The sequence below is a fragment of the Sceloporus occidentalis genome, unplaced genomic scaffold (genome assembly GCF_023333645.1).
Source record: "Sceloporus occidentalis isolate IW3139 unplaced genomic scaffold, rSceOcc1.0.p SCAF_239, whole genome shotgun sequence".
Lineage (NCBI taxonomy): Eukaryota > Metazoa > Chordata > Lepidosauria > Squamata > Phrynosomatidae > Sceloporus > Sceloporus occidentalis.
Genome location: NW_028317219.1, coordinates 607,561 through 679,649, shown reverse-complemented (window position 1 = coordinate 679,649; position 72,089 = coordinate 607,561). Strand labels below are relative to the sequence as shown.

Genomic DNA, 72,089 nt, shown 5'->3' with positions numbered 1-72,089 from the left:
CACTACTCAGGTAGGCTGTCGCGCTTAAATGATAATTGTCCCCCACACCATTACACCACCACCCTGAACCATCCATGAAAGCATGGATCCATCCTGCCTTGTATCAACGATGTAGCCTCAGTTTCCTGTTCTTAATTGAAAGAAGTGGCACCCGGTGTGGTCTTCTGCTGCCGTAACCCATCTGCTTCAATGTGTTGTGCTTTCAGAGGTGCTATTCTGCGTACCTCGGTTCTAACGAGAGGTTATTTGAGTTATTGTTGCCTTTCTGTCATCTCGCAGCAGTCAGCCCATTCTCCTCTGACCTCAACAAGGCATTTTTATCCGCACAACTGCCGCTCACTGGATGTTTTTTTATTTTCGGACCATTCCCTGTAAACCCTAGAGATGGTTACGCATGAAAATCCCAGTAGATCAGCAATTTCTGAAATACTCAGACCAGCCCGGGAACAACAACCATGCCACATTCAAAGTCGCTTTAATCCCCATTCTAATGCTCGCTTTGAACTTCAGCGAGTTGCCTTGACCACATCTACATGCCTAAATGCATTGAGTTGCTGCCATGCGATTGGATGATTAGATATTTGTGTTAAGAATCAATTGAACAGTTGTACCTAATAAAGTGGCCAGTGAGTGTATATTACAAGATTTGTTTCTCAAACAAGTTTTTAAGTGGAGCCCATCTCTCATAAGTCATTTTCATAATAAACACATTATCCTAGTTGGTCTATTGCAGACACTTTTCAAGTACCTTAAAATAAGTTCTTTTAAAGTTAATGATCTTTCTTAGTCCTCAATGAGGCTGTTTTTGTACTTTGTCAAATGATATGATTTGTATGGTCACAATTTTTCCAAGAACCGGTTAACCTTCCCAGATTCACATATTTCTAACTAGGAATTTAAATCTGGAAAGTTAAAATGCTTCATAATTGCGATCCACCAACTTGCCCATTTAGTATACCTACCGGACTTCCCCAAGATTCACTATTAGGTGACTTACCCAGTAACTGTGTTTACTACTTTTACTTCTACAGTTTTGCTACTTTGAATCTCTACCCAAGCTGAGCAGGGATAGTGGTGGGAAATATAAACCGACTTGGTTCTGTGTTGATGGCTTTGCTATTACACAAGAGGCCAGGCATTGGACTCAATCTCACACAGTGTGAAAGATTGGGGCTCTGCTGACAAAGTGGCAGACTAAATAATTGATGGCTATATGACAATCACCAATAATTGCTCTAGATAGGTGCTTTTATATTGTATTTGCTAGGTATGTGCCACTCCCTTCTATGTTATTTTTAATTACAACCTTTACACAATTTTACTTTTGATGAGTCATTCATATATGGATCCTTGATTCTTAACATGTCATACCACTTTAATGATATTTCTAGGATATTAATTTGTAAAATATGGTGTTTTCATCTGTCCGTAGACTCTGTGCACATTGAAGATCCAGAAGCTGTTCTGCGCCTCAGAGACACTCTACAGGAGGCTCTTAGCGAGTACGAGTCAAGTCGTCATCCAGAGGAGCCATGCAGGGATGGGAAGCTACTTCTCACACTCCCATTACTGCGTCAGACTGCTGGCCGTGTTCTCCAACACTTCCATGCTCTCAGAGAGGAGGGTACTGTTCCTATGCACAAGCTTTTCCTTGAGATGTTAGAAGCCATGATGGACTGAAGTGGCCTAAGGCACCAATTTGTCCTGGGGGTTATCATGAATAAATAAGAAGGAAACATGCAATAAGCTGGAGTGTCTTTGTCCAGCAAGAGAGGGTGTAAAAAGTGGTACAGCTAGGAGTGACATTCAGAAGCCATATTTGGAGGGGTCTCGTAACTTAGAACTAGAATTGAAAGTCTTTTTTGTTCAGTTTTATATAGGTGTACATATACCAAAACCTAAAAATAGCTGCTTCTCAAATGCATTAGAGCCATAGCCCACCCCTCCAAGAGCAAAGTGACAAGACTCCTTGTTGAGGTAACATTCATACAATTATTCTGGTGCACATGTTCCTTCCCTTACGGGTTCTTTTATTGTGTGAGACTTAATGCCAGTATTTTTTTTCTTTAAATTTGAAATCTGATCCAATATATAGAAGGTAAAAATGTATTTACCATTAGTTTAATATAGTCCAATGACTGCATACCAAACACTAGATCATTCACCTGCCCTATACTTTTGTTAGCGCTACAGTTATGACACAAATCTACCACTGTGTCAAACACTGATGTATGAGATTTAATAAAAAGTATGTTTTGCTGCTCAGTTCATCAAGTCCAGTGAATATTTTTTTGCTGGATGTGTGTGTAATGTAGGTTACATGTAGCGTGATTTACTTGACCATGTCTCTTGTTTCTCACCCAGTGGATAATTAGCTAAGAGCTATGGGGAATGTAGTAAACCCACTTCTACCCAGAGATTAGAAGAGCCTCAACTATATCCCTGTTTCTTTAGCACTGCAGACTGGACCTTGGAAAGTTATGTGGATCTGTTTTGCATTTAATGGCTTTTCATCAGACATACAAAATGTAAAATACATTCTCTTTAATCATTGCTTCTGCACTTCACTCTGATCCGATGTAGCTCTGCTCTCCCTACCTTTTACCATTCTATTCTGGTCCATACAGCACAGCTTTGTTGTTACTTTCACCAGAACTGTGATCTCATTACAAATGGCTTACTGTGACTTCTTGTTTTGATCAATATAGGCTTAATCTCTGGGTTTACTCCCCAATGTATATAGACTATTGTGCATTTGTAATATACCTCGTGCATAAAGATACATATTTAGATTCTGGCACACAAATATGGCTCTATGGAGTCTGAATTGCAATAAACTTCAGGGAAATTTTGTTGTGTGTGGCTCATTACTTTATTAGAGAAGACATTTTACTTAAAAGTCCATTAGCACAAGCTGGGTACAGAACAGAAGGATGGTTGGTTACTTTCTAGGATGCCTCCTCATTAATTAGCATATTGGGTATTCCTCTGGTGATGGGAAATTCTGTGCCTGATTCTGGGCATTTCAGAGCCCCCTCGATGACCTCAACCTGGTTGAAGTGGAAGATACAAAGCTTTATTAGTTCTATCCCTGGCATTATCTTCCCACATTAAGCACATGTCCCCCCCCCCCTCTTATTTGTAGCTTACCTCCAGTAGAACATGATGAACTTTTTTTAAGAACTCTTCATCACTTTCATACCCAGGCTGCAGCTCCCGAGGCAGATCTGAGGCATGTCCTAGCTGCAAGGATAGGAAAGTGGTCATGGGGCGGAATTGAATTCAGGATATTTAACCCTGTTCCATGTATGTTTAAATTCCCTTACTATATTAGCCTCTACCACCCTCTCAAATGTAATAGATGGAAGTTTTACTTTACTAAGTCTCTGACCCCCTTTACAATTTTAACCTGTACTTTGTGAATGGGCTTTTATGTTCCTATTGCAAGATAACACCAATTCGGTTTGACTAGCATGAGGAAAGGAAGTGCACTCAATCATGGTTTGGGTTACTGCATATGTATGGCTAGCTTCAAAGTCAGATTGTTGGTGGAAAGAGTTACTTAGGGGCCTTAAGATGGTTTTTTTACTGGCTTGGTTGAATTTAACAAACCAAAAAAACCAAAACAAATGTAAAGGCTTGCCTTAATTGAGTTTTGGGGGGGAATGCTTAATTGCTGTGTTACAGAAGCAGACACTCATAGGTTGTTGCCATAGAAGTCTTTGATGTGGCCTATGACAAAAGCCTACAGACAAAATACAATATCAAATCTGCTAAGGTTTGTTTGCTTAACATGGAAGGTCACCAGTAACTGGCAGGAATCTGCTCCCATTGAAAAGTGCATATGATGGCTGGAGTGTACCTTCAATGAGATACTTACACTGTCCGCTGCCTCTACAAGTGCCTCCCACTCAAGCTTAGGGATCATACGAGCCACAAAATCTCGACTGAAATCCACAGAGCTCAGTTTGACTTCTTCTGCCTAGGAGAAATATTATACAGGCTAAATTATGGTATTTTGAGTTAGTCTGCTTTTAACCCCTTCACTTCAGAGCTTTTTTTGCTATTTTTACCATATGCTGGTTCAACCATGATTGCCCTTTTCCATGTTTGATATATCCACACAAACAGAAAATTGGGACAAGTAGGGCTTCCCTTTAAAACCATTAAGACACAAAATAATAAAAAAATAAAATGTAATAAACACCAAACCATGTTTTTACCCTCTGATCTCCCTATACTGATCACACTTACCAGCAAGCATGGCTCCACAAGCCCTGCATTGCTGATCACAATTTGTGCGATCAGCTAGTAGGGGAAGTGATCAGAGATTCCTGCAGGTCATAACTGCTCTCTCAGTACATAAAAGTAGTTTCCCCACGAAAGTCATAGTACACAGTATTTTTACGTAAACAGCTTTATAAGAAGAGGTTGAATCCCATCCTGTGGGAAAGAAACAAGATATAGGTAGAAAACATACGTGTCGGCAAGTATGTCAACCTATATTTTAGGTTAATCAATGTTTGTTTTCTTTGGAGTAAAGACATGAGGGGATGGGGACAAACAAAACAAGAGAGAAGGAAAAAGGGGAAAAATTGGAAGGGTACCAATCATATTAGACAATCGGTCAATGAATTACAACATTGTTGAGATACATGACTGATCAATCTTAGCCTATTTTATACAAAGAGATCAGTGACAGCCCTGTGGAGCAGTGAGAGCCATTAAAAATAAGAATTGAAAGGCTGGGGCTAGTCTCAGTCCGGGGGGAGAGTGGGGTGGAAGGGCAACAAACCGTAAGAGGGGAGGTGGAAAAGGGAGAGGCTGGAGGAAGCATGTTGGAGGTGGGGGAAAAGGCTCTAATAATCCTCGCTTCAGAGTTCTTTGAGCACCGCTGATGATAGAAACGCAATCCAACATGCCCAGACCTTTGTGTATTTATCCATCCTATCAGAGGACATATGAATCAACTCCTTTTTGCCTCTTGCAAGATGGTGGCGTCCATTAACCCCTTGATCACAATTGACGGTCCCGGCACATCACATGAAAACAAACGTTTTACGACAACTGACCTGCCAGGACCGTCATGACTCCAAATGGCGTTGCTGTAATGCCTCGATGTTGAGGCATTCAGCAACAGAGTTAACTTCACCGGGGCGTCAGCATACGCCTGTTTTAAACACCAAACACCCACCCCGGGACATATGAATCAACTCCTTTTTGCCTCTTGCAAGATGGTGGCGTCCATTAACCCCTTGATCACAATTGACTGTCCCGGCACATCACATGAAAACAAACGTTTTACGACAACTGACCTGCCAGGACCGTCATGACTCCAAATGGCGTTGCTGTAATGCCTCGATGTCGAGGCATTCAGCAACAGAGTTAACTTCACTGGGGCGTCAGCATACGCCTGTTTTAAACACCAAACACCCACCCCGGGACAAAATAAACGAGTTGAAAAAGTTTCACAGAGGGTCCCTCCAGACCCTCCTGAGAACTCTGGCTCCCCTTGCAGGTTGAATACAGGTACTGCATTCAACCATGCAAGTGAATGGAGCCCAGCTTTCTAATCACGTGATTAGTAAAAAAAAAAAAAAAATGGTAACATGTAAAAACAATTTCCCACTGATGTGAGGGGAACCTTCCAGTTCCAAAAAATGTTTTTAAAAAAGGCCAAGAAAAAATAAATAAATATATATATACTGGCATGTTAAATGCCCATGGGGTGTCTACTTTTAAAAATTGAATGATTTGATGAGGTAAATTGAATTGGCCGAGTTCAACAATGTCCCAATTAAGGATGACCACATGTCTAATTTCTAATTTGAAAAATACACACGTCCCAAATGGCTTTTTAGCCCCCAACAACTCGACAAACCCACGCATGTGGGGTATCACTGTACTCACAAGATGTTGACAACAACCAGGACCTGTAAATTCATACCTAGAGTACAATGTGTGTGGGAAAAATTACACAAAAAAAATACTACTGCAAACTTTGACAAAGGTTGGTGGTAGAATTAGTGCATGGAAAGAGTTAAAATACCAGCATTTGAAATACCCTGGGGTGTATAGTTTTCAAAAATATATGGTTTGATGGGGTAAATTGCATTGGCCAGCTTCAAAGATACCCGAAATAGCACATGGGGGAAGAATTACCAAATTTGGAAAAAATGGTTTTGAAATAGCAAAACGCTACTTGTACGTATTGCCCCATAATGTGCAGATAATAAATAAAATAAAAAAACATTGGGTATTTCTAAACTCAGGACAAAGAGTAGAATCTAGCAGGTTTTTTCATTCGCTTTTATAGATGAGTAAAAGATTTTTCAAGTAAACATTTTACCATATTTTATACTTTTATAGTAAATTATATGATACAATCAAAAAATTACTTCTAAAGAAAGCCCTTCTTGTCCTGAAAAAAAAAATCGTGTGGGTTCAGTAAACGGGAAAGAAGAAAATTACAGCTAAACACGAGCACCGCAGAAATGTTAAAACAGCCATTGTCATAAAGGGTACAAAAAAATAAAATAAACAAGTTTCCAAGAAGATCTCTCCAGTTCAAAAATATGTGTGTGTGTGTATAATATTATATATTTATAAAGTTTTTTTAAGCGCAAGTTCTAAAATAAGCGCTATATCTTCAGAAAAACTCTGGCATGGAAAGAGTTAAAATTCTAAATGCCCATGTGGTTTCTAGTTTTAAAAACATTTATGATTTGATGGGTTAAATTGAATTGGCCAGGTTCAAAGATGTCTCCAAAATAGGACATGTACATTGACTGACCAGGTCAAGTTTTTTTTTTGTTTTTTTTAAATGCACACCTAGGTGGCCTTTTACCTCCCAAATAACCCGGCACATACGGGGGGGGGGGGGGGGGGAATCAGTGTACTCAGGAGATGTTGAACTCTTATTGGGAAGCTATAAATTCATACATAAAGAAGGTTGTGAAATAAAAACAAGAAATGCATTTTTAACACCTTCAATCACCTATAGACGTACCAGGACGTCCAAAAAACGCCTATTAAGAAACCCCTATGGACTTCCATCCCTGCCGCTGCACGGGAGATCAGGCTGTCAATGTGTCCCTGACGCTGCAAGAAGGGCTGGACCTGCAGGGGACATCCTGCCCTCCAATGAGGCGCAGACACTGCGATCTCTGTGCAGGTCTTTGAGGACCTGCATAGAGATCACAGTGTGATCGGTGCAGGGGGATCGCGGGGAGGGGAGTGAGAAACCCTCCCGTCCTGAAACAGTGAAGGGAAAAAAAAAAAGCCGTTAATTCATTTAAAAAATAAAAAAATCAATAATATAAATAATTAAAAAAATAATGTGAGCTGTGATGTCATTGTGACATCACTGGCATGTTCAGGAGGTCCCTAAGAGGATCTCTAACCATTATTGTGAGAAAAAAAAATACCGTATTGGCTCGGATATAGGCCGCACCCGAATATAGGCCGCACCCAAAAAGTTAGGTGCTATTTTAAAGAAAAATATATTTTTAAAGAAAAAATACACGTTAGCGAAATGGTAAAACAGTATTTTATTTAATGAATGGTATTTGAACATTTTTTATATTTATTATGCAGTTAGCCCTGCTTTTGACAGTATATAATATATGTTATATGAATAAAAGAATGGACAGGTAGAAAGTAGAGATGGGGAGAAGACTAAGAAAAGGGAAAAAATATCAGAACCATATTTTAGAAAGACAACGCTTCCTTTTAAAACAGATTAGGAGAGTATAAAATAGCTTTTTTAAGGTCCCATTTTAATTTATGATAATTTATAATGGAGCCTTAGAGTTTAAGGTAGGGACCTTTAAAAGGGATTCAAGGTTGGGGACTACTTGGCAAGTTCTTTATGCTTAGTGTGTGTGGGTTTTTTTTATTTTTTTTACATTTAATGTATGGTAGGAGGCTACCACCCTCCTTACCTAAACTTTAGATCTGCAACCTTGATGTAGATGCAGCAGATGTGACCTTCACTTCCTGCACCAGTCTGCCTCATCTACATCAATGTTGGGAATAAAACATCAGGGAGGAACTAAAGTTTCTGCTCGTGTTGCCGGGGGACTGCATTTTTGCCGGACCGCACTAAAGAAAGTCTGCTGATCCGGTCTTCCAGACACCCTGGAGAAGGTAAGAAATGCTAAACCCCGATTATAGGCCGCACCCCCACTTTAAAGATTTAAATTATGGGAAAAAAGTGCGGCCTATACTCGAGCCAATACGGTATATATAAAAAATACAAAAGAAAATAATTATAAAATCTTACATCCCATTGCCCTAGCATAACATCTAGCCAGTATAACCCTCCTGCCCCCGTTCACAACCCCCAAACCTGTTAAGCCATAGGCATAAAAATGATACAAAAAATGTACACCTTATAGTATGCTCCCTGGTGCTGGGGAAGTATGGAAAATCTATATAAATTAGGTATTTCAGAAAAAAAACTTTTTTTCTAATTTTCCCTAGTTTTTACTGAATTTCTCATTCTAAATTTTCAGCTAATCATCCAACTATGGTATCAAAAGAAAGCTCTATCTCTCCTTGAAAAAACAATATATAGTTTACATGGGTACACTATTCACAGAAAAAGAGAATAATCTCTGAACCGACATAGCGCAAAAATGGCAAAATTGCTCTGGGCTTTGAGATACAAAAAACCCCTGGGATTGAAGGGGTTAATCAAAGTTTTTTTTATTCTGCTGTTTGTTTATTAAAGTATTTTAAATAAATGAAAAATGTAAGTTTTTTTTATCCGATCAATTACTCGAAAAAATAATTGGCCAACTAATCGATTATGAAAATAATCGTTAGTTGCAGCCCTAATAATTTTATTAAACAAATTAAAGGTAAATAACATACCATTGCCAGCAAATGAAGTTTTCTAACATTTCTGCATACATTACAAAAATCCCACGTTGGACCAATATATTAACCCCTTCGAGACCGGGAGGTACCTGGTACTTCCCGATCACGTCACCATTAGACCGGGACGTACCATGTACGTCATCTCAAATGCCCCCACGTCGCCACAATCGTGGGGCGCTGCAGCTGCTGTCTGCCCGGGTGTCTGAACAGACAGCACAGCCACCCAGAGCCCGCCCCCGAGCCCTAGATCACTCCCACGGAGTGATTTTGTCAGCTCAAAAGCCGCTTTTCATAAAATGCATTGAAGGGGTTAACGCTGCACTGATGCTCATGGAGGGAACAGCCAGCTTCAGGCAAGTGTGGGGACCCATCACAGCATTCCCCTGCTGCCTGATCGCTCCATGAGAGCGTCAGTACAGCGTTAACCGCTTCAATGCCGCGATCATTTTAGGGGTTAATACCCATTTGTATGGGGCTCTGCTGCTGTGGTCTGCCTGATCAGTTCTGTAGGAGTCACTCCAGTGACTCCTCCCTGCAATCTCCGGTCTATGGGAGATTGTGTCCCAGCTGCCAGAGGCAGCTTCAAGGACAGGGAGACAGGGTTCTTCGGTCTCCACATGAGTGTGGAGACCAGCCCCCTCCCTTGCTCAATTAACCCCTTCAATGCCGCAATTGTGTATGACACCATCGCAGCATTGCAGGGGTTAATATTAGTCCCCACAAGCTTGTGGGGACTAAATATCAGTCAATGCTGTGCTTCAATTGAGCATCAGCATTGAAAGAGTTGAAAAATAACAGCACTGACCTGAAAGTCAAGGGTGCTTCAAGGTCAAATGCTGGGCAGATGATGATCAGATCACTCCTGGCCAATAGGAGTGATCTTATCATTATGGCAGCCCCTGGATGACCCTGCCCTACAAAGAGAGAGGGGTCATCTAGGGTAATTATAAAAAATAAACAAAAACATAATTACCTGATCACTTGTCGGTAACATTTTAAGTCGCTGATTATTGATCGGTCTCCCTGATCAATGTCAGCGGCCTAAACTTGTCACTTACAAGTAATCTGATCTGAAAAAAATTGACTTATCTATGCATGTGGGGTATCGCTGTACTCAGGGGGTATTACTAAACACAAAACAAGACCTATTTTGTTTTTTCACACATCTACTTAGAAAAATAATCATGGTGAAACCGCAAAGTGGATGCGAAAATGTTTCTTTTTTTTGTTAGACTAACTTTGGAAGGCGCCGGTGTGAAATCAGCTGCATGGGAGAGGCCAATACGCCCCTAACTAGATTCCCTGAGCTGTCTAGTTTAAGGAAATATATAGTTTTAGGGGGTTAAAAATGAAACATGGGATGTCTACCGTGTCCCAGATGAGACCTGGACCCAACAAACCGATCTGTCAAAATTCCATGTTGGAAAACTGAAATGCGCATGTTCCAGTTTTGAACCCGCAGTGCTAGAGAGACATGCCCTACCCATGTATATGGGGTATTCCTGTATTCGGGGGGGTGTTTCTAAATACATATCACAAGTTGTTTCAGTAATTTTACATACCCAGGAAAAAAAAACAAAAAAAAAAAAACGAAATACTGCGTTCGGATTAAATGGGTTTGTTAAAAATGAAAAAAATTAAATGTTACTGCAATGTTTAGGACAGACTGGCACTAAAATGGTTAAATCAAAAGTGTTAAAATGCCCCGAGTAAAATATTTTGGGATGTCATCTTTCAAAAAATATATACTTTTGTTGAGCAGTTTTTCTTTTTCTGGCCGCTATTGGGGTGCAACTCCCAGGATACCACATTTAAAAAAAATCTTGTTTAGAAACAGCGATGCGTGTCATTCATATTTAACCCTGTAAGTGCCAAAATAAATGAAATACCAGGCATATGAGGTGTTTCCAAAAACAGGACAAATTCACTTTTGGAGTTTTTTTTCCCATTTGCACTGGCTATATTAAGTTTTTATAGGTGAAACTGTGAAAATTTCCTTTTTTCCTAATTTCCCCCACATTTTTAGATATTTTTCATACTTATATATGGTATGGTATATACTTATAGATGGTTTATATATATAATTATTATTTCAAAAGAAAGCCCTACTTGTGCTGAAAAAAACAATATATGATTTGTGTGGGTGCACTAATTGAGAAGAGAAAATTTACAGTTGAAGAAAGACATAACAAAAACACAAAAACGGCTCCGGTCTTTCAGCGCAACCTTAGGGGTTAAAAGGTACAGTAATGTCACATATACCCCCTTTTTTATCTCACAATCACCCCCCTCTATTATATCTTACCATATGGTATAATTTTACTGTGGAAATTTAAAGATACAGCACCCCAAATATCAGCACAGTAGATGGAAAAAAAAAATCCCCCATTGGACCGATAAAGATTTTACTGTGGAAGTTTAAAGTTATAGCGCCCCACATATCAGCCCATTGGTTAAAATTTTACTTTTTTTTGTTTTTTTTTTTTTTTTTTTTCTTTTCTTATTCTTTATTAAGATTTTTTTTCATGAATATAAAAAAGGAGACAAGACATTAAAATACATATAATACTTAACAACAACATAGAGACATATACATAAACATTCATAAATGAATATTGTTGTATTTCCTTAAAGTTCATAGAATTAAAGAATAATAATTTTAAATATTCAAACACTCAGTGTTTCTTGGGAGGAGAGAGAGGTCATGGATTATCAAGGCTAAGATAGATCTAAAACTAAAGCCACTGGAGCAGTGCTGTGGTTATATTAATGCACAGGGAGTTCTTAATCTATTATTTGAAACCAATTCTGCCAAATGGACTCATACCTCTCTTTTGAGTTAGCTTCTTTTAGAAAAAAATATTTTTCTACATTACTTTGCAAATTTATTTGCATTTTAATTTCTTGCCAATTTGGTAAATCCTGTTTCTTCCAATATCTAGCAATACAGATTTTAAACGCCAAGAGCATATTAACCCATAAAATCTGCTCATTAGTATTAATATCTATAAACTCTAAATGAAACAAAAACCTTTGAGGGGAAAGTTCCAAATATGATCCAAATAATTTCAAATAAAGCTCAGATATTTTTATCTTAAGTTGAGTTAGCTTTTGACAATCCCACCAAATATGTTTGTACGATCCTTGTTCAACATGGCATCGCCAGCACCTATCTCCGTTCCCTGGATGAAATTTAGCTATACGTGTAGGGACCATATACCATCTATATATAATCTTAAAAAAAAGTTCTTGAAGATTTATACAGTGAGTTGCTTTTTTAATAAATTGCCATGATTTATACCAAGAATCCAAGGGGATAGTAATTTCCAATTCTTTCTCCCAGTGTTTATGTGCCTTAGACTTATCAAGAGTCTTATTATCTTTAAAAGATTTCAAAATCTTAGACAGAGTTCCCTTAAAGGTACACGAAGTAATAAATTTTAACCAAGGATTACATTCAGATGGTGGGTTTGATATTAGAAAATGTTTTAATCTAATATATTTAAAGATTTCTCTTGACGGTAATAAGTATCTATCAATCAGAAGAGAAAAAGAAGCCAGATTATCCTCTAAATAAAGGTCCCCTATCTGCTTTATTCCTGAAGTTTTCCAGTTGTCCAATACAAGGTCAGGTATATAAAATGATAAAACATCTAGGGGACAATTTTTTGTAAATGGAGTCCCTTTTACGAACCTTTTTTTGATCTTATAGAAGGAGGATAATATATCTGCAATGATTAAACTCGGAAAGTTTTTCTTCTGAAATTGGGATTGGGGTAGCCAGAACAGCAGGAAGGGGTCAAGATTTTTAAGATTACATTTTTTAAGATTATATTTCTCTATATTATACCAACCCATAGAGCTTTTCTCTTTTGTAGAGCCCCAAGCCATCATAAAGGCTACTTGGGAAGCTTCGTATAGTTCTTTTATATCAGGGTAGCCTAAACCCCCAGATTCAATAGGTCTTTTAAGAAGCTCCGAGGGTAATCTTATTATTTTAGCTGCCCAAACAAATTGAGACAGTAAATTTTCCCATTTTAAGATAACATCTTTCGAAACATAAAAAGGTATTAATCGAAAAAAATATAGAATTTTGGGAATTATGTAAGCTTTAAGAATATTAATACGACCCATCCAAGAGGTTTCAAGTTTCATCCATTTTGCAAGAGAAGATTTTATTTCTAAAAAGAGTTTCTTATGATTTATATCAGCAATATCTTCCAATATAGGTCCGATTATGATCCCCAAATAATCAATTTGATGTATCTGGTCATTATTTTTAATATACCCATAAACTGTAGATATCTGAGAGTCAGGAAGATAAAATGGAATCATCTGAGTCTTTGATAAATTAAGTTTATAATTAGAATAATGTCCAAATTTTTCTATTCCTTTTAAAAGAGCGGGGATAGATATTAAGGGGGCAGATAATGTTAGTAAAACATCATCTGCATATAAGGTAATACTATATTCATGTTTATCAATATTTATACCATAAATATTAGAAGAGTTTCTAACATAGGCTGCTAAAGGCTCAATTGTTAAAGCATATAGCAAGGGAGCTAAAGGACAACCCTGCCTTGTGCCGTTATAAATATGAAACATATCTGAGTCTAGAAAAGGGCCTCTGATCTTTGCAACCGGAGATGTATATAAAGCCATAGTTAAATCATAAAAGAGACCTGTTAAACCAAATGCTTGAAGTGTTTCAGCTAAGAACTTCCAATTAACTCTATCAAATGCCTTTTGGGCATCTAATGCTACTATAACTGAGGAGATTTTATATCTATGTATATGTTCCATGATATTGAAGATTTTGCGCGTATTTTCTTCTCCCACCCTGCCGGGAATGAATCCTGCCTGATCTGGATGTATCAAATCTCGTATTATTTGAGCCAATCTAGAGGCCAAGATCTTAGAATATATCTTCACATCTAAATTGATGAGAGATATTGGCCTGTAATTAGCAACCAATGAAGGATCCTTCCCTGGTTTAGGAATTGGTGATATGCTCGCCTCCAACATCTCTTTTGGAAAACTTCTTCCAGTAGAAATAGAATTAAAAGATTTTGTTAAGATGGGTGAAATTACTGAATTCAAAATTTGAAAAAATATAGCTGAAAAACCATCAGGGCCTGGAGCTTTCCCTTTTTTCAAATTATGAATTACAATAGTAGTTTCCTGAGTTGTTAGTGGTTGATTTAATTGTATTAATTTTTCTGCAGAAAGTTTTGGAAGATGCAAGGTCTCTAAAAATTGAGCTATGTCAGTAGTAGCAATCTTAGGTTCGGGTAGATTATATAAGGTTTCATAGTATTGTTTAAAGGCATTACCTATCTGTGTTGGTGATATACAGGTAATTCCATTGTATGTAATTTTTTTTATTCTAGATGAATCAATATGTGCCTTCAATCTTTTAGTAAGATTTTTCCCTACTCTATTATTTCCATAGTACCAACTGGATTTCAATCTTTGCATTATTGTTTCAGTTTTAATTTTAAGTTTAATAATTATCAATTCTTTAATAGTCTCTAACTGCTTCAAGAAATCTCTGGATGGATGTTGTTTGTTTAGTCTCTCAAGTTTTGCCAACTCAATATATAGATCGGCAAGTTCTTTACCTCTCTGTTTTTTAATCCAGGCACCCTTTTTTATTAAGTATCCCCTAAGAACGCATTTTAGGGTGCACCATAAATTTAAATCTGAGGTCTCATTATTGTCATTCTGCTCCAAAAAAGATGTTGTTTGTTTTATCAAATCTATCTTATCGGATTCTGTTTTTAAAAGAGATTCATTGAGTCTCCAACGAGTTCTTGTTCTATATTGAGGATTATTCTTGATAGAAATAAATACTGGAGCATGATCAGACCATGAGATGTTTCCAATTAGAGAAGTAGTAGAGATTTCTAAAGAGTGACCGGGCATTAAAAAATAATCGATGCGTGAATATGATTGGTGCACATTCGAGAAGAAAGAAATATGGAGGTTGAGTGATGACGTAGTTACGCAGCTACGTACGTTTGAGGCGTGCTGATGGGCCGGTGGAAGGAGAAGGGGCAGTATGACTAGCGCGGGAACGATGCAGCCTTGAGGGCCGACCGCCAACTGCCGACCGTCGACGGCTGATCACTGACCGCCAGCCGCCAGCCGCCACCCGCCAGCCGCCAGCCGCCAACCGCCGGTTGTCAATTGCCGCCGATCGCTGTCAGCCGCCAGCCGCCAATCGCCGGCTGTCAACCGCCAGCTACTGGCCGCCGACCGCTACCTCCCAACCACCAGCTGCTGGCCGCCAACCATTAGCCGCCAACCGCCAGTCGCGAGTCACTGGCCTTCGACCATCGGCTGTCAACCGCCAGCCACCGGCCATCGGCCGTCAACCGCCCACTGCTGACCGCTGTTCTCCCCCCTGATGGGGGGTGAGGTGGAGATAAAGTGTTGAGCTTCGGATGTGGAGTCTCTTGACGGCAGTGCTTCAGCTATTTCTCTGAGGCTGGATGCAGATGCTAAGCATGGCAGAGTACTGATAAAAGCTGGAAGCGGTAATCGTGAGTTCCCTGGCTACTGGCTATTACACCCTTGATATTCTTAAATGAAATTACCAAAATTTGAATTAAATCAACAAGAAATACATGAAACAGACGAACTCTATATATATATATGTGCATATATAAATATATATATATATATATATATTTTTTTTTTTTTTTTTTTTTTTTTTTTGTTTTGTGCTATTGAAGATTATACTTTCAATTTCTTTGAATCTGATGTGTATGGATCTACATATAATATACACTAATTTGTCCTAAATAGATTCTGGTCTAAAGGCGTAAAGACCTTTAAAGGTCTCTTCTCGTATAGATAAAAGTGGACAATGATAATGCCTCCAAAAGGTGACAAATCTGGTAGGGGGGATAAAGAGGAAAAATCTAAAATGTCGGTGAAAACAAAGAAACCTCCTCCAATCAGTGCCTACTACTCTCCTAAAAGTCAAACGGATACCTCTGTCTTATCATCTAAATCGTCTCCAGATCGACTAAGTGAGATTAGCATAACCAACCCGCCAGATTATATTACAAAGACCAATTTGATGATGGCTCTAGATTCTTTATATATTAAAATAAAAGCTGATCTGGACTATAATCTTAAAGAATATAAGGAGGAAATGACCAACATGAAGGTCACTTTAGCGGCTCAATCAAAAGAAATTACTATGCTACATTCGAAAATTAAACAGCTCCAATCTCAAAATGAAGTATTAAAAACAGATTTAACAAGACAAGATCTTAAACTTGCAGACCTAGAAGACAGGTCACGCAGACAAAATCTTAAAATTCGTGGGATATCTGAAGATGTGATTGATTTGGAACCGTATTTAATGGAACTACTTTCAACATATATAGACTGTCCAAAATACGGCCCGATACTAATTGAAAGAGCCCATAGACTTCCGCTACCTCCTAATTGGACACAAACAAATACACCTAGAGACGTTATCATTTGTTTTGCTAACTCCAGAATTAAAGAAGATCTAGTTAAAGAAATGAGAAGGAACCCTACCAAAATTGCAAAATTCGCATCTTTAACTACATATCTTGATCTCTCACGTGCAACTAGAATGCACAGAAAAAAATATTCTGATATCACTTCTTGTCTACGACAAAATAATATTATTTACTCTTGGGGCTTCCCCACAAAACTGCGAATTAACTACCAAGGGAAAATCTATATTTGCAATGATCCTATACAAGCAAAGGACAATTTATTGAAATGGAATCTTACTATATAAGACTTAATCTATAGAAGAAATTTTTTTTTTTTTTTTTTTTTTTTTTTTTTTTTTTTTTTTTTTTTTTTTTTTTTTTTTTTTTTTTTTTTTTTATTTTTTTTTTTTTTTTTTTTTTTTTTTTTTTTTTTATCATGATATAAAGTATAAAATACTATCATATTATTACCTAAAATATGATTCGGTTATGTACCGGTTGGAAATGACGTGTTATGTGTTATAATTCTAGTCCAGTCACTAAGTTGGTAATGTATTGGTTGGATATGATATAAATGATAAATGGGTGATAATAGATTATTTAGAATATAGACTATCACAAACTCTTAAACCTATTTTTTTTTTTTTTTTTTTTTTTTTTTTTTTTTTTTTTTTTTTTTTTCTTTCTTTTTGGGATTCACAGAGACTCACAGAGATACATAAGTGTTATTAGTCTTTGGATAAGATATTTTCACAAGTTAGAATTAAGATATTAGGATAGGAAAATTTAAAAGACACTAAAAGACACTAATATACACTCACAATACATTATATATATATGGGTGAATAGTAATAGAGTTATTAGAAAGAATCATTTGAGAGAAGGAGACTTCTATTATGGCCATTAATATAAATTTCCTTTTTGATACATACATTGACAAAAATATATGACCATATACTAACACTAACATATACTTATATACATATATACATTTTTTTTTTTATATAAAGTATAAGATATTACAGTACTATTACCCAATATACTACTATTACTACTACTATTGATAATTTTTGGATAAGATATTCTCATAAAGTTAGAATGGAGACACTAGGATAGGAAAATTTAAAAGACACTAATATATACTTATGACATATTATATATATGGATGGATAGCAATAAAATTATTAGCACAAATCACTTGAGAAGAAGGAGACTTCTATTATAGTTATTAATATAAATTTCCTTTCGGATACATATATTGATAAAAATCTATGATTATGTATTAATATGGGTATATATGTATATGTATGTATATTTTTTAGGATTAATGATTTTTTTTTTTTTTTTTTTTTTTTTTCTTTTTTTTGTTTTTTAAAGTTATACATTTACTGTATTTCAGTGTTGGTTTAAGACAAAGAATGACTGTTAATGGTAATATATATATATATTTTTTAAATATAAAATATTTTTCTATTCTTTTATGCAAAACTAGTAACTAGTTTAAAACACAAGTGAATAGAGAAATCTATGGCACATATCTGTAAAAAAAAAAAATATGGCATTCCCCCTTCCACAGGTATACAGGACACATTTACAGTTAAGCAAACAATTTCTTAATTAGAAAAAAAATCCAACAAATAGTGCGCGACATATATGGCTTATGTGCACAGTTAACATTTCCATACATAGTTTATTTGCAATTGCAAGTATATTTTGGCATCCTTTATACCATTTGGAGCATGATGAGCACTGAACCATTAATTCTCCCCAATAAACAAGTCTACAAATGTAATATACTGGGAGCACAGCATTGTCTAGGTCGAATGTTGAATCTTGAAAAATGCCAGTTGCTAACTACTGGGCTGATATTTGGGGCACTATAGCTTTAAATTTCCACAGTAAAAATGCACCATATTCTCAGAAATAATAGAGGGGGGTATGTTTGAGACATGTGCAGTGTAACTGTATTGGTCCAATGGGGGAATTTTGTTTAACCCCCTGTAGATTTTTGAAAAATGCCAGTTGTTGTCTACTGCGCTGATATTTGAGGAACTATAGCTTTAAAGTTCCACAGTAAAAATGCACCATATTCTCAGAAACAATAGAGGGGCATGTGTTTGAGATAAATGCAGTGTAACTGTATTGGTCCAATGGGGGAATTTTTTTTAACCCCCTGTAGAACGTTGAAAAATCCCATTTGCTCTATATTGGGCTGATATTTGGGGCACTGTATCATTAAATTTCCACAGTAAAAATGCACTATATTCTCAGAAACAATAGAGGGGCATGTGTTTGAGATATGTGCAGTGTAACTGTATTGGTCCAATGGGGGAATTTTTTTTAACCCCATGTAGAATGTTGAAATGACATTTATCAAGTACTGCGCTGATATTTGGGGTTCTATATCATTAAATTTCCACAGTAAAAATGGACCATATTGTAAGATATTATATAGGGGTGTATATGTGCAGCGTAAATATATTGGTCCAATGGTGGAATTTTGCTAGAAAATGTAATTTGCTGGATGAGCGGATATTTAGCTTTAATTTGTTTAATAAACGTATGTAATTTTGCAGGGAGATATATTTGTGTGAGAACTCTGTAAAATCCACCCAGAATTGTAACATTATATGATTATTATCACGTTTGCAGGCCTAATGCACCTTTTGCTAATCTAAAGAAAAAGCGTCTGATGGCATGACCACTGATTTGAAAGTGTCTGATAGCTTGACGTGTGTGTGTGTGTGTGTGTGTGTGTGTGTGTAAAAACTCTGCCTAATGCAGTCATAATTACATCTTTATCACGGTTGCAGTTATTATATACCTAATGCTAATCTGAAACACAAACCGTCTAAAACAAAAAGTCTCTGATGGCTTGACCACCGATATGAAACCGATAGCATGACTTCAGCAAAAAAAAAAAAGAGCCAGGTACACAAATTTGGTAAGTTGCAAATAATTATCCTAGAACTGAGGCAAGATAGTCAAGGTAATTAAACAGTTAAACGAAGTACAGCCATGCAGCGAAAAAGACAGAAAGGGTTTCATGTAAAGAGAAATCAAGCAGAGGGTGTAGAAAACAGCCTAACGGAGACGTTAAACTTGTCTTCTACTTTTTCTTTTACCGAGTCCTACGAACAGCCAAAGGTGGGGGGGGAGAAAAAAAACAATCCCGTGTTAGTATTGATATAAAGATAGATATATACCCGTATAGCAAGCGGAAAACCGCGTGTAACGCCGGTAACGTGACTCCGCAGCATATTATGGGTCAAGAGCTTCATCCTCCGGAACGGATACACACGTGTGTGTCGCGCGCGTGCGCACACTGCCGCTTTCCGAGCACCCCAGACTTACACCGCTGCTTGTAAATCACGGCCTGTAAAAGCTGTTACCCTGAGTAGCCGTAGAAGTGGGCGGTGATATAGCGTGCACGCGTGCTCAATAAAGGGAAATAAAATGAAATGGGCAGCTATGCAGTCCGGATTACTGTAAAGCAAGATGTGCACTGCACTCCATGAGCCCAAATAGAGTTTGCGCATTGGGGAGGAGCAGGTTCCCTCTCTGGCCTTGCCCTTCAGCTACAATGACTACGCCCACGGATATAACTTGTCGTAGGTGTACGATTCCCCGTTCCAATCTTCCTTCTGTCGTATTTGCACGTAATTGTTAGAAGCGGAGGCCGATTAGTAGCGATGTCTATAAAGGTATCTGTATGTTAACATTTTTCCATTATATTAACAATCGTTCTCTAAAGGCAAGTAAGTGCAGGTATGTGATAAACGTATGCGCGTCAGTTTCAGATTGTATGGGGTAATTATGCACTTTAGTGGAATTTTACCACATATCTATCTATCTATCTATCTATCTATCTAAATAAGTACTGCTAAGAAAAAAGTAAATATCGATAATGGGATAAATGTCCAAAATCTGACGTATGAGAGATTTTTTTTATCCTTTTTTTTTTTATACTCATACTATGTCCGTAATGTTGCAAGCAGCTGCCATCCAGCTGTTTAGTCCATATGTACCCATTTTTCTCTGTAGGTTGGAGACCATCTTCCGGATGTGCAGGTGTTTGAAGGGGACCCTGGAAACAAGATTAGCGTGAGGGATGTATTCGGTGGAAAAAAGGGAATTTTGTTTGGTGTCCCTGGGGCTTTCACTCCTGGCTGCTCCAAGGTGAGGATGTTAAATTTATACCTGCCTCAAGTGATTTTATACAGCTTGAACAGGACACACTGTCTCTATTTAATACAGCTTCCAGGGACGCTATCATACTATTATTGCGGAAAAAAAATGTGTGCGTATGTACATTTAGTATGTAAGTTCTGCATTAGGATTTCTATGTTCTAAACTTGAAAACATATAGTCAGTGGAAGATAACTCCCAAGATTATATGTCCTGTTTGCTACATAGGCTTCCTAATGCTGATACTAAGTGCTGTTCTAGGGTACAACATACAGAGGTACTGTACTCTACACACCAGCCACCGTATTATGAAACTGCAATAATGTGTGTTTAGTGTAGCCAGTTGAGCAATTTATGCCCTTTATTTCCAGTGATTTCATAAGGAAAAGCGATGTCTCAAGTGTATGGTGGCCACTCCCTTGTTTTAAAGAAGTAGTATAGTGTCCCATACAGCCTTACGGAGAAAAAATGCCTTAAAACCTTTAATGGTACTTAAAAGTACCTTTTTTAAGTACTGTAGGAATAAAAAAAAAACACATTTTAAGAGAACTGCTGAAAATCAGTGGGGGCACTTTCAGCATGTGCAAGGGATGTCTCAATGATCCAGGGCTAGAACACAGGCACACGCTGAACACGTCTCATGCAAGACGAGTAGCTTGAGGTGGGGGGGGGGCAGGTGCAAGGGGGATCCACATGGAAAATGTAAAGGGACCACTCAACTAGTCTTTGTATTAAAGTGCATACAATGGTTGAGGTGTTCTTTTAACTGGGATGTCTAAAATTGTGCCTTTGCAACAATTTTATCAACCTTCTACCAGACAATTTCATAATAACTACCAGATAAGTTATATGACCAATAATGATCCAACATGAATCTGACCACGTACTTCCAGAAAAATACATATTTTTGCAAAGAAAACATATCGAGGTATTTTATGATAACATCATATAACCGTACAGTTAATTGTGCAAAAGCATTTTCTTCCAGACAAGATTTCAAACGTGTTTCCTAAATGACAGGAACTTACTGTCTCCTACAGACACATCTTCCTGGGTACGTGGATCAGGCTGCAGAACTGAAGTCCTGCGGAGTGGAAGTTGTAGCTTGTATTGCAGTCAATGATGTCTTTGTGATGTCTGAGTGGGGAAAAGCCCATGGGACAGAGGGCAAGGTGAGAGTAATTCATACCTGCATAATAATCTCCTCCATTGTTTGCTAGGAACAGTGTCAACTATTATATCTCAACCATTTCCCAGCCAATTACCTCTTTTGCCTCTGACTTCAGCCAATTTCACTTAATGGGCGGTTTTTCTTTAGTAATAAATCCAGCATTAAACTATTTCATATCCAGTACTATTAATGTTTGGAATTAAGCAGGTTTAAATGTAATCACTGGCTCAAAAACATTCAGTTAGATATGAAAGTAAAATTTGATGGCAGACCAGAACCATTTGGCCCATCTTGTCTGCTCATTTTTCCTGATGAAATTTTTTTGACTATAATCCGTCTTTGGTCTTGTCTTAGAATCAGGATAGTGTTATGCCTATTCCACACATGTTTCAATTTCCTGACTATTTTAGCCTCTACTACTTTTGCTGGGATGCCCTTCCACTTATCTACCACCCTCTGAGTAAAGCAAAACTTACTTACATTACATCTAAACTTCTGACGCTCTAGTTTCAGATTATGACCTGTTGTCGTAGAAGGCCTTTCGCAGAGCAGTTTGACACTCTACAGAGCTCTTTGCTGAAACAGCAGAAATAGTTAATATTTTAGATGGCTCTGACACTAGTAATTCTGACAGAAGAGAGAATACATGACTAAGAACAAAGGGCTGTTTCATAACACTTTAGATTGGCTCATTTCCAAATTTGTGTAATACATGTTTCCAGTGGGACAGAAAATGAAGTACTGGAGCTGGTTTTTCATGGGAAATCCCAATGTGGTGCAAGAAGGTGTTGATAAAACATATATATTGCCAAGTTGTGTAGTGTTGACGAGGAAGCCCTTTTATGAATTAGTGTAAGTGGGTCATTTGGTTTTCAGATACCCAGAAGATCAAGTTGTCTGACAGTCTAAACTCTCCCATATAAGTAGAAACCAGCATCCCTGGCTCTGATTTAAACCTAAACTCCTGCGTGTCATTCTCTTTTCAAAGGTGTCGTCAATGATTAGCACTAATAAAATGCTTAATCCCTAACAGTTTTCACGATGATTAATCTCACCGGTTCTCCCCAGCCCTGAGAACTGTTTTAAATAAAGACACAGAACACTTGTGTGTAGTGGCAATAGAAGTAATGTATTTATTAGGGAGAAAGGGAGTCCCCTAACTCAGTGCTGATGGCTGCAGGCCCTGTATACATGGCTGTGCTTCCCATGCTGGATATACATGGAGCTCAAGTGCCCCCATTCCTGCACCCCAGCGCTCATGGCTGTTGGCTCAGTATACATGGCTGAGTGTACCTAAAGCTAAAGTAGTAATAGCTGTTTGCTGTTCCCCATAGTGATGTCCGGATCATGAACGAATTGTTCATTTGATCCGAATCTTTTTAGTGATCCGGATGAATCGGTTCAGTAGACTGAACGATTCATTTGTAGCAGTTCAGTCTGTGAATCATTCAGTTGTAACCTGATCCTAGAGCGAGTCATCTGCAGAGCACTCAGACACAGACTCTGGGATCATTAATTCACAGAGGAACGATGACTCATAGAGTCAGAGAGTCGTTCAATGATTCAAATGAGTCATATGATTCAAATGATTCGAATCTTACAAGGATCCAGATCTTACAGGGATTCGAGAATATCACTATACTTTTATAAATAAATACATTAATAATCACTGCCCCCAGGATTTACATTCCCCTTTACCTCTAACTGCACCTTAAGTTAACTTTATTAAATTAAATGAACCCATAACACCCCATCAACCATGACTGCCCCTAAAGTTAACCCTTAACACCCCATTAAGCATAACTGCCCCTAAATTAAACCTAAACACCCCATTAAGCATAACTGCCCCTAAGTTAACCTCTAGACACACGCTCGCCCCTCCCCTAGAGATACGCTACAGTTTTAGGGGCTTTGTGGGGAATCGTGATTCTCCAGTCTGGCTCGGTAAGTTTGAGCACCCGGCGTATAAGATGACCCCCGACTTTTGAGAAGATTTCCATGGGTTAAAAAGTCGTCTTATATGCCGGAAAATACGGTACTTCACCTCCCTTATCTCCTCCTTGTCTCGTAACCATAAACGTCTCTTCACTACCTTCAATTCCCTTCTTCGTCCTATAACAACTACCCCTTCCACTAACCTTACTCCCTCTGTCTTTACCACATACTTCCGTAATAAAATTGAAACTCTGATATGAAATATCTGCACCGTCTCCCACCTGCCCTTCCCCACCCTTCTATTTACTGAACTCATTTTCCTTCTCTGCATTTGACCAATTCTCTCCAGTCACAAAAGATGAGGTTGATGCTCTTCATTTCTCTTGTCCACCACATGTCCCCTTGATCCAATCCCTTCTTACCTTACCCAGTCTCTCTCGCCTACCTTGGTCCCTACATCAGCTCATATGTTCAACCTCTCCCTCTTTACTGGATCTGTCTCATCCTCATGTAACCATGCTACTACTACCATCCCATTTCTCTACTGCCTCTTCCCTCAAAGCTTCATGAAATTATTGTCTATGCCTAACTAACCAAGTTTCTTGACTTCAACCCCTTATTTGACCCTCTTCAATCTGGATTCCGTTCTCAACATTCTAGACCAATCTTACTAAATCCAAGGGCCACTATTCTACACTAATCCTACTGGACCTTTCTGCTGCTTTTGACACCATGGACCACCCTCTTCTCCTTCAAATCATCCTACCTTTTTGATCTTACCTTCAGCATCTCCATCCCCAGTAACATTTCCCCTCTCGGTTGGGATTCCACAAGGCTCAGTTCTAGGAACCCTTCTGTTCTCTCGTTACACTACCTAATTTTGCAAACTAATCTCATCCTTGGAGCCGTTTTTGTGTCTTTGCTATGTCTTTCTTCAACTGTAATTTCTCTCTTATCAATTAGTGCACCCACACAAATCATATATTGTTTTTTTCCCAGCACAAGTAGGGCTTTCATTTGAAAGCTGGGTAGTACATTGTTTTGTTTGAAATAAACTGGAAAAAGTGGTGAAAAAATGAAAAAAAGGCATTTTTTTACAGTTTTGTATACATACAAATTGTACACACATTGAACCAATGGGAAAAAAATATCCAAAATATATTCATTAACTTGTCCTGATTTGGAAACCACCCAATATGGCCAGGATTTTCATCTATTTTGACCAGTATAGGGCAAATATTGCAAGGCATGCATCACAATTTTAAATTTATTCAACTAGGGTAATTTTGACAGTTTTCAGGCAGCCATTTCTTCATTGATGTCTGCCAAACTTCATGAAAAATTTATTTGATTGCGTTTTTAACGTATAAATGTCAATGTTACAATTAATTTCTTGCACAGCATATGTGCAACACTGGAAGGAAACACCACATTTGGTTCACCAACATCCCCTGATTCCAAAAAGGCCTCACATGCATGGTTCATGCATTATTTGAGGAAGCTATGAGGCCAAAACTGGAACATGTGCAATTTTTTTTTATAATTCTTTTAACTCTTTCAATGCTGATGCTCCATTGGAGCACAGCATTGACAGATATTTAGTCCTCACGATCGCGGCATTGAAGGGGTTAACGCTGCACTGTCGCTCTCAGGGAGCGATCAGGCAGCAGGGGAGGGTTGGGGCTGGTCTCCACACTCATGTGGAGACCGAAGAACCTTCTCCCCCTGTCCCTGGCACCCGGAACGCAATTGCTGGTCTATAGACCAGCCATTACAGGGAGGAGTCCCTTTGATGACTCCTGTAGGCTTCCATGCCTACAGGAGTCATCATAGGGCTTGTGGGGGCTCGTTTTTGCTGTTGCTGGTCTGCCTGGAAGCTTCCAGGCAGACCACCAGCAGCAGAGCCCCGTACAAAACGGGAATTAACCCCTAAAAGGCTGGGATCCCGATCCCGCCTTCATTACTGAAGTTCTGCCTTAGCTGCGCTCCCCGTATCTGACACGCCCCTCTGCAATCCACCATGAATGCTACTGTCAGACTTATCTTCCTCTCCCATCTGTCTCTTCAGTGGCTGTCTGTGCACTTTAAGATTAATTTCAAAAACCTTACCCTTATTTTTGAAGCTCTTCATAGCAGTTCCCCTCCCTACATCTCCTCACTCATCTCTAAATACACTCCTAACTGGTCTCTCGGCTCATCCAATGATCTTTATCTGTCCTCTCCTGGTTTCAATGTGCATGCACACTTACAATACTTCTCAAGGGCTACTTTCTGGAATGCCCTCCCCTTGCCTTTCCGTCTTTCCCCTCTGCTTTTGCCCTTAAGACCCACTCCTCTTATGTTTCTTTAGCTCACCTTTCCTAGTCCCTTTTCTGCAATACATATACTAGTGTGGCTGGTCCCAAACAGCACCTTTACCGCTTGTATAATAAACCCTAACTCCTAGGTTGTAAGCTCATTTGAGCAGGGCCCTCCTCACCTGTTTCAGTATGTAATCTGGTTATGTTATATTCTATGTGACAAACCCTGTAGCATGAGGACCAGAGATGTCACAGTTAGGGTTCTCAAGCACAGACTTCTTGGGCAATCAGAGTCAGGAACACCATCTTGTAGCAAAACAGTGCTTTAATTTTAACTGTTCAAACAAAACACCCCAAAACAAAATCATGAAAAGAAACAACCTAGCTCCCAATTGGAGCCCTCTCTAACTAAACTATGCTGCCCAGACTGACCAGCCTAATCACCCACCAGCTTAACATCCCAGCCAGACCCAGATAAGCCAGGCTCTGGAAAACCTCCCCCAGACAGCACACAAAGGTCCAGGCAGGTGTTGCCTTACTTGGCTCAGGGATGGTCTTCTTCAGGGCCTCTTCTTGCCCTGGGAAACTTCCTCTTGCCCCAACAGTCTCTCTGATTATCAGGCTCCAGGGTTTTTTAATGCCCAGCACCTGTACCTAATGCAGGCCCCATAGGAATCTTGGAACGGATCCTGCAGACTTCTACCCTCTTGGAAAAGAATGGATTTTCCACAAAATGGGGGGGGGGGGGCATTTTCCCACCCTGCTCTCCAATTGCTCCACCCCAGGGACCCATATGTATGATCTGCATAGCACCTGTACCCAAATGCCAAACTAGTCATCTCCCCGCTACCCGTACTGCACTGCGGAATCTGATTGCTCTATATAGAACAATAAATAATTATACAAAGTATGTGAGCGGTGTGCAAAGCATTCAGAATACAAGGTCCTGTTCTAAAGTATGTGGGTATGAAATAGTTCTATTTTTTTGTCCTGTTATCTGTGTCTGTCCTAAGATGTTACCTTGGTGGTTTAGACAGAGAGAGAAAAAGAGTATTGCTAGATAAGAACAACTCAGCTCATGCGGTCTACTCATTTTTCTGGATGTATAGATTCCAACCTTAATCAGTCCTTTGTCTTTGATTCAGGATAGCTTTATGCCTATTCCATACATGTTTAAATGCTCTTGTTGTATTATACATAAATTACATATAACTCATTACCTTCCCTCCTTCCAACTCCACTCCACTACCCGAATTCTCTATTACCATTAACAACACGACTATCTCTCCTACTAACCAAGCCCGATGCCTTGGGGTCATCATTGGCTCTAACCTCTCCTTCATTCCCCACATTCAGTCCCTCGCCAGATCCTGCCACTTGCACCTAAAAAACATCTCTCGCATCCTCCCATTCCCAAGAATCCACAAAAATTCTGATTCATTCACTTATCATTTCCCGGCTTGACTACTGCAACACTCTCGACTCTCTCCTCTACAGTATGTCCTAAATGCTGCTGCTAGGCTTCTCTTCCTTGCACGCCGCTTCTCTTCTGCTTCCCCACTCCACTGGCTCCCTTTAGAATTAAATTTAAAATCCTGGTACTAACATACAGGGCCCTCCATAACACTGCTCATCCATACATTTCTGCCCTCATAAGCAAATACTCTCCTACTCAATCCTTACGTTCCTCCCATGGGCTAAGGCTCTCCTCCTCACTTATCACCTCTTCCCTTTCCTGTCTACAAGATTTCACTCTGGCTGCCCCATATCTCTGGAATCTACTTCCAACGAACTTTCAGCATTAACCCTCCCAACTTTCAAGAAACATCTCAAAACTCATTCAGAGAAGCAATACCATCTTAGCTGCTAGATCCTCCTTGTCATTGATACAACCACCACACTACCTCTCACTTTTTCTCTGTGGCTTATGTTTGTCACCCCATTCCCTCGATTGTAAGCTTGCGAGCAGTGTCCCCACCTATCCGTAGCAGCCACTCCCCCTCAATGCATGTGATCGCTTTGAAGCAAACCACGAGCACGGAATTTAAATACTTTAAAAAAACAAAACAAAAAAAACTGCGGTCTTACAGGGAAGACGCAATTTGCAAACGTCGGTCCTGAAGGGTTTAATGGACATCCATGCCATGTTTTTGTTGTGTCAACCTGCTTGATGCCACACAGGGCCGGCCTTAGGGGTGTTAACTTTATTTAACATCCTTCATGACATGACATGACATCATATTCCGGCGCTCAACATGAAATGCCGGCAGAGCGGGAAGACCGATGCCTCCCGCCCCCACCGCAGGACTCCGGCAACAAGGTAAGTGAGAATAATGAGAAGTAGGGAGAGGGAGTAGATAGTTAGAAGTGGCAGGTGGGTAGTGAGGGGGGGGGGGGGGTAGTGACCATAAGTCAATTTTTACTCCCTCCAGTTGTGTTCCCTCACAAACTTTAACATCCAGGTAAAACCAGGCCGTATTCCAGGTGTTAAGGATAGAGTTCTCATATGTGTCACTTTACATACATTTATAGTGGGCATTTTTCTTTATGCACATTGGAACATGTTATTCGGAGTTAGGAAATTAGACTTCTATTTCATTCAATGTAATGTGTAGGTTGAAACACAATAATCAACTGAAACAGAAACAGTTGTGTGGGAGGAATAAAACTGGATGAGGAGCAGCCAAACTCCCTAACAAGGTTAGGTCGCTGTAAACAGTTTAATGTCAAAAGTTATGCACCATGGCAAGACTGAGTACAGCAACAAGACATAAGGTTGTTATACTGTATCAGTTTAGATTCTCCCAGGCAGAAATTTCAAGGCAGACGGGATTCCAGATGTTCTGTCCGAGCACTTTTGAAGAAGCAAAAACAGACAATGTCCAGGAGTGCCATCAGCTCAGGATTGGGACCTTGGTGCATCCATCTACTATCTTGAAATGTCTGGTCGGAAGTGGTCTTCATGGAAGCCAGGCCTCTGGTGTGGAAAACAAGGCCAAGTGACTCAACTATTCACAAAAACACAGAAAGTGGAATGCAGGAAAATGGCAGCAGGTGCTCTGAATGGATGCATCCAAAATCTTAAATATTTGGCTATAGTAGAAGGCAGCTTGTTTGCTGGAGAGAAATGCAAGAATGAGCATTTGCAGACAACAGTAAAGCATGGTGAAGGTTCCTTGATAGTTTGGGGCTGCATTTCTGCAAATGGAGTTGGGGATTTTGTCAGAATTAATGATCTCCTTTATGCTGAGAATTAGAGGCAACAACCATCCTGTGAACTCTCCATTTAGTGAATAGTCCAGTTTATGACATCACAGATTCCTCCTCCTGGTTTATGAAATTTAACCCATTTTATGTGTGCCCACCCTGCTTTTTGTGTACATGTACCACTACATTCATGTGATATTTTTTTTACTGTGTAAACTGTCTATAAGGTTGTGTCCCCTTACTAAAACTGGAGAAACACCATAAAAATCACTGTACACTGACATTTGAAGTATGTATCTTGACCCTGACTTTTTTTTTTTGCATTAAGCAGTCCTTCTTGTTACCAACTTATTTTTCACTTTCTCTCTCTCCCCCTCTCTCTCTCTCTCCCCCCTCTCTCTCTCTCTCCACACTTCCCTTTTAATCTTGGAGAATCTTGTATTTAGCTATGGTTTCCATGCAGGGCTTTATCCTAACCCTTCAAATGCGAGTCCTCCTATTTATAGAGTCAGGCATGGATACACACACCAAAGCTAACAATCTCTGTCCTGTAGGTTCGGATGCTGGCTGATCCCACTGGAACATTTGCCAAGGTAAGGTGTGCTGTCGAGTTTCATGCTATAAATAAACACTGCAACCTAGAGTGTTGCTGTCATCTCTGCTGTACTGCTAGTATAATTTGCAAACTGAACAAAACCTATGTGAGCTTCTATAACAATATGTATTGTAGACTTGCCTGATGAAGGTGCACATGAGGGGTTTCATATAAAGTGGATTTAGAGTCTTGTGGCTGCCAGTTGCTCATTATTGAATATAGAGGTTATGCTTTAAAACATGATTATGATGCAAACATAAGTTTCATAAATGGTCTTATTTTTGGATCACAAATAAGGGGGTGTTCCAGTGAGCCAGCGGCATGACCACCATTTAAACTTTACACCAAAACACTTTTATACATGAGCCCAGCTATGCTTTTTAAACAGCACTTTTGTATATTTTGGTGAGATTCCTAAATATTTTAGGTGCATGTAGAAAAAGTGTAGTACCGCTGTTCATTGGCACATACAGTTTTGTGTGATTATAAAAAGTTGTCAGGATATGCCTCTCCATTTTAAATAACTTCTGCAGTTGTAACCAATATATGTATATCAACACTTGTGCGCTGATGATGTGCACACCTACTAGTTTAGCTGGCCATAAATGAAAATCCTTATGAGTACGTACCACACGCTTGATAAAAGATTCCTACCACTTTGGTTCACGGTGGCAAATAAACAGTGAGTATATGCTTATGAATTCTGGCTTAATATCATGTATTAAAATGGATTTGTCACTTACGCTGCTTTTGATATAACTGATTTGATGTATTTATCCATCAATCTGTGTAATTATGTTGGAGGTATAAGGATGAATAGTAATTTACTATTAAACCAAATTAAAATTCACTTCTACTTCCCATGTCCTTCTCTCTTACACAACCCCTACCCTGAGAGGCGTACAAAAGGACAGTAGTAATTTATAGGTGAAGTCCTACGGAAAAACAAGTATTAAATACAATGCATACAAATATTAAATAATTTATTATAAGCAATAAAAATGAAACAAATAGATAAAGTACTCTGTATTTTATCTATTTCATTATTTTTTTGCTTATAATAAATGATTATTTAATATTTATATGTCTTTAGCGCTGTCTTCTTTTTAGTTTAATCCTTGTCATGTATAGTTTTCCCCCCAATAGGTGGAACTGTTTTTCACTCTTCAAGACTAGCTGCTCTAATACTTTCTAATATTGGTAACAGGACACATATCAAGCTGGTAATTACCACTTTCCCCATCTATTTTGATCCTATAACCACAATTGTCACTTTATTTTTGGATTTAATTGTGTTTATAATCCAACACTGGGTTAATCCACATTAAATACAATGCAGTATTATGAATTTTCATGCTTAAACACCACACTGAGACGATTCTTTATCGTATCTCTTTTTTTTTTTTTTTCTTTTCATTTCTATATTTTCAGCTCAGTCATTGTGTATACCTCACTGGCTGAACCACAATGTAATCTGGCATGAGAAGGGGTGAGCCTAGAGTTAGTGTCGCTTAAACACTATGCTGACACATGCACTCATGCCAGCACTTTACATTAGCCCTCACATGCCAACACTGTACAGTAACACACACGCTAACACTGCATGCTTACACAATATGCTAATATCATGCAATAATACACACACTTTAACACTATACATATACACACACACACACTATCAAACACCATATACTTTCACACACTCCTTTACTGTCAACACTTCTTTCCCTGTATTCCCCTCTCTTCAGGTGCATCTGGCTACTGTCGCCGTGCAGAAGCTGCTATCCTATTTCCAGTGGCATCACAGGGGGTCACTGAAATGTTGGGATTAATATTTAATAAGATTAATATTAACAGATACCTCTTTAATAGGTTGTGCGTATATGTGTGTGTTGATTTGGTATAAAGCTATGATGTTATGTTTTTTAAATCCTTTTTGAATTTCTCTGCTGTGTCAGGCTGCTGGGCTTCTCCTAGACAAGAAGGAACTGCTTGATTTATTTGGAAACCAGCGCTGCAAGAGGTCAGTTTATAACACTTTTACCAGTCTTGTGCCCTGCAAAGATGCATATTTAACCTTCTGTGAGCAGTTTAGACAAGCCATTGTTTGTGCCTCAATGTTTTTATAAAGGCAATTAATATAGAAGTACTGGTTTGAGAGAAGATTGTGTCAAAGGTGATTCCTTTTTATTGAGCAATTATAAAAGAAGATGAAGCTTTTGGGATCTCAGAGGTCCCTTCCATAGATGAAAATTGCAAAGTAAGGAGTAGGGAATTTTAAATACTTACATGCTATTTAAGTTAATTTTATTTAAACACCACATATTTCTGTAGTTGAGGAAAAGGGTATAAGGTTTTAAAGTATTGGTGTCATTATCTGAAACACCCTTCTTCATTCTCAGGTTTTCTCTAGTGGTTGAACATGGGAAGGTGAAATCTATTAACATTGAAGATGATGGCACAGGACTTGCATGCAGTTTGGCAGGGAACATCATGTCGCAACTCTAAGCATCACACATTCTAAACAAACCTGGTAGTATGGCAAATGTATTAGGACTTAATTTCATCACAATAAATAAACCATAAACCAACTCATTTTGTGTAATGTATGGATTGTAAACTGCAACAGATAGAACTGACAGCTGCAGACAAGCAACATGCGTTATTAAATGAATATAACCCTGCATGATGTAAAAGCTAATAAAATATCAGGTGGAAATAAAATTGTAAGAAAATACATATGTTACGTAACTTGCCTGCTACATCTGTAAAAATCCGTGGCTTGCATGCAACCTTTCAGCCTACTGATTAGCTTCCCAACACACTCTTGTGATCTTTCGCCTGGAAAGACCTAATTTTGTTCCATGCATGTGTTGTCCAAGGTAAGTGAGGGGATGGTCTGGCACAAAGTGGCTTCAAGACCAAGATCCACTCTATCAAGTCCAGGGTGGTGTTCCAACGGGTGACTACGTCCTGATGTAAACTGTGGTGGGGTAGGCCTGCCTTCTCCTGCTTCTCCCTTAACTGCTTGCTTGTCTTCATGCTGCAGTGAAAGTGACTGGCAATCTTACCGCACGTTTCAGTCAGTTTCCAAAGTCCACTACCCGTCAGTTGGAATAGCGATCTTATGGCACATTTCAATCGGCTTCCAAAGCCTATACTGCCCTTCAGTTGGAATAGCTGCCCTTACCACCTGGTGTAGTATATGTGCTGTGCATCCCAAACCAGTAAAGGTAGCGCCAACAGCAGTTGTGGTTGCATTGGTAGTGGTGGTTTTATTTGGTGCTTTTTAATATTAAACTCGTCCTTATGGTAATTGTGACTAAAACCGTGCCTTATTTTGGTAAGTGGGGTGGACAGGATTCAAGCACTATTTATCCAAATCATTTTGAAGAGAAGCTACATCATGGTCAGACTTTAAAACCTTACCTAATTTTGTGTCATCCGCAAACACAGACAAAGTAACTTCCAATATCTATTACAAGATCATTAATAAATACGTTTTATTTATAAGAGAATTAGACCCAAGACAGAGCACTGAGGCACCCAATTTACCACAGTTGACCAGCTTGAGAATTTACCATTAACAACAACTCTTTGCGCCCTGTCACTAAGTCAACAAACGCAGGCATTTTCTCCAGGACAGATTTGTCCTAGCTTTTAAAATAACCACTGGTGGAACAGTGTCAAATGCTCCTGCAAAATCAAAATAGACAACATCTACAGCAGGGATGTCCAAGTTTTTCCTGCAGCGGGCCACTTCATCAGAAATGTATATGTTTGGGGGCCACACTCATTTTTCACCGAGAGAAAAAACGGCCTTTAATAAAACATGCAGAATGAAATAAAGTAAATTACAAAAAATCATTTACAACGCCTCTCACTGATTACTGGGCATAGAAAGTTTTGTCCTCTGACGTTGTTATGGAACCAGAATATATACCAGCTGAAACGCTTATGGCTTTAATGAATATAAGCTGGCTTCGACCAGTATAAAGGGTCACACCCCACGCAGACATGCGGGACACGCAAGTAGCAGTACATTCAATATCGGTTAGCAGATAATTCATCTATGTTTTGTTAATCGCAAAGATATCCGGCTAAACATCTTGCACTCAGCTACAGGAAATTACCCAACATTTGTTTCTAACGGTTTTCTGCCTATTTCCGCATAGTTTCAGGATTAACCAATTAATATGCTTCACGTAACCTGACGCCCCTTTTCCCGGACACTATATAACCTATAACATAAACATAATTAAACAGAGTGATTTTGGACCTGACCCAGAGTTTGTCGTGTGTCTTATTTCTCTCTCCGTGCACGTACATTTATATTCACATCATTTGGAGCAGTTCAACAATTGAAGAAAGGCTTTATTGGAAAGCATCCAAAACAACATGACTACAAATTCAGGAGGACATTTTATCTCTGGATACATAAAAATGAAATAGTTCTATTTATCCTAGGGATGCACCAAAATGAAAATTCTGGATCGAAACCAAAACAGAAAATGACCCCCCAGTCTTTAAAAAAAAAACAAAACAACACACTTTTAATAAAAATAACACACCAGAATTGTATGATATGATTGTTAACAGCACACACAAATTCCAGCATGTATTGGTTGCCTGGGCATGATAGGAGTGTGATAACAATCATGTATAAATTGATATTGTTATTGTATTTTTTGTCGAATTTTGGTGTGTTACTTTTAATAAAATTGTGGTTAACATTTCAACAATATGACTTGGCATGATAGGAGTGTGATTGCTAACAGCCAGTACATGCTGAAACCTGGCTAGCTGCCCCCCTTGTGTATTGATGCTGCCAGCAGTATGGGGTCTGCACATCACTTACAGCCTCCCTGTACCATGCCCCCCACTTACACATCCATGCTATCACACACACACACACACTCTCATTCATTCATTCACAGATTGATTCCCTCAATCACACATACTCATTCAAACACCCTCCCCTACCTCCTTACCTGCACTGCAGTTCTCTTGATGCCGCTCAGAGACTTCAGCAGGGGGCGCGGCCTCCCTCTGTGTTCTCTTGTACTGCACAGAGGAAGCAGGACTGGAGCAGAGTCATGTGATGTCACGTACATTCACAGGATAGGACTTACAGTCCTATCATGCCCAGGTTCTGTCAGGTACCACGATGAACCTGGAGTGTAAGTGAAGGAGGAGTCCAATATGTAAGGGCGTATTGAGACGAGTCCCAAAAATAGAGAGAGCGTCAGTAGGCAAACCATGGTCTAGGCAGGCGGCAGATTCTGGGCTTGGACGTACAGTCTGCAGGAGAAGGCGGCGCTGGAACAGCTTGCAGAAGCGCTGCCCCTGCTGCCGACGTACGCCTCCTCTTGTTGTCTCTGGCTCTGGCACCCCGCGTAGACGCGGGAAGCGAAGATTTGGACGGCGAAGCGGACGACGGATGGAGACGTGAAGACGACCGGCGTCCCGTCGCACCACCACGCCGCCCCCCCTGAGGAAGAATTAAGGTACGTGCCTGACTGTAGCCCCCCCCAGGCGAGACCTCCGGGGGCGCCTGCGGCAAGGGCGGTCGGGATGGTGAAGATGGAAAGCACGGAGCTTGGCAGGAGCGTGGGTGTTGTCCACAGGCTCCCAGGAGTGGTCTGCCACACTATAGCCCTTCCAGTGGATGAGGTATTCTAAACGGCCATGTCGAATCCGGGAGTCGAATATTTTGGACCTCGTATTCAGTCTCTCCAGCGATCTCAACAGGTTGAGGAGGTACTGAATCTGCCTAGGCGTTAGTAGGAGGAATCCAAGGTTTCACAAGGGATACATGGAATACAGGGTGTATACGATGGGTTTTGGGTAACGAGACGGACTGCAGCAGATCCCACCATCTCTATCACGGGACATGGTCCCAGGAATTTTTTAACCCTGAATTATCGGTTTCGGTCCAGAATTTTCATTTTGGTGCATCCCTAGAATAAATAGAACTATTTCATTTTTACTTATCCAGAATCCTGAATTTTAATCTGCATATTTTATATATATATTAAAGGTTAAAAATTACAGTGAAAAATGAGTGTGGCCCTCGAACGTATACAATTCTGATAAAGTGGCCCACTGCAGAAAACTTGGACAGCCCTGCTGTATGTCATCTCTTAATAAACTCTCAATTTCCCCACCACAGATGTGAAGCTTACAGGTATGTAGTTTCCAGGCTTAGATTTGGATCCTTTTTTAAAAATGGGAAACACATCAGCTTTACGCCAATCCTTTGGTACAATTCCCGACTGGAAAGAATCTTTGAAACTTAAAAACAGTGGTCTGGCTATTTCTTGACATCCTTGGGTGTATCCCATCTGGCCCTGGAGCTTTGTCTGCTTTAAGTTTAAAAACTTTATCTAGAGTCAGCCATTCCCAATATTGATTTAAGGTTTCTGTGGTGCTGAATTGCCAATCAGCAGGTAGTTATATGCAGAGGAAAAAAGGCATTTAGTATAGCGGCCTTTTCCTGATCCTCACTAATTAATTTACCATCTCCAGATTTCAAAACATCTACATTGACACTCCTGAATGTTGTGGCATTAATATACTTAAAAAAAAAATAAAAAAAAAAATATATATATATATATATAAAAAAAAAATATATATATATATAAATATAAATATAAATATATATATATATATATATATAAATATAAATATAAATATATATATATATATATATATATATATATATATACATATCACTTCATTGGGGTTTTTTAAAGGTTGATATTAGAAAATGCTGGCACAGTTATGGTTGGATTATGTCTATATTAGGAATGCTTTACAGAGTAATGCTTCCCACTACATTCTACATATATATTTAGACATATACTATTTTGGTTATTTTTTTTCCTTTTCTATAGCACTTTTTAAGACATGTAGCTATGGAAATACCCTTTGCATATTATTGAACGGTTGGATTATGTTTATATTAGAAGTGCTATACTAGGGTTAAGCTTTATATTGCATCATATATGCTTAGACTAATATTTATATAATTTTGGCACAGAATTATTGTATGGTTGAAAGGCTTTTGTTGGTAAGATAATGGCTTTTCCACTACTAGCCTCAGAGTTTAACCTACAGACCTCTGAGATTTTTCATTATCTTAGAGTTAAAAACTTTTTGCAGGAGTTTCTGCATAGAGGGGATACAAAAATTTGGAACAAGTTTGGGAAAATCTTTAATCATAAGAAAACACCAAAGATAATAGCTAAGACGACAGGCTGAGTGCACAGTATAGAAGTCAAAGGAAAACATCAACTAAAAGCTTAGGAGAAGGATTTGAGGAATAAAGCTTGAGGAATGGCGTAAGGCCTGGTTTGAAACTTAAAAACAGAAAATCATTTTAACCCCTTAAGGACCAGGCTGTGTTTTACCTTTTGTACCATTGGGACCGAGGCTGTTTTAACACTTTTGCAGCGCTCATTTAGTGAACCCAAACAAATTATATATTGTTTTTTTCTGGACAAGAAGGGCTTTCTTCAGATACCATAGTTTTGATCATATTATCTAATGTCCCATAAAAAAAAACAAAACCACATTTTCTGACTTTTACCCGAAAAATCTTTTACTCATCCAAAAAAGCTAATGAAAAAACCTACTAAATAGATTCTACTATTTGTCCTGAATTTAGAAATACCCAATGCTTTTATGTTTTTTTGCTTTTTTCTGCACGTTATGGAGCAATAAGTACAGGTAGCGTTTTGCTATTGCATTTCAAATGCTAGAATGTTAACTCTTTCCATGCACTAACTCTACCATCAGTCTTTGTCAAACTTTGTGGTAGTAATTTATTTTGTGTTTTTTATCACTAAAATTGTGCTTCAGGTATGGATTTCCAGCTCTTGTTATACGTCACTATCAAACAACACCCCTATATGTGTTCAGCAACATCTTCTGAGTACAGTGATACCATCCATGCATGGGTTTGTCGGGTTGTTTGGGAGGTAAAACGCCACATTTAGGAAGTGCACATTTTTTACTTGAAACTTTTACATCTGGTCCCACTGCCCCCATGTCCTAATAGGACCATCTTTGAAGCCGGCTTATTCGATTTACCCCATCAAACCATATATTTTTGAAAACTAGACACCCCAAGGTATTTCAAATGCTAGTATTTTAACCCTTTCCATGCATGAGATTCTACCACCAGCCTTTGCCAAAGTTTTAGCTCCCGGTATACGTCACTATCAAACAACACCCCAATATGTGTTCAGCAACATCTCCTGAGTACAGTGATACCGCCCATGCATGGTTTTGACTGCTATTTAGGGTTAAAAGGCCACATTTGGGAAGTGCGCTTTTTCCCCTATTTTGGTCAGTCTGTGCCTATGCCCTGCCTTTGAGCCCGGCCACTACAATTTACCCCATCAAACCATATATTTTTGAAAACTAGACACCCCAAGGTATTTAAAATGGTAGTATTTAACCCATTCCATGCTTGAGATTCTACCACCAACCTTTGCCACACTTTGTGGTAGTATTTTTTGGGGTATTATTTTCACACAAATTGTACTTTGGGTATAAATTTATAGCTCCAGGTATACATCACTATCAAACAACACCCCAATGTGTGGTCTGCAACATCTCTCGAGTACAGTTATACCCCACATGCATGGGTTTGTCTGGTGTTTGCAGTTAAAATGCCACATTTTGGAAGTGCGCTTTTTTCCCCATTTCGGTCAGTCTGTGCCTATGCCCTATCTGTGAGCCCGGCCACTCCAATTTACCCCGTAAAACCATTCATTTTTTTAAATTAGACACCCCTTGGGTATTTGAAATGCTTTTATTTTTGGGAAGATACAGCGCTAATTTTAGCACTTGCTCATAATAACAAACTTTATTTTTTTATTTTATTTTATTCTTTTACATTTTGCTGGAACTGGATGGTTCCTCTGATGCATAATAATTTTTAAATGTTACCATTGGAAAAAAAAAAAAATTTACTAATCACATAGTGATTAGAAAGCTGTGCTCCATTGACTTGTATGTGTAACAGCTAACAACTTACCTGCAGCTGCTACAGCCGTAGCAGCCTCCCGCAGACACTGCCGGACAAGACCCTCACGCATGCGCACGCCACTCCTAAAATAGCCGGACATTTTCTCTGTTTATTTATGCTAATAGTTTGAGGCGGGGTTATCTGCCTGGGGCTATTTGAGGGCTCCTTAGCTGTCCACTCACTGCCTGTCAAAGAGTTTCATGCTTTGTTTCTCTGGGCTCAGTTGCGGTTTTGTGTTTGCTCCAAGTTCTGACTCCGGCTTTGTATCACGGTTATCCTGACTTCTCCAACCCTTGACTTCGGCTTCGTCTCTCGGCTATCCTGACTTCTCCAATCCTTGACCTCGGCTTCGTCTCACGTTTATCCGAACTTCTCCAGTACCATTTTGCCTGCCTCTGGTTCGTGCACGGGTTCTGTACTGTGGATCCTCGGCTACTGATCCTGACTATCCCCGGCCGTTACAGTATGGTTGAATGCAGTACGTGTATTCAACCTGCAAGTGGAGCCAGAGTTCTCTAGAAGGTCTGGAGACCATCTAGCGAACTTTTTCAACTTTATTATTTTTTTTACAGGGCGGCCACCATCTTGCGGTTGGCGAACTCACTCGCAGTGGCGTTTGTGACCGCTCTCGGGAGCTGTCACAGCACATCTGGGGGTGAGTGTTCGGTGTTGCTGAATGCCTTGTGATCGAGGCATTTCAGCAACACCATTGAAGTTTAGGAGGTGATCGTTGATCGCCTCCTAAACTTTTAAAACGAGCGTCCGCCGCCATACAGTGTATGGCGGATGTTGACGCCCACGGGGAGGGGCCAGACATGGCCCATGATGCCGATCTCGGTGTTGCTGAATGCCTCAACATCGAGGCATTACAGCAACACCGTTTAATCGTTGATCACCTTCTAAGCTTGTTTAAGACTCACAACGTGTCAGGCACGTCATAGGTCGTTAAGTAACTGTTTTGCATGACGTGCCTGATCTGGCAATGGACGTTAAGGGGTTAAAGTCAATAGGTGGTATTCAGTTCCATCCAGGCTGGCCGACATGTTTACGTCCATCTCACCCCTCTGGAGGTGTGGTAAAAAACTTATACATCTGGTGGGGATATATTGAATTTAAGGAATAGAATCGATTGCAAAGACCTTTGAATTTATTGAAAACCTTTCTGGTGCCAAGCTAAATACGACACTGGATTTAGCTTGGGATCTGTCAGGAACTGGGTCCATACAGACGACTGTAATGACCCAGAGCGCCCAAAGATTGTGTTCAGGAGCTATTGTGCAGTGGCAGAGTCGGACAGGGCCTGGTGCAGGGCAACTGCACTCATCCGGGTGTTGAGCAGCCACATACCAGCACCCTGACATAGCAGCGGATGGAGCCCGGAACAAAGCAGAACTTGAAGATATCCTGGAGGAGGCATGAAACATAGCACTAGAATCATGTGCAGGATGCTGCAGGCTGGGAGTGTGGAAGCTAAGCAGAGTAACAGCAGAAACATAGCAAGCAAGGGGGACAGAGCGAGCAAGGGACAGGGAGACCAAGCAAGGAACATAACCAGACAAGACATACATGATACAGGGCACAACAAAGAACAGGGAACAAGGCAAGGAACACAGGGGATGGAGTGAGGAGCCGGAATCCTCGGACTCTTCTCCTTTAAGCAAGGATAGGACATCTTAACTGGGACATGGGGAGAGGAGAGAGGAACTGAAATCCTCAGATGATGAGGGCAAAGGTAAATACAGGAATACAGGAACTAGTTTAGGACTATGTGATTATAATTGTTGATTCCGTCACATCATATGGCCATAGTATGCTTAACCCACCACTACACCAAACTACTCCAATATTCGGTGGGTCCTAATGCTAAACCCTGCTTACTGAATCACTAATAAGCTAAACATTAAATCCAAACACAGAACCGAGGACATACCTTTAGACTGCAGACCGAGACAAACATAACACACGGGTGGGGCACACCTGAAGCAAAGAGCAGAACTAGAATCCAGGAATCAGAGGTTCAGGACAGAGCATATGGAAATCCAGTAATGGATTATAGCAAAACATGGGAACTGAGGCAAGGCAAGGAAAAACAGAGATATGCAGCTCCACAGCCTGGATGGACCCTGACAAGATCAAGTTCAAAATCAGATTATTTTACAAATTAGAATGGAGAAAGACTTAAAATGGTCAACTCCTTAACTCCCCAAAACTACTTGGCATTTTGGATTAGTGGGCAAAAAAAGTTGACCATTCCCTCCAACTGAACCATGTGCTATAAAGTGAAAACGCTGTGGGATTCCCCCCTTCCTCTCCCCCTCCTCCCCTAGCCGGCACCTTGTCCTGTCTTTTTTTTTTTTTTGTTGTATGTGCTATATTGTATATGTCCTATATATATGCTGTCTGTATATCTAATTTGATAATACCAGGAGGTTATGGAATTTATGCATATATTAGTCTTTGTCATTTTTCTGTTTTTATATTCATATGTTAAAATTAATAAGGAATAAAACAAACAATGAAAATTTCATATTTTCATTGTTAAATTTAGCCAGTTTAATAGCCCCTACAGCCAATGCCAGATTTTTTTTTACATTTGTTTAAATTATTTATTACTGCAAATATATTGTACAAAAGAGAAGAAAAGGAGTACTGGGGAAAAAAATGCCAGATTTTGTCACCAATATTTATTATTCAGCAAAGAGATGAAGATAATAAAAATATTTTGTGTTGTCCACAAAGTAGAACTTTGGCTGGTAGCATAAATGGGCAACTAGTATTCAGAAAATGGTTTTCAATTGTAAACAACTGAAAGGCAGTAACACTGTGCACAAGCCCAGTAGAATGCCTGGTTTTGTCACCAATATTTATTTATCAATGAAGAATAATATATGATATGATTGAAAGATAATAAAACAATTAACTTGTCCACAAATTAGAGTATTGGCTGGTAGCATAAATGGGCAACTGTCTTAATTAACTTAACTCTACTCAGGAACAGGGGGGAAATGTCTGCTGCAGTCCCTGTAATACACTACAGTCAGGCCCGGACTGGCCATCGGGCACACCGGGGATTTGCCCGGTGGGCCGGGCCGCGTCAGGGCCGGATTGACTTAGGGGCTGATGGAGCTGCAGCTCCAGGCTCCTACCTTAAAATAGGCCCAGGACCGGACTGACTGGGCCTATGCGGCCTCTACGCAACTGCGACTCTAAGGGGCTGGGAAGCCCCCACCAGGGCCGGCCTTACGGGTGTGCGGCCGCACAGGGTTTAAATTAAAACATCGGGTTTTTCCTTTATTTAACATACTCCATGTTAAATAAAGTTTTTGTTAACTTTATTTAACATGGAGGATGTTAAATAAAGTCAAAAAACCCCCCCGATGTTTTAATTTAAGCCCTGTGCGGCCGCAGACCCCTAAGGCCCTGGTGGGGGCTTCCCAGCCCCTTAGAGTGGCGGACCCGGTCGCAGTTGCGGCGGGCTTAAGGGGCCCTGCGTTAATGCGGCCATAGAGGCCGCATAGGCCCAGTCAGTCCAGTCCTGACTGGGCCTATTTTAAGGTAGGGGCCTGGAGCTGCAGCTCCATCAGCCCCTAAGTCAATCCGGCCCTGCCGCGGGCCCGGTCGCAGTTGCTGCTTGCTCCGGCAACAAGGTAAGTAGGGTGAGGGAGGGGGGTGCAGTGAGAAGGGGCAGAGGGGGGTTAGATAGTGAGAAATGGGGAGAGGGGATACATATTGAGAAGTGGGGAAGGGGGTACATAGTGAAAAGGGGGAACATAGAAGGGGCAGATAAGATGGGGAGAAGGGGTAGTGTGAATGCGTATGAGAATGAATGAATGAATGAATAAATGTGTGGATGAATTGTGTGAATGCGTATGACAATTAATGAATTCATGTGTGTTTGAATTGCTTGAATGATTTGTGAGACTGCATTAATAAATGTGTTAATGATTTGTGTGAATGAGTGAGTAAATGCAAAGATGGTACATGAAGGGTGGGCTTTAACAATAAATAAATAAATAAAAATGGGATGCTCTGGCTTAAATGCCCGAGCCTATTTTTTGTCCCAGTCCGGGCCTGACTACAGTAGTCACTACAGCTTCTCCAATCCACCCTACAACGGTACATTTTCTTCACCAAAATAAACTATTAATTAATTTGCAGTATGGTAGGTGAGCAATGAGCACCAATCTCAGCCTCGGCTAAGCTACGGGCCACTGTCTCACACTGTAACTGTTTCTCCTAAGTTAAAAATGAGATTTCAAGAACTCCCCTACATAAACCCTTAAAGTCCAATGACGGGCCAGGCACATCACACAAAAAAAGTCAAGTAACGACCAGTGACGTGCCTGGCACATCATTTAATTAAACAAGCTTTCTTTACTTAAACGGTATTGCTGTAATGCCTTGATGTCAAGACATTCAGCAACACTGAGATCGGCATCAGGGGCGTCAACGTCCGCCACACACTGTATGGCAGTGGAAGTCCATTTTAAACTTCAATGGTTTCGCTGAAAAGCCTTGATAGCAAGGCATTCAGCAACACCCACCCCAGGACGTGTTGTGACCGCTCCAGAGAGGGGTCACAACTGCCACTGCGAGATGTTGCCACTCACAAGCAGAGGCGTATCTAGGGTATGGCACCTATGGCTCGTGCCATAGGCGCCATTTGAAGGGGGCGCCAGTGAGTGGCTTTCAAACGCCGTTTTTTTTTTTTTTTTTATTATTATTATTTTTTTTGGATGCGGAGGAGAGAGAGGGGCGCCTAGCAACCGCTCGGCGCCCCTCATTCTCCTCCACGAGGCCTCTACCTCCGTCCGGGTCCCGGCATTTCATGCTGAGCGCCGTAATATGTCTTCATATTTCGGCGCCCAGCAGTGAAGCAGCGGGCACCAGCGAGCGGCTATTAAACGCTGTCTTTTTTTTTTTTGATGCGGAGGAGAGAGAGGGGCGCCTAGCAACTGCGTTCTCCCTCGCATCAAAAAAAAGAAGACAGAGTTTAAAAGCCGCTCGCTGGTGCCCGCTGCTTCACTGCTGGGCGCCGAAATATGACGTCATATTACGGCGCTCAGCAGTGAAGTAGCGGGCACCAGCGAGCTGTGCAGGATGACAGCAGCATTGTGCTCCCGTCGCTGGACTTCAAGGTGAGAGAACTACGGGGGTGAGGGGGTATATAGTGGGGAGGGTATATAGTGGGTAGGGGGGGAAGGATATATAGTGGGTAGGGGGGGGAAGGATATATAGTGGGTAGGGGGGGAGAGGGTATATAGTGGATGGGGGGGAGAGGGTATATATTCCTTCAGTGCTGAGATCACAAGTGAATTTCAATTGATCTGGGTTTGTGTGTTGATCTAACCTGCTATCGGCAGCAGGGACTAATATTTATATATATATATATATATATATATATATATATATATATGGGCAGCAGGGGCTAGTAAATGGGTTTTAGATATTTGGACAGGGGCCCAATTTCAGTGCTTGCCATAGGCGCTATTTTCAGTAGATACGCCTCTGCTCACAAGATGGCGGCGCATCCTTTAAAAGTTGGGAACGTTCGCTAGAACGTCTCTCCAGACCCTCTTGAGAACTCTGGCTCCCCTTGCAGGTCAAATACAGGTACTATAAAATTGTAACTGTGTTCTACAAGAATGAAAGATAATATAAAAACAGGGTACTTAGCTTTTTAACCCTTCTATTCTATTCATCGGAACACATATGTGGTAGCTTCCCCAAGGACTCCTCCTCCAATAAGCCCCTTACAACAGATATATGGAAAAACAGAACAAATTCTGGAAATCTTGTGAGTGTGGCACAACTAGTGGGGGCTGTTTTAAACCTTTTAAACGTTATTGCACCATTTGTGGTTTTTATTCTTTTTACAGAGTACTTTTAAAGCTGTATCCCCAGAATTTGTTCTGTTTTTCCAAATACAGGTACTGCATTCAACCATGCAAGTCAATGGAGCCCAGCTTTCTAATCACAGTAATCTCTAGAAACCTGGACTCTAGTCCACAGAAAAAGACAAAGAAGAAACTTAGAAGGAGATCAAGAAATAAAAGGGGAAATGAAGGAATGGAAAAGGAAAAAAAAACATTTTCAATCTGTCAGGGAATTAAATACGAGTGAATTAAGTCTCCTCAAAAAAGGGCTTAAATTTGCACCAAGCACATCAAATGATAAATTTGATATGTTCATTGATCTACACAAATTTGAAAGTAACAATTAAAAATTATTTTTGGAAAATCAATATAACAAAAATAATTTGGAAGATAAATATTTTCTTCATACGAATATGCTTTTTGGTTGACTGTGTTGCATTTATTTTAAGCCATAGCTTTTTTTGGTCCGAAGGACAATTTTATCTGCAAATTGAGGGTACTGCCATGGGCACCAGATTTACTCAAAGTTACGCAAACTTATTTATGGCAAAATGTTTATATGGAATAACTGTCCCTTTGGCGTGAATCTGGTCCTATGGAGTAGATACATTGATGAATGTGTTTTTATTTGGAGAGGAACAACAGCTGAGCTTGAGAATTTTAAGCAGTTTTTAAATTTTAATCCATATAATCTGCACTTTACTTTTAAAGAATCTCACTCATCTATAGAACTTTTAGATCTTGAAATTTATATTAAAAAGAACAAAATTGGACTTTTTGAAAAAATGTTGACCGCAACATTCCTGCGACAAGTCACCACTTTAAATCATGGTTAAATAATGTCCCATTTGGTCAGTTTAGGAGAATTAGGCATAACTGTTCTGAATTCAAAGAATGTGAGTTTCAGATTGAACAGATGAAAAGCTGCTTTTAGAAAAGGGGTTATCTACGGAAAGATTTAGCTATAGCACAAGAAAAAGCTCTAGCCATCCCTAGAAGTCAAACCCTTTTAATCAATCAAAAAAAAACAAAAAACAATAGCTTCTCAGAAATACCTTCTTTCATAATGTGATTTGGCCGCCAGTCTCATACGATTACACGTCTAATTAAAAAGAATTGGCATGTCCTACAAGGAGAACCCATCCTTGGTGAACTTCTTAAAGACCCACCACGCATAATTTATTCTAAACCACCTACTTTGAAGACCATCCTTGCACCAACATTAAAACAAAACAAGAAACAGACATAATACCTTAGACATAGGATTTTTTAAATGTGGGAAATGCCAAGGGTGTATTTACAGTAAAACTCAAAATAAAAGTTGCAAAGAATTCAGGGATAACAATACGAAATAAGTCTTCTAGATTAAATCTTTTTAAACTGCAACTCCTCAGATGTCATTTATTTAATTGAATGTCCATGTGAACGCCTTTATATAGGATGAACCAAAAGAAAACTTAAAATCAGAATTGCTGAACATATTAGAAATATTAAAAAGGGATTTGAGAGTCACAATCTCTCCAGACACTTTAAAGAATGCCATTCGGCTAATTCAGGTGGCCTTAAATTTATTGCTATAGAGGCAGTGCAGAAACACTGGAGAGGGGGGCCACATAGAAAAAGATCTTGATAAAATTGAAGCGAAATGGATTTTGAAACTAAATTGCCTAGAGCCATGTGGCCCAAATGTTGATTTTGAGCTCAATGAATTTTTATAATAACATTAACGTTATTTTTATGAGTAGTGGCATTTTTAAGAATTCAATTACTATTTTTAACCTCATCCATTTCAGGTTTTTTTTCAATGCTCAGTTTCTTCAAATGAAAACTGTATTCAAACCATTAATGAAGGTTTTCCATATTTCTTAAATAACTTATATGTCCTCACGATTTCCATTAGCTTTATCTCTAACATAGTTGCTGCTACATCTTAACTCTAATGTGTCTCCTTTTATCAAATAGAAGTTTAAATTTTGCAATTTAATTATTTTTGGTAACATAGTGCTTCCATCATTCTGGCCCCTCCCACTTGAACTGTAAGGAAGGGTATTTAAATACCTTGAAACAAAATACTGTCTGCGCTTCTCACCCTAATAAAGTTGGCAACAAATATATAAACATAATATAAATGAGAGGTTTTGGTCATATGAATTGGCCAAAGCATAATTAAGCTCACCCGCCACGTCAAGGCACACTCTCAATAGGGTGAGAACCTACTCTCACCTCCTACATAGTGGGCACACAAAGCAGTTTATACTGCTACCAAAACCAGATTAATGTGTTGGGGGAGGTGCAATTAAACCTCCTCCCATTTAACCCCTGGACAGCAAGCTGCAACCAGACTGATGAGGAGCCAACAACCTCAAATATGTGCAAACAGGGAAAAGAAAAAATGTCGGTGCGCTAAGCTAGTCTCAGGCTCAAATAATACAAATGTATAATATGAGGCCTACCAAACAGTGTGAGCATGCTGCAAATACAGTGTGTTGGCTGTACAATGTATACAAAAAACAAAATACTGTCTGCGCTTCTCACCCTAATAAAGTTGGCAACAAATATATAAACATAATATAAATGAGAGGTTTTGGTCATATGAATTGGCCAAAGCATAATTAAGCTCACGTGAGCTTACCTTGACGTGGCGGGTGAGCTTAATTATGCTTTGGCCATACCCCTGATAAACAGGGGACAATTTATCAGCCCAAAAAGGCGTCTATGAAACGTAAGCATCGTAATATAGAACCAGACTAGAAGCCTTTTAAAGCACGCTGTAACCCGCTTAAGAATCAGGAATCCCGCAATAAGACGTTACTGCCTGGCAAAGGCAATAAAGACACGAGGTCTAAACCACCTCACGATGACCCCTCTTGTAGGGAAGTTTGTATAGCTCCCCAGGAAAAAACTCCGCAAAGGTAAACTCGACTCTTTTGATACCTCAGATACCTCGGAAGCAGAGGAAGAAGACGACATTGATTTGGCTTATGACTCATCAGGCATATCTGGTGATGAATTTTATGATGTCTCTGTTGACAAGGTTTTAAAATCCGACAGTGCAGATCCACCTGAATTGGTTGATGATCGGGGCAACCCTATGTTCGACCCAGCATTCATTAAACACCCCAGATCAGCCGAATGGCTGCCTATACCCCATATATCTAAGTATATTGAACACTGGATCCGCAAGCCTATGGATAGAGCTGTCCATAACGAACTGCGAGTTGAATGCCCTGTGCCTACCATCGCCCATAAGACTTGTATGGCTCCTGACCTAGAAAGGGAATCGACAGATCCTTTAAGGGATGTCAAGAAAAACTTTTTGACACTATGGGCCCGTAGCAAAAATTTTCGATCTAACAGAGGCTGCCTTACAGTCTGGCAAACCTGTGGATACTCATATCCTACGGGGATGGGTACAGAGATTAATTTGCTTTATGGGCAATACTAATACTGCCTTATGCATCGAAAGGCGTAAATCCATTCTAATGAGAACAGATCCCCAACTCACCGAACTGGCTACCAAGGAACCAGGTCCTTCGGCTGAAGGATTGTTGTTTGGTGATGCCTTTATTAAAGACATCGGGAAATATGTGGGAGTCTTTTCTTCCCTAAATAAGGCTCAAACCAATCTGAAAAAAGTATTTCAGGGAAAGGTTTTTGGAAAGGCCGGCAGAGGACGGATCCACTCTTCCGGCCGTTTCTCATACAAAAGAGGTGGATCCAGAGGCTCCTATGCCTATAACAGAGACGGTTTCCAATCTGAATCATCGCAGAGTAACCTTCTTCCTCCATAAGACTAGACTATGGAGAGCCAGGGGGCCAAAGAGGATATTCTAAAACAAGACCTTTACAGTCCCTACCATTTTTCTCTTCACAGTCACAAACTGGGTGACAGGCTCGCCCATTTTTCTCCACTATTGGTCCCTAATAATCTCAGACAAATGGGTTCTGAGCACTGTGTTGGGATTCAAGATAGATTTCCTTTGCTATCCTGTGCAAACAACATTACCAAATCCTCTCCATCTTTCCAAAGATCAAAATCATTTGATAGACATAGAGATGCTAGATCGATTAAAGAAAGGGGCTATCATGGAAACACCAAATGGTGTTCTGGGTTTTCTTGTCAAGAAAAAGGAAGCAGGTATGAGACCTGTGATAAATCTGAGGTCTTTCAATGTATTTATCCGCTACAAACATTTGAAGATGGAGGGCATCCATCACCTAAAGGATGCCTATCTCACGGTACCAATTTTCCCAGATCATCAGAGGCCTTCCCTTTGGCCTCTCCTCAGCACCTTGGGGCTTCACAAAGCTTCTGAAACCAGTGGTTTCTCTATTACGGAGCAGGGGGGTCAGACTAATAATCTATCTGGACGACCTCCTCCTCATGGCACGAGACATTCCATTCCCAGAGGACTCTGGATCTGCTCCAGAATCTCGGATTTGGCATCAACTGGAAGAAATCAGTATTGATTCCGAGTCAACAAATGGAATTCCTCAGTTTTCTGATCAATTCCATCAATCAAACATTGAGCCTCCCAGGTCCCAAATTGAGATCCATTTGAAAGGAAATCAAGACCGTACTGCGAAGGTATTCTTTATCCCTCAGGACTCTAGCACGCATCGTGGGTCTATTATCAGCTTCAATTTATTTTTCCGGCTCCTCTCCATTACCGTGCCCTTCAGAGATTAAAAACTTTCCATCTTCGGAGAGGACTACAATACTCAGATGAAATCTTTCTTTCGTCAGAGGCATGAGAGGAACTGATCTGGTGGCTATCAGTGCCTGGAATGGGAAGGCGATATTTGGCAGCCAACCAGACCTAGTGCGATGCGAGTCTGTACGGTTGGGGTGCACTATACGGATCTTCAGAGACAGGAAGACGCTGGTCAGAAGAAGAAAATCACCTCCAATCAAGAGCTTAACCAAAGGCAAGTTCAACATCTGCATACTACTGAAGATGGACAATATCTCTGCTGTTCAGTATATCAATCGCTTTGGAGGCACGAGATCCAAACATCTAGCAGACATAGCCAAAGACTTCTGACATTATTGCTTAGATCGTGGAATTACTATCAAAGCCGAATACTTGCCGGGATTGAGCAATCCTGTGGCGGATTGGAACTCCAGATACCTCAGCGACTGGAGCGATTGGATGTTAAACAAAGAAATATTTAAAGAGATTCTTGGGATATGGGGACCACTTCACATAGCTCTGTTCGCTTCCCTTTTGAATCGACAACTGGACCAGTTCTTCAGCTGGCGATCGGACCCAGAAGCGATGGCGTTAGATGCTTTCCTTCAGGACTGGTCCAAGACATGGAATTATGCTTTCCCACCCTCCGCTGTGATTCCTGGGGTGCTAACATACATCAAGTTACAGATAGCAACTAAAGTACTTCTACCTCCATTTTGGCCAAGCCAACAATGGTTCCCAAACCTCCTAGAACTTGCCATAGATTTTCCCCGCCTTCTACCGAACTGGAAAAATGTGCTAATCAATCCAATGGGAAATCATCATCCTCTTCTGAAGGACAACCAGTTGCATCTTCTAGCTTGGTTGGTGTCGGGATCCCAACATCAGAGTTTAAAATTTCAGAAACAACTCAAGCTATCCTTTCAGAGGCCTGGGCACCGGGTACCAAAATCATTTATGGATCGGCCTGGAGACTATGGTCTAGTTAGTGCCTGGGACGATGTCTGGATCCCTTATCTACAAATATTCCCTCAATCCTGAATTTCCTATCCAACTGCTTTGATGAAGGTAAAGCTTACAGAACCATTAATGGCTACAGATTATTTCAGCAAACCATCAACCCATTGACAATGTTCCTGTTGGACAACATCCTTTGGTCCGTCGACTAATGCAGGGATACGAATTAGACAACCTCCTCGTCCTAGATATTCCGATACTTGGGACGTTAGCTAGTACTTAACGTGTTTGAATCATGGACTGATAACTCTAACCCATGCATATCTGATGTACAAGCTCTCGACATCTCTAATAGATCCTTCATCCCTGAGGATGTTATCTTTTATGTCTCTAGACTAAATAAAACTATGCTACAGTCTGTTTGTTATCCAGTTTTTTTGGCCAGGCCTAAATTATGTGTAGTCAATTGTCTTAAAGAATATGAAAAGAGAACTTCAGGTTTTAGGCCTGTGGATGCCCACCAATTGTTAATTTCTTTTAAGAAACCCTTTTACCCTGTTACCACTGCCACCCTAGCTAGATGGGTAAGACAAGTTATGATATTGGCGGATATTGATATTTCTAGGTTTGGGGCACACTCCACTAGAGCCGCTATGGCCACTAAAACTATCTTTTCAGGTGGTAGATTGACTTATTTTAAACCAAATTGTCATGTCACTACGCATGTCATTAATAGTTAGCTTTAAACTAGCATAATAATATGAGCCTCCTGTCTTTATTAAAATTCAGGATTTTCCTAACAAAGTGACGTAAAGTAAAAGGCGAGTATTATGCGCCCCCCCCCAACACAGAGAGGGGATGTAAACACGCCTGGGACAGGTACACAAAACATATCAATTAAGCACAGACCATAGTGACATGTAACCTCTCCAGACATAAATGCATGTAAAAGTGCCATGCATACAAAAAAACAATCCGAATCAAGAAAAGTACCCAGCATAGCTCCAGTGTACTGCCAACAGTAAAAAACACCTTTAACACAGATGTTTTAATTAGGCACTGTTAGTAACATTATAGAGATTTTCGAATATGTAGAACAGGCTTGGGAAGGTTTATACTTGATTAACAGCACCTGCATAGCACCATGCATACACAAAACAGTGTGTACCAACAACAAAACCCCACATAGACCACGTAATGGAGTTAACAAACAAACAAGCAAGCAAGCAATGAGAAAACAAACTATAAAAATAAGGGGGTGCCCCCTCTTGAATAACCCGAAAAAACCTGATTTGCAGGAGTCGGTTGGCTTGTAACAGCTCCTGGAACGCAGAACTGCCGCACTACCAATACTAGCTGAAAACTGCAATGTCACTTCCTGAAGTTCTGTGACATCACTTCCTGTATAGCATCAGCAATGTTAGGCGCTGTAACGTAGCTGGGGGAGGGAGAGGCGTTGGTGAAATAAACATAGCCGCTCCCACAACTACAGGCTAGTATGCATTACCCTTAACATGTATTATCCATGGTAAACAATTAAACAATCTGTAATGTCTTCTCTTATACTTTTTTTAACTCGCTAAATGCGGCGCTCCTTCCGCTAAATAGTGAAAATCTGATAATTGGGGGAGATTTCAACACATGGGCTGACCCAAAGCTAGACCACAGTAGAGGGACTTATCCTAAAATGGGGACGCAAAGTAACCCGATTTTGCGCCTTTGCTGACAGCTACAACTCATAGACACGTGGAGCATTTTAAACCCTATATATATATATATATATATATATATATATACATATATGTATATCTTCTGCCATGTTATCCATGACAGCTCAAAACGTATCTGATATTGGCCGAACAATGTCTAGCTTGAAATGAGGTGTTCATCTCGATGTGTAAACTTCTCAACTTGTTATCAGAGCAATTGACCCCTTGCTCCTACCTTATTGTACGAGCTTGTTCTGTTTTTATGCGATATGTGGAAAACACTTTTATGTATAAATCAAATAAACGCGTTTCACAGGACAACCGGCTTCCTCAGGAGATGAATCAGGATTTTCTTTAGTCCCCTATCGCTTATAAGTAAGCATATGGACACTTCAAAACTCAACCACTCTGGATTTGTTGAGCCATAAGGAAGGTGGTCTACGTTATATCTTCGGGCAAGCTGCAAAAAAAAATCCAGATTCATCTCCTGAGGAAGCCGGTTGTCCGGTGAAACGCGTTGAGAGAAAGAGAGAGAGGGATATATTGGGCAGCTCTTGCTGCTGGACGTGGACTTTCCTGTGCCTGGTTTTATGCTGATTAGTTACCTTGTACACGATTTTGTACATTTCATCTGTTAATTAAAGAATATTTTATGATGAGCTCATTTATGTCCTTGGGAATGTGAGTGCATTACTTACCTGCAATACTGCTAAGCTCCATTTGCATACGGAGTTACACTATTTTTGTCAAAAATCTATTTTTCCCCTATGTGGATGTGTGCCCCATTTGTAAGAGTTGCATAGATTATTATGTATTATTTATTAATTTACACCAGTGGTGTGTGTTTGCTTTTCTTGTGTCAGTGGGAATGCCCCCGACGTCAGGGGGAACTCCCGTTAACGGCAAGGGGACCGCCCACCGACATCAGTGTGCAGACCTGGCCGCGCCCCGCAAGGGAAGGCTCTGGGTAGCCGGAGCCCAGAAGTTCCTAGGTATGCTTATTGCCCAATAACTTGGAGAAAAAAGCAAAAAAACATAAAAACATTGGGTGTTATAGGCTTATGATAAAATATTTACTTTTTAATTTCTTCATGATTAATGTAATGGCTTATGATAAGATTAATGCAATATATAATTATCTATTAAGATTTAGTGTACTCACACTTTCATTTATAATATTGTAAGTATACTAGTAGATATCAGGCAGTCATAACGTACGATGATCAACTGCCTACATTTGAGCTTTTTATAAAACTTACATATTATGTGTCACAATCTTATTGGTGGGTTTCGTAGTAAACAACTTTGAGTGACATATTGAAGTTTGCAGGTGTCCGTTCGTGGTAAACAACTTTGAGTGGCATAGTCAAGGTCATCCGATGGGCCAATGCCAACTTTTGGTTAAAACAAAAGTATATAAAATAGCGAGATTGTAAAATTGGGGGGGCGGAGTACTGCGCTTACTGAGAGACTGTATCCCACGGGTATGTTGCGAATCATTATCTTTATTGGCAAGCATTATACTTATTTTTATGAACTCTGCTTTATAGATAAATTTTTGGATTCAAATTGATTATTGTTTGTATTATTTATATACTCAATAAGCAAGGTTTGGTTTACAATTCTCAAGTCCTTTTATTTTATTATACCCTCAATTATTCATTACGAATAGAGGGACCTTACCATTTATATAAAATTATTTCTTTGGTACCTGTATGATAAGCTCTGCTAAATCCTGAGAAATAAGACGTTAAAAATGGGAATAAAGGTATGGACCACATTATAATATGGCACCCCAGATGGGACTCTTGAGAACTGAATGAATTTAAGCAACATTTGATACCTAGGTATATTCCTCTTATATAAAAGAGAAGGTACATCTTTGTCATGGCTTATGATTTAAATAGACCTGCAGTTTTTGCACCACTGTTTAAAGCACAAAGTGGGAGAGATTTAAGAGACAATGATATTGTTTTATGTGAAATAGAACAGGGACCATGGGGTCTAGGAGCAAGATATTCTATTATTAGAATTTGTTTAATGGACGAAGTAGGGCAACCTCTACCAGTCCATCAAATTACTAATAGAGAAAAAGCTGGGAAAACTGGGACACTATTGTATCCAGTATCTATGAGAAAACACATGGAAAAGTAACAATTTCTACTTTAGCGGATACATTGTCTGCTGTGAATACTAAATCGGGCATAATAGCAGCTTATAATTTAGGGTTAAGATTTACCAGACATAACCATGCAATGGTATGGGGATGTTTAAAACCTTTTATGAAAGGGCCAGTCGTAATCTTAGATATTGAAAGACAAATTCACGGAATGACAGAAAATGAAAAAGCAGAAAAAATGCCAGAAATCCTACGGAGTGTTTACAGGCGACAATTCTAACAAAAAAGATAAAAATAAAGAAAAAAAGGTAGAAACTCATCAATCGCAACAAAGAGGCAGACGTTTTCAAAATAGACGAAGTCAGGGTCCTAATATAAGTAAAGGGCAGGGAAATATAAATTATCAAGTTCATGACTCATCTCGTCCTTCCAACAGATATTATCAAAGGGATCAATATCAAGGGCGAGATCAGCAAAAATACCCTCCTAATGTACCAGATTTGGGAAATCAAGACAGCACTATTGGTGGGGGTTATCGTTTGAGGAGCCAAATCAGAACTCCAAATAAATACGGAGGACCTCCAGTTCAGATAAAGGAACGATTTTTTAAAGAGGAGAAAAGTGAGCAGAAACCTGTAGCTACAGGACATCCACCTGCTCTCACTAGGAAGGTACAAATGGTTAAGAAATCTGAAGAAGCCCAGATCGAAAAAGATGTATCTCTAATACAACCGAATATTTTAATCACTGAATCTCACTTTAATGTAACTATAGAAACTCTTGAAGGAAAAGGAATATATCCTCTTTTCCATGAGACAATAAAAATCAATGGGAAGAAAGCAAATTTAGAACTGGTGGAACATCCTAAACTGCAACAATCATTTTTAATTGCTTACAAAAATGTAATTGCTTACATTTTATTGATATAGTTCCCCAATCTGTTTCAGAGCTTAAATTGAGATTAACTATTCCTTATGATGTTGAAGGTAAAATTGATCAACAAGTAAATAATAATTGCTCTTTGCAATATAACAAACCACATCTTAAGGAATTGTTAACTATATATGAGGATGTTTTTCAGCATTGGGAAAATCAAGTTGGATTAAGAAAGGATTTAACCCATCATATAGCCACAGGAACTTTAGCACCTAAAAAGCAAGCTCAATATAAGATAAATTCTTTAGCTATTGCTGATATTCAGATAGTTATAAATGATCTTTTAACACAAGGGGTACTGAAAGAACAGTATAGTCCAATGAATACTGCAGTCTATCCTGTTCCTAAACCAGATGGGAAGTGGAGAATGGTATTGGATTATAGGGAAGTGAATAAAATCACCCCTCCAGTAGCTGTTGAGAATACACATTCACCCTCTGTTTTGCAGTAGATGTATAGGGGACACTATAAGACAACGCTAGACTGTTGTAATGGCTTCTGGAGTCATTCTATTACCGAAGAAAGCTATTGGTTAACACACTTTCACATGGCAAGAAAAGCAATAATGTTTGGACACGGTTACCACAGGGATTTATTAATTCCCCAGTTTTGTTTACAGCTTATGTTGTCTCCCTGTTGTCGTCTATTCCAAACCTTGAAGTGTATGTCGATGACATATATTTCTCACATGATAATGAAGAGGAACATTTAGAAACTTTGCAGAAAGTTCTGAAAATGTTGTCTGACGCAGGATATATTATATCCTTAAAGAAATCTCAGATAGCAAAATCCACTGTTACATTTCTCGGTTTTGAGATTTCAAAGCATGGGCGAGGATTAACCTCTAATTACAAAGAGAAAATTACACAAATTGGAAGACCACAGTCTTTGAAACAATTGTGAAGTATAATTGGATTGCTCAATTATGCTATGCTCTTTGTACCAAATTATAGTGAACTAGTAGCCCCTTTACATAGAGCTGTATCTCGAGAAATTAGGAATGAACATAATAAAATTCCATTCATATGGACGAGTGAAGAAGATATCTCTTTAAAATCGCTTATTTTGTCGATTAATACTTCTTCATATTTATCACAAAGAAAACCAGATAAAAAGTTGACTGTTATTGTAACAAATTCACCTTCTGTAGCGTATGCACGTTTGTATAATGTTAGGGATATTAATGAGACAAAATAGGCAAAACCAATATTTTATCACATACGCAAAATAACGACGCTATCAAATATTGTAGTACCACATCCACAATATGAATTTAAGGAGATACCCTATATTTTATCTCCGATCCTAAATTCTTTCAGATCGCCGAAAATTATAATTCAAATTAGATAGATATCGCCACGATAGTCAATCAAAAATATTTATTTATTGTAAATACAATTTATAAAATCTATATATGGGTCACACAGTGCATAATATAAAACACAAAGTTCTTAAAACATGTCAAAAATTGAATCAATTCAAATACAATATATTATCGATAGTTATCAATATGAATTAGTACTATATGAGTCTAACACACAATTAATTTCCAGTCCACTCAGCAACCAACAATTTATAATAATCAGGGCAGTAATAAAAATATCACTATTTCTCTTATATTAGTTTAACTAATATGAGAAATTAAAAAGTAATTTAATAATGTCTACGAGTATTAATGAAATTTCTAATAGATGCAAATGATGTCAAACTTCTTCTACAGGTAAAAATACCTTTTCATTATTGTTATTATCACGGGTTATAAGCTGCAGTCTCACAAGCCGCCATATACAATAATGCAATATAGTACTTCCCAGAAACAGGGAATTCTATACGTAGAAGACAAAATTCATCTCTATTCAGAATAATAAAACAATTATAATTACCACCACTTGTTGCTGTTGTCCAACTGGTACTTGTAGAAGTTAATCCAGGTTCATTGGCAAGAAATTAAGTGGAAAAGAATATAACTTTCTAAAAGTTATATAGGTTAGAACTCAAAGTAACTCCAAGAGTGAAATATGGTGCCAGAATCTTAAGATTCCAATTCTCTGGGGTAAATTTTGTGAATAAGTCCGTCCGGGTCTGTCTGTTTCAGGATGCGATTTTTTTAAGGTCCCTCTTTTTTTCATTATCCAAGACATAAGCTTAAAAACAGAGCTTATTATCATAGCCTCCACCTCTTGATTGGAATTCTCCAATCATAACGGTGGGTTTTACCCATTAAAATTAGGATTTCTACTCATATTTACACCGTTGTAATTTCTTAATTTACCTGTGAGAGACGCTCTGGTCTAAGAATTAACTTAAAACCATTACATATGTGTTTGGAATTTATCCTTGGTCACCCTTATCGCCAGGTGTTACCTCCTAGATAGTAACTCAGGCCTTGGTAGTCTTACCATGTATCCCCCATTCCAAGTTACATTTCTAAAGATATGCAGCGTCTACTCCTTAACTTTCTCATGGAAGATAACATTAATTGTATCATACATATGCTGAAACATCATTATACATGAATACTCCTTTGTTCTCAAGTATAGAGGGAACAAGGACAAAAAGAAATAATCACTACATGATTAAGTAAAATAAAATGGCTCTGACTCCATTTTGTGTTCATGTAAAGTACAGAATATATGGAATACATATTTTCTATCATAAAATATCTGACAATAACGAGGGTGAAATAATTCCTATCGCTTTGTTATCATATGTGTATACGCATACGGAGAGAAAATATACTCCCTTAGAAAAATTACTGACTGCTGTTTCTGTTGTACTACTAAAAAGCCGTGATTTAGCTCAAGGACAGACTATCGCTATACATCTGTTGCTTCTTTGGCAGCACTGCAAAAACAAACAATTCCAGATAAAAAAGCTCTGAAAAGTTGTTGGCTGAGGTGTTTTTTTCTCATAGAAGATCCTCAGTTAAATTTTGTTTATGATAAAACATAACCATCCTTAGATGATTTACCTTCCGAGGTTACAAATAAAACATGGGAAACTCAGAAATTTCCCAATGATCATTATACAGCGATATATTATACAGATGGATCAGCCGTTAAATCTGCTAAACCAAATGCTAATAAATCTGCTGGTTGTGGTATTGTTAAATATATGCCAGGCTCTCCACCAAAAACTTGGGAGTTGTATGTAGGTGATCACTCAGCTCAATATGCTGAAATTTATGCCTTTACCCATGCTTTAAAAGAAAGCATGCTTGATAAAGGTCCAGTTCTCATTGTAACTGATTCAGCTTATTTAGCTAGATCAGCAATAGAAGATCTCCCCACTTGGCGTTCTAATGGTTTTCTAACTGCTAAACGCAAGCCACTGCAGCATATTGCTTTTGTGGAAACAAATAAGTGTATATTTGTTGAAAAAGCCTGACATTGATATTGTACATGAACCAGCTCATCGGAAGCTTGGCGCATCCTCCCACACTGCTGGTAATCAATTGGCCGACACTTTAGCACAAAGTGTTAGTCAACGATACTCTGTACACTCTGTCTTGATGCAGAGTTAAATGCTTGCCTGGATAAAACCAGACCTAATCCACCTGGTTATCCAACTAAATATGCATACACCTTACAAGGTTCAGACTGCATGGTGCAGATTAATGATCAATTTTATATTCTTCCACCTGTATTACAAAGGGAGAAATGTGTACAAGAAGCTCATGCAGGCTTAGGTCAAGGACATTTAGGTCAGGATAATGTGTTACTACTTTTAAAGAAAAAGTATTGGTGGCCTAATATGAGGAAAACTGTTGTTCAAGTTTTAGGCAATTGTAAACAATGTTTACTAGTGAACAAATCTAATCATTCTGTTTCCCCTTATATCGAGAAGGCGATTCCAAATAGCCCTTTTGAACTTGTGTATATTGATCGTATTGGACCTTTACCACCATCACAGGGGTATAAGTATGTTTTGGTATGTGTTGATGCATATACTCGTTTCACTTGGTTATATCCTGTGCGTAGTGCGACTACAAACACCACGATCTCTAGTCTCACCTCCTTAGCAAGCACTGGTAAACCCAAGACTATCCACTCTGATGGAGGTCCGCCATTTGTGGCAAAGGAAACCCAAGACTGGGCAGTCAACTTTGGGATCCTTTGGGAAATTAGTGCACCTCACCATACCCAAAGTAGTGGGGTAGTGGAGAGGAAAAATGCTGAGGTAAAACGATTATTGACTAAGCTGCTTGTATCTCGCCCTACTCAGTGGTATCCTTTGATTCCTATAGTACAAATTGGCATTAACAACATACCTAATGTAACTAGTAAAAAAACACCTTTTGAAATGCTATATGGTGTACAGTATCATAATGCTTTCACTGACACCAGGGAGGTTAGAACAATTGGCATTATTACAGGAAATTCGGGAATCTATTTCCCGCCCCACCACACACCCTTCTTCGATTTCTGCTTGGATTCCACAGGTTGGCCAGTTTGTCCAGGATAGGGTGCATTTTGCTCGTCCTCTTCGACCACGGTGGAAAGCACCCTGGAAGATCTTGTTAGCCTTAAATGTACGGACTTTCATTATTGAGAACAAACAAGGCCAACAGCGAAAAGTAAGCATTGATAATTTAAAACCTGCTAAATATTTGCAAAATGACAGCCAGGACACAACAACCCCTCACATTCACACAATGGATGTTGCTCAGGGACACTCAACAGAACACCGCTGCATATTATCAACAGATGACACAAGATGATTGCACAGATACAGAAGATGATATATTTGATAGAACTAATACTAATCCACCATACTCAGCTACACCTATTGCACCAACTAAGCCAGAACAATTTTCACCATCTCTCACCAAGTCGGACAAAGACAAGGAAAGTAAAAATCAATGCAACATGGGTACAGTATGCAAATTATTATCTTTATTCATTACGAATAGAGGGACCTTACCCTTTATATAAAATTATTTCTTTGGTACCTGTATGATATGCTCTGCTAAATCCTGAGAAATAAGACGTTAAAAATGGGAATAAAGGTATGGACCACATTATAATATGGGTATTTCTAAATTCATTTTTCATCATATTTTATTATTTTTTTTATATAGCAAATTAGATGGTATGATCAAAATGGTATCTAAAGAAAGCCCTTCTTGCCCTAAAAAAAACCAATTATATAACTTGTGGGTGAGGAGAAAAGTAACAGCTAAACATGAGCACTGCTGTAAGGACCTACCAGGAATTGGAGCCCAGTTTCAGGAGATGGCGCACACCCTTGCAAAATAACACTGCTCAGAGTGACATTATGGAGAAATCACTTGAGCAGTGAGAGTGTGCACATGGGGCAACACAGGTATACAGTACAGACAGGGGTATCGAAAAACAGAGTCAAACGTAATGCAGAAGTCAGGGCTGGTAGACAGGGTTACAAATGGTGTATTAAAGCATAGGTCAAAGTCCAGGAAATCAGTCATAGCATTAGAAAGTGATGGCAGATAAGAACCATTAGGCCCATCTAGTCTGCCCAACCTCTGAGTACTTTCCTTAGTACCTGTCCTTATCCTATATCTAGCTTGACCTTATGCCTATCCCATGCTTGCTTAAATGTCTTTACTGTATTAACATCTACAACTTCTGCTGGAAGGCTATTCTATGCGTCCACTACCCTTTCCGTAAAGTAATATTTCCTGACGGTACCTTTAAAGCTTTGCCCCTCTGGCTTAAGACTATGTCCTCTTGTTGTGGTAGTATTTCTCCTTTTAAATAAACTCTCTTCCTTTATCTTGTTGATTGAGTATTTAAATGTTTCTATCATATCCCCCTTGTCACGTCTTTCTTCCAGGCTATATATGTTAAGATCCTTTAACCTGTCCTGGTAAGTTTTATCCTGTAATCCATGAGCCATTTTAGTAGCCCTTTTCTGAACTTTCTCCAACATATCTATATGCTTCTGGAGATACGGTCTCCAGTAGTGCGCACAATACTCCAACTGAGGTCTCACCAGTGATCTGTACAACGGCATAAGCACTTCCCTCTTTCGACTGGTAATACCTCATTCTGCCAGCATTTCCTGTTGTTCTATTGCATTGTCTACCTCCCTTACAAAAAAAATACTGCAGTTTTACTGAAGTAATACTGCAGGTTTTTGGACATGAAAAAACTGCAATACTGCACTTTTACTGCAGTATTACTGCACATTTACTGCAGTTTTACTGCATTTGTACTTCACTGTACTGCAGTTTTACTGCAGTTATTTTTGTACGGAAGTACAAATGCAATAAAGCTGCAGTACATTGAAGTACAACTGTAGGTTTGCAATATAAAAAAAAAAGTGCAGTAAATGTGCAGTAATACTGCAGTACAGTGAAGTACAAATGCAGTAAAACTGCAGTAAATGTAGTAATAAAGTGCAGTATTGCAGTTTTTTCATGTCCAAAAAACTGCAGTATTACTTCAGAAAAAAACTGCAGTAATTTTTTGTAAGGGCTACCTTTAAATCCTCAGAAATAATTACCCCTAAATCCCTTTTCTCGCACTTTGAGGTTAGGACAGTATCAAATATTCTAATGTCCTTGTGTTTTTATGCCCTAGATGCATTACTTTGCATTTATGCACATTAAATGCCAGTTGTCACATGTCTGACGATTTTTCCAGTTTACCTAAATGATTTGCCATTTGGCTTCTCCCTCCAGGAAATGTATCCCTGTTGCAAATTTTTGTCTTGTCAGCAAAAAGACATACCTTTCCATCAAGACCTTCTGCAATGTCACTAATAAAAATATTAAAGAGAATGGGTCCAAGTACAGATCCCTCAGGTACCCCACCAGTAACAAGACCTTGCTCTGAATATACACCATGGACTACAACCCTCTGTTTTCTGTCACTCAGCCAGTCCCTAATCCATTCAACAACATTGGGATCTAAACTCAGAGATTGCAGTTTATTTATACGTCTTCTATGTGGGATGGTCTTCCTGAGGTTAACCCATGTTGCCTCCCAACATGCTCACTTAAATGGGCAAATTTATCCCCCCCCCATTCCTAGTTTAAATTCTCCTCCAACCGTCCAGCCATTCTCTCCCCAAGCACATTGGACCCTCTTGCATTTAGGTGCAATCCATCACAACTATAGATATTGTACCCCAAAGCAAAATCAGCCCAGTGCTCTAAAAACCCTCCTTTTTACACCAAGACTTCAGCCATGCATTTAGCTGCCTAATCTCCTGCTGCCTTTCTGGTGTAGCGCATGGCACAGGTAGTATCTCTGAGAATACAACCTTGGAGGTCCCTTTTTTAATCTAAATCCCTAAAATTACCTTTTAGGACATTCCATCTTCCACGCTGTCTGCAACATGCACCCAGGAGACAGCAAACCATTTAATTGGTGCTATCAGAGCCACAGATTACCCTGTCTGTTCTCTAAATTATATAATTAACCCTACTACCACCAGAACCTGCCTGGGCTTCCCTTCTTTCCGGATCCTGGCTGTTAGGGAGAACAGCTGTTTCCGGAAAGCCCACCTCTGAGTCTGCCTCCCCAACGTGCTCACTTAAATGGGCAAATTTGTTGGGCACACATTAGTGCACACATCCAGCAGCAAAAACACACAACCAGTTACTGGGCTGGAAGTGAGGCTGAACTTTAAAGCCTGCTGACTAGGCCAGGTGAAATGTTCATCTTTCCTGTAAAATCATGGGCTTATGAATATGTCCTTTGGTGTGAAACTGACCACAAAATGATAGAAATTCAACAGTGAGTAATTTCTTCTCTGTAAACTATATTAACGTAATTACATTTCAAATAATTGCCTTGGGTCAGAATATGAATTTCCAGACTATGCAATAAGAGACTTCCTGTTCAAAATATAATGTGACTACAAGAGGGAGGTTTCAGTATATTGAGAGAGGAACTGGTGTATGTGAAGAAACCACAAGAGAAAGCCTGGTGTATAGAAGAGGAGAAACATAGAGAAGTTAGTGAGAAGGGTGAAGAAATAACTAAAGGAGTGAAAGATTATGTTAACAGACAACAGAAAAGTTTTAATTGTAGAACAGAAATTTTGGGGTACTTTATAAAGTATATTTGGTCATCTCCAGCCTTCAGTCTTTTGGCCAGCCATGGATAGCTATAAACGACAGTCACTTGAACAGTTAATGGATGGAGCATTGGTTACATGGGTAAGCAAAACCAGAACCTGGTGTATTGGACATTTTTTGTGTGTACCATGTATGCTAGAATCATGTATAAGGTTGTCATTTCTTCTAGAACAAATGCATTTCACATCTTACTGGCTTGCAGAATGTGTATTGTGATGTCAATGCACTACTAATCCATAACATTATTATAAATCCTTTTACATATTATGCATAGTATTTTGTGTTCCTTCCTCACAGAAGTTGTATACATTGGAGGTAATTTCATTGTCAAGTATTTTTAATTCCCCTAGTGTTCACTAAATTGGGTGTTTGCATGTGTGTTGGTTTGTTAATGCGTTATGATAGACTAATCTAAGTGAGCCGCACCTTCAAGAAGGACCAGCTTGACCCTGTGTAATGGATTTATATTATATTTGATATGAGATCAATGTGTAAACCATGCATTGTGCAGAGTCAATTCAGATCTTGAAGAAAAACTTCACTGTTGTAGCCCCGTTGTAACCTATTTTTTTTTTTTTTTTAAAAAACAAGTTAGTTACATTTAACAGTCACCTCCTTGTTTTCTCTGATTCAGCTGGTACAAGCAAAAAATAGCACCAATATTTTAGCTAGCTGATTACATGGTGCTTAATGGATTTTATTGTGATAACTAAAAACCTCATTAAGTGTGTTGTTTCACTTAGGCAAAACAATAATTGCACTCAGTAGTATTTTATTTCCTGGAGGGTTAGTCACACAACACATAAACTAAAGTATATTTTTCAGTTTATATGGCAACAGCATATATGCTTTTTGTGTCTCATAGAAACAGAATTGAATGGCAAATAAGATCCATTTGGCCCACCAACTCTGATTCCTGATTTTAGGGATTCAGTCCCCATCAGTCTTTGATATGGTCCCATAGTTAGGATAGCTTTATGTATATCCCATAGCTGTTAACCCCTTTGTGACAATGGCTGTTTTAACATTTCTGCGAGCTTGTATTTAACTGTAATTTTCTTCTTTCCATTTTACTGAACCCGCACAAGTTATATATTGGTTTTTGTCAGGACAAGAATTCTTTAGATGTTAGTATTTTTATTGTATCATATCGTTAATCTAAATGAAACGGCCGCACGGCCACCCATTTAAGTGGGCCGCGCCAAGCAGGGCCGGACTAGCCCACCGGGAAACCGGGAGATTTCCCGGTGGGCCGGCGGGTCCATGGGCCGGCACACCGACATACTATAGCAGCAGATGCGGCTGCAAGTTTTGAAACAGTCGTAAGACCGCCTCCACTGACCGCTAAATATATGTGTATAAGTACACAACAGGGTGGTTGGGGCATACATAAAGGGGGGGGTGTCTGGAGGCAATACACATGGGTACATTAACCAGTACAAAAGGGGGCATCAATACTCAAGGGAGGGGGGCTGGCTGGGGTACATCACATAAATTAATACACAAGGGTATTGGGGCATAAATGCAAAAAGGGGGATGCCTGGGGGCACAAAAGCACATGAGGCAATATACAAGGATATGGGGGGAATACATTAAAACTAAAGGGGGGCTGGCTGGGGGGTCACTACACAAGGGGCAAAACACACTAACAACAAACCAGTGTGGAAAGTTTTTTATGCTTTGTGTGCGTGTTTGGGTGTCGGTGTTGCAGAGCCTGTCCTGGTGTGTTCGTTTGGCGTCAGTGTGGCAGAGCCTGTCCTGGTGTGTGTGTTTGGGTGTCGGTGTTGCAGAGCCTGTACTGGTGTCAGGACGGGCTGTTTGGGGACAAAGATGGCTCACGCTGGTCTGTTTAGGGACAAGATTGGCTCACGCTGGGCTGTTTGGGGACAAAGTTGACTCACTCTGGACTGTAATTTGTTAATGTTATCTGGGTGCTGCTCAGGTTCTATGTGGGTAATGTGGACACCAGGGCTGGCTTTGGGATGTGCATCCTGTGATCTGTGCCTGTAATTTAGGGGGTTTCTATCTATACCTTTTAATGCTGAGTTATGTGATTTCCAGTTGATCTGTATCTGCAAAGCCGGGTTTGTGTGTTATTCTGTTGATCTATATCTGCTATGCTTTTTTTCCATACATTGTTTATGTATACCTGCAAATACAGGGTTTGTATGTCTTTTTCAGTTGATCTATACATGCACCTGTTTACATGTGTTGTTTATGTGATCTATACCTGAACTACAGGGAGTAAGTAAAATAAAGGTATGGCTTAGTGAATGAGGGACAAAGGGACTCTGGGGATGATTATTGGGGAGAGGATCTCTCAAAGTCACGGTATGGTCAGAAGGAGGGAAGACTGCACTAACTCTCAACGTCTTCCCCTAATATACAGTCGTTGTGGCAAAATTTTTTTTGTGCATGAGCAGAGAGAGTGATGGCATGTTAGGGAGCGTGGAACGGAGACCAAGGAAATGCCTAGGGTCCAATTTTTAAATATTTAAAAAAGTTTTTTTTTTACAAAGATTAGCTGTTTTTTAATGTATTAAACATACATTATTTTACCAGTGTTTCAAGTGATATATTATTGTACTTGTTTGCAAAAAAAGGTGGGTAGAATGTGGGGTAGGGGATAGTGAGGAAAGAGGTATCTGATGGGGAAAAATGCTACCCCCCCAGATTTTTAGGGGTTCCTACACCCATGCTGGTGTGTGTGTATTTAGGCATCTGTTTCCTGGCACTTTACTTCCTCTAGGAATAAATTGAACTATGTAATTTTTACTTATCCCGAGAAAAAAACGCCCTCTTGAATTTGTAGTCACTTCAGTAGACAAATCTGGTAATTCTGCCCCCATGTGCTATTTAGGGTAATTTTAAAGCCGACCAATGCCATTAACCCCATCAAACCATAAATTTTTGAAGACCAGACATCCCAGGGTATTTCAAATGCTGGTATTTTAACTATTTCCTTGCACAAATTGTACCATCAGTCTTTGTCAAACTTTGTGGTAGTCAATTTTTTCACTTTTTTTTTCACACTCTGTTAGATATTCTTTGTCTTGAATATCTAAACTTTTTCAGTGACCTAGGGCTGAAACAACTAATCGATAAAATCGATAATAATCGATAAATAAAATCGTTGATAACGATTTTCATTATCGATTAGTTGAATCGATTTTTATCGATTATAAAAAGAGGTTTTTTTCAGAGCAAATGCTCTGAAAAACTTCTCTCCTTGTATAATCCGACCTCAAACAGAGATCGGATTATAACACTAGAATCCAGATCCCCCGCAACGCTGCAGGGGACCTGGATTCCCCTCACTGTCGGCCGGTGGGTGTCCGTGCGATACGCACAGACAACTTCCGTCTCTCCCCTCCACTTCCATACACCCCTCTGACTCCTCCCCCTCCCATACACCACTCTGCCTCTCTCCCGACTCCCTGGTGTTTTGTGAACCTCCGTTGCTGACAGGCACTTTCACTGCAGCTTCATAGAAGCCTCAGCGTAAGTGAAGCCCTTACGAAAAAATTACTGCAGTTTTTCTGAAGTAATACTGCAGTTTTTTGGACATGTAAAAACTGCAATACTGCACTTTTTACTGCAGTTTTACTGCATTTGTACTTCACTGTACTGCAGTTTCACTGCAGTTATTTTTGTACGGAAGTACAAATGCAATAAAGCTACAGTACATTGAAGTACAACTGTAGGTTTGCAATATAAAAAAAAAGTGCAGTAAATGTGGAATGGAGTATGGGAGGGGGGAGGAGGCAGAGTGGTGTATGGGAGGGAGGAGGAGGCAGAGTGGTGTATGGGAGGGGGGAGGAGGCAGAGTGGTGTATGGGAGGGGGCAGGAGGCAGAGTGGTGTATGGGAGGGGGTGTATGGGTGAGTTATAGTGGTGTATGGGGGGTATAATGAAGTTCAGGGTAGCAGAGTGGTGTGTGGGGGTGTAATGAATTTCAGGGAGGCAGAGTGGCATATCTGGGGGAGTTAGAGTGGTGTATAGGGGGAGGTAGAGTGGTGTATGGGGGGTATAATGAATTTCTGAGTGGCATATCTGGGGGAGGGAGAGTGGTGAATCGGAGTATAATGAATTTATGGGGGCGGAGTGGCATATCAGGGTGCACAGTGGCATATAGGGAGGTATAAGGCATAAATGGGGGCGAGTGGCATATTGGAAGTTATAAGGCATATAGGGGGTATAAGGCATATCGATATTAGGCATATCAGGGGGGCATAAGACATATCTGGGGTAAAAGGTATATCAGGGGGCTCAGTTGCATATCACTGGCATATAAGGAGTATAAGGCATATCGGGGGCACAGTGGAATCTCTGGCATATAGGAGGTATAAGGTATATATGGGGGCAGAGTGGCAAGCTGGGGGTTAGATGTGCATAACTGGGGGCAGTTTGGTAAATAAAAGAAAATATAAACAAGGCTTTTTTCTCATAGTTTTTATTAAATATTAAAAATAATTAACATATGAATTAATAAAGACCCCCAGCTTGCCACTCTGCCCCCATATATGCCTTATACCTCCTATATGCCAGAGATTCCACTGTGCCCCCTGATATGCCACTGTGCCCCCTGATATGCCGCTGTGCCCCCGAGTTTCTCAAACTAGGGTTTAATACAAAGTTATTAGTAAATACTAATAACTTTGTATTAAACCCTAGTTTGAGAAACACTGTGTTTGGGTTCTTGTAGCTTTTATTATTATGTCAGTAAAATAAGAAGGTGAATAGAGAGAGAAATGCCATTGCGATAAAGAGATGAAAGTGTAAATTGTACGTTTTTTATTACATTATTTTAAATTAAAAACATTTGCATTTTTTTATCCGATTAATTGATTAATCGAAAAAATAATCGGCCAACTAATCGATTATTAAAATAATCTTTAGTTGCAGCCCTACCGTGACCAAACAGCAATCAAAACCACAGCTTCTAAGTCTTCTTAAGTAAATTTAGTAACAAAGTAATATACATACAGTACTGATTGATGAACAGATGGTGGTCGTGGGTGCTGTAGGCTCAGTATTCTTGGTGAGGTGAAGGTGAAAGAGACCTTGTCCTTGGAGCCATGAGTATTTATATCCTTTTACATTCAGTTAGGGTATGTAGTAGGTTCTTACTATATATATAGGCGATATATGAATATAAGAAACCTTATTGGCGCAGTCATAGGATACACTAGCATTCTAATAGCTACATTACGTGTTTGAGAACATATGTTCCTAGCACTCAAGTTGCATTCAAGCCTAAAGTGTGTTGAACAGAATAAAAGTACAACAATGATTTCTTACACACTCATTTTACTTCAGGTATGAATTTACAGGTTCTGTTATATGTCACTGTCACACAACACCCCAATATGTGTTCAGCAACATCTCCCGTGTACAGTGATACCACGCATGGGTTTGCCTGGCTGTTTGGGGGCAAAAAACGACCATATTTGGGGCAAGTGCATTTTTCAAAGTTGGACTTTGACATTTGGTAATCCACTGCCCACTATTTGGTACATCTTTGAGCCTGGTCAATTCAATGTGCCCGATAAAACCATATATTTCTGAAAGCTATACAGCCCAGGGTATTTCAAATGCTAGTATTTTAACTATTTCCGTGCACACAATTTACCACCAGCCTTTGTCAAAGTTTGCAGTAGTATTTTTTATTTCTATTTTTCCCACACACGTTGTACTTTGGGTATGAATTTATAGGTCCTGGTATATATCATTATCACACAACACACCAATATGTGTTCAGCAACATCTTCTGAGTACAGTGATACCCCCATGCATGGGTTTTTTGGGGGCTAAAAGGTCACATTTGGGACAAGTGCATTTTTCAATTTGAAAATTTGACATGTGGTCATCCTGCCCCTTGTGTTAATTGGGACATTGTTGAACCCAGCCAATTTAATTTACCCCATCAAATCATACATTTTTTTAAAAATAGACACCCCATTTAACATGCCAGTATTTTAACTATTTCCATGCGAGAATTGTTTGAAGATATAGCGCTAATTTTAGAACTTGCTCATAAAAATAAATTTTTTATATATATATATATATATATAATTTTTTGGGGCCTTCTTTCATATTTTTTGGAACTGGAAGGTTCCCCTGATTTTATTTTTACATGTTACCCTTTTTAAAAAAAAAAAAAAAAATGAAAAACGATTTTTTTTGTCCTATTATTTTTTAATTTATTTTACTAATCACTCTATTTTACTAATCACTCTCTTGGAAACTCTTATTTTTTTAAAGGAAGTGCTGCAAGTGGCAAAGCCTCTCGCAGTGGCTGTTGTGAACGCTATCTGGAGCGGTCACAGCATGTCCTGGGGTGGGTGTTTGGTGTTGCTGAATGCCTCGCTATCGAGGCATTTCAGTGACACCATTGAAGTTTAGGAGCCGAACTCTTTTAAAACGGTCCCCTGATGCTGATCTCGGTGTTGCTGAATGCCTCAACATCAAGATCGCTTTCTACACTCATTTAAAGTCATGACGGTCCTGGCACATCAATTGTTGTTAACTGAATGTTTATGCGTCATGTGCCCTGATCGTCAATTGTCGTCAAGGGATTAAATTCCCCAACTGTATGAGCCTCAATCACCCCTACTGGAAGACTGTTCCATTTATCTACCACCATTTCTTCTATTGTCACAGAAATCTGAATTCAGTTACAAAACTGTTAAATTCAGTAGAGTAGGGGAACAGCACCTTTATATTTTTAAGTTTTAAAAAAAAAATCATCATCCACAACTACGATTTTGTACTGCTGCAAATATGGATTTTTCTGTGTAGGTGTTTTATAATCTGTTCATTTGCAAATGTTTAAATACCACCCTTTTTTGTTCTGCTCTGAAGCCAACTGTTAGCTAATAGCTGTGTCAGCTCAGCACAACTCTCCATATTCTAAAAGACCTGGTTCAGGACCTTGGTTGTTACTGGACCTTTGTGCAGCAGTGAACTGGGAAGCTTAAATGCCAACAGGGTGATCTGTGCCATTTTGCATAAGAAGAGTTTCTCCCCAATTGGCCTAGGCTGCAATACGCCACTACATTTTATCACCAAATAATTGTTACTTCAACCATTTAACCCTTGGACAATTGACATGCCAAGCACATCACGGAAATGTTGCTAACTCCTCACTTAACAAACGTAACCCCTCTAACTACACTCATTTTCTATAGTGACCATTCCACCTCTTTTGGCCCCCAACTTCACCATGTAACATGTCACTTCCCACAGTGCCAATTTTGTCCCCAAACAGCTTGTCAGTGCCATCTTTGCCTCCAAAGTACTAGTGCCATATTTGCACCCAAAAAACTTGCCAGTGTCATCTTTGTCCTCCAAGCCGCTCATTTGGGCGATCGGCGACCCTTTCTCTCCTGCATTCCCTGACACCTGGCCGCGCCGCGGCCCTGCATCCATCTTTTGCAATCTTTGACCTGCCAACTACTGTCTAGGGCTGTTGTTTTACAGAACCTGTAGTGTCTAAGTGACCTCATTCTGGCTTCAACTCTTTGACTTGCACTTTGCATATAGATGGACCTAGTGTACAGTAATATCACACATAAAAATAATTTGGTCCTTGTAGTCGGACTAGATTTCTGTATTAAAAAATGTATTTTTGTAAACAAAAAAAAGGCTCAGTACTCAGTGCCCTGCAAATTATTTATGTGAAGCACTATGCAGAGCTGCATTGTTTGAGAAGATACGGTAAGGTTTTAACCAAAGCACTTCTTGGATGGAATGCATGATGCACAAGCAGCATTGAGCTCACATGCACAAAAATGCTGCCTGACTGATCAATAACTTTACAGACATAGCATTAAGGCAAACAGCCTGTTTTTTTCACAGTGTGCCACACCAATAGATTTTGCAATATGTATGCACTGCAGCAAAAGCTTATCTTGGCTACATTTCTTTGTTTCATGGGTCCTCACACAAGTTCCTCCAGATGCTTGAGGACCTAAATACAAGAAGGGAGGAGTTGTAGAATCATTACCTTTCAGGGCCGCCATCAGAGGTTTTGGGGCCCCTTACAGATCAAGAGGTCTGGGCCCCTCTGCTAGGGTGACCACATGTCCCGGATTGCCCAGGACAGTCAGGCAATGCATTGACCCGGAATGAGAGATCTTGGGACGCACTTTACATTGAAAACAATTGAACAGCCGGGTCAACTCATTTTCAGACAAAGGTAAAGTTTACGTCCGTCTTAAAAAGAATTGAGCCCGCCCACTCAATAGTGTTCTTGGGCAGCGGTGGCATGACAGAAGGAGCCGCAGAACCAGCAAAACGAAGGGTTGTGTGGTGGGATCGAGCGAGACTCAGCCAGGTAAGGGGGAAAACTGGGGTGGGGCCAAGGTTGGGACTAGGAAGCTGTTATGTGTAAAGGTTGGCAATGGGAAGCTGGTTTTTTTTGGACAAGGTTGGCACTGTGAAGCAGTTTTGTGGGACAAAGTTGGCACTGAAAAGCTAACAGCGGGACAAGGCTGGCACTGGGAAGCTGTTTTTTGGACAAAGTTCGCACTGGGAAGGTGTTTTTTGGGACACTGGCTGGCAATGGGAAGAGAGATTATATTTATAATTTACTGTTTTGTTAGTATTTTATTTTCAAGAATATATGTACGCCAACATATTTTTTATTTATACATTAAGAAATGTTTTTTTGCAGTTTATTATATATGGTTAGTAATGTATACAGGTTTAAAAAGTTGCTGCTCATTGAGAAACAATAAAAAAAAAGAGATATCTAATAGGTATATGTGACGGAAGCCTCCATCACTGGGACCACTGGAGAGGCCTAACTGCCAGCCTCCTTCCTATTGACTATGGGCCCTGGGTTTGTAAAGGCTTCTGTGGCTACCCCCAGGGGTCTCATCTCATCACTGGCTGAGGGGATTATCTCCAGCAGACAGCCAGGATCTGCA

General features: G+C 39.6%; 2 protein-coding genes across 3 annotated transcripts in view; both read left to right on the top strand.

Annotated features, from left to right (window-relative positions):
* The window catches only part of LOC149276437 (steroid hormone receptor ERR1-like), an 11,582-nt gene extending 9,902 nt beyond the window's left edge, over positions 1-1,680 (top strand). For both annotated transcript variants that reach the window (XM_089503667.1, XM_089503666.1), the window contains exon 6: positions 1,433-1,680. In XM_089503667.1, coding sequence (XP_089359793.1) covers positions 1,433-1,680 — 248 coding nt within the window. The remainder of the gene's footprint in view (positions 1-1,432) is intronic.
* An 18,198-nt stretch (positions 1,681-19,878) lies between these two features.
* On the top strand, positions 19,879-32,268 carry PRDX5 (peroxiredoxin 5). The gene is made up of 6 exons (XM_089503668.1): positions 19,879-19,893; positions 20,409-20,543; positions 21,593-21,724; positions 29,720-29,758; positions 31,719-31,783; positions 32,163-32,268. Exons 1-6 carry the CDS (start codon positions 19,879-19,881, stop codon positions 32,266-32,268), a joined length of 492 nt encoding a protein of 163 aa, XP_089359794.1.
* Positions 32,269-72,089: the final 39,821 nt, after the last annotated feature.

What these genes read in the sequence shown, in the direction of transcription:
- PRDX5 (XM_089503668.1), top strand. An exon ending in CCCATGGGACAGAGGGCAAG is followed by an intron (nt 21,725 to 29,719) that starts GTGAGAGTAATT and finishes TCTGTCCTGTAG; the next exon opens with GTTCGGATGCTGGCTGATCC. An exon ending in GGAAACCAGCGCTGCAAGAG is followed by an intron (nt 31,784 to 32,162) that starts GTCAGTTTATAA and finishes CTTCATTCTCAG; the next exon opens with GTTTTCTCTAGTGGTTGAAC.